The 72,089-nt window shown below is 39.6% G+C and overlaps 1 long non-coding RNA gene across 2 annotated transcripts; it reads right to left on the reverse strand.

The window, feature by feature from the left end:
* Positions 1–5,433: 5,433 nt before the first annotated feature.
* On the reverse strand, positions 5,434–40,718 carry LOC116422133. Of its 2 annotated transcripts, none has more exons than XR_004232695.1 (3): positions 40,538–40,718; positions 21,447–21,599; positions 5,434–5,568 (listed from the first exon to the last, which is right to left on the reverse strand). It is a non-coding gene; the product is annotated as an uncharacterized LOC116422133 (long non-coding RNA). The 2 variants fall into 2 exon arrangements; XR_004232696.1 differs by lacking the exon at positions 5,434–5,568 and adding an exon at positions 21,058–21,213.
* Positions 40,719–72,089: the final 31,371 nt, after the last annotated feature.

A 72,089-nucleotide genomic window follows, 5' to 3' on the forward strand; every position in this document is an offset into this window, starting at 1 on the left:
AGCAAATGGGTGGTGCTGTGGATAAAACATAGGTCCCAAGTCAGGGAAAATATATCTTCCTGAATTCAAATCTGCTCTCAGACTTTACTATTTATGCGACCCTGGGCAAGTCACTTTACCCTATTTGCCTCAATTTCTTCATCTGCCAAATGAGCTGGAGAAAAAAATGGCAAACCACTCCAATGAGTTTGCCAAGAAAACCTCAAATGGAGTCACAAAAAGTCAGACACAACTGAAAAATAAAAAATTTATAGGATGCGATCAAATTTACTAAATGCTTCATATATATTATCTTCTTTCAGCTTCATAAGAAGCTCACTGAAGCACAATGGATAGAGAATTGGCCTTGAAATTAGGAAGACCTCATACGTATTGGTTTTATGAGTGTGAGTTAAATCACTTTACCTTTCCTTTCCTTCAGCCCTATCCTGGCAACACTGAGACTATAAGTTACAGGGATTTTGCTGACTTTCATTGAGGGAGAGGGTTTAGTAGGATCCTTGATTAAGAATTGGGAGAGACCTCAGCAGACAGTGCACAACAACCCCCTCATTTTACAGATGAAGAAACTCAAGAAAATGAGAAGAATAATTTATAAAGTAACAACATTGTAATGATAAACTATTTGAAAAAACTTAAGAACTCTGATCAGTTGTTAAGTGAAGTGAGTAGAAACAAGAGAACACTGTACACAGCAATAACAAGATTATGAGATGATCAACTCTGATGGACATGGCTCTTTTCAACAGTGAGGTGATTCAGTTCAGTTGTGGTGGACTTATGATAGAGAGACCCCTCTGAGAGTCCAGACTGTGGGGACCAAATGTGGATCACAACATATGTTTTCATCTTTTTTGTAGTTGTTTGCTTGCTTTTTATTTTCTTTCTCATTTTTTTTCCTTTTTGATCTTATTTTTCTTGTGCAGTATGATAAATTTGGATATATATATAGAAGAATTGCACGTGTTTGGTATATATTGGACTGCTTGCTGTCTGGGAAAGGGGAGAAGGGGAAAGGAGGGAGGAGTATTTGGGATATGGGATTTTGCAGAAGTAATTGTTGGGGACTGTTTTTGCATGTATTTTGAAAATAAAAGGCTATTATTAAAAAAAAAAAAAAAGAACGCTGATCAGTGCAAAGAATAACCATGACTCAAGCAATGAAGCATACCAGCTATCTCTTAACAAAAAGCTTATGGATGGAAGATGTAGAATCATTAAGATATATAGATACATACATTAACAATGAAAGAATTTGACTATACATATTTGTATTAGGAATTGAGGGATGTTTCCAATTGAGGGAGTAGAAGAAAAAGAGAAAAATGCTTATTAATTGAAGTTTTTGAAAAAAGGAAACTGGGGCACAGAGACATCAAGTGACTTGCCTGGGAGATGACAACTACTAAGGGGCTGAAACAAAACTTGCCATTTTGCCAAGCTCTTTTGTCATCTGGAAGTTCCCTAAACCTGTAAAATCATAGGTCCAGTCCCTATGCCCATTTTACAAAGGAACGAATTGCCCAAAGTCACACAGCTATCCTGAGGCAGGGATCAAAGCCAGGTCTTCCTAAGTCCAAGTCTAGCCCACAATCCACTAAGCCACATAGCGAAAACATAGTAGCAGTCCTTGAGTATCTGAAGGGCTCTCCTGGGAAAGAGAGATTCTGTTTATTCTGCTTGGCCCCAGAAGGCAGAATGACAGGGAGAAAGATTTCAGCTTAATATTAAGAATTACCAGTTTGGAACCATTCCTTGCAGAGACAAGACTGTGTTTTATTTAACTTTGCATTCCCTACTCCCAATCCTTCATGCTTAGCATAGTGTCTTACATGTAGAAGATGCTTAATAAGTGTTTACTGAGTGAAGTGTGTGTGTATGTGTGTGTGTTTTTAAACAATTAGAGTTTTTCAGAAATGGGACTGACTACCCTATGGTTAATTGCCATTATGATGGAGTTAACAGAGCACATGGACTAAATTGAGTGGATTCCTCATCCCTGGGGCTATACAAGTATTGGTTGGATAACCACCTGTCAAAATGTTATAAAAGACATTCCTCCCTGCATCCTGGTAGGATGGGACAGATGCCTTCTGGACCAGGGACCCTAAGGTCTCTTCTAGCTCTGATATGATATAATTCTGTTCTTTTTCTAGTTTCAATAATCCCAGAAAAAAACTCAGATTTAATTCTGTAGGGATTTACATTAAGATTTTGCTCTACCCAAGGTAACTCCCATTCTGCTAGGGCATCTCCTTTTATCACATAGGAACTGAATGTCAGGTGTGAGGGCAGACACCTGTAATGGCTTCCATTAGCTCAGGAGGGCTAAAGTTATTTGGGTATCTGGATATCTGGGACAAATATGGCTGTTGTCCTTTGCTCTCAATGAGGACTAAAATTACATCACCATATTAGAGTCAAGTTACTATGCAAATCAGACCCATAAGAGCTCAGAATGTTTTCCTGCAGGTTGGACATAATAATCCATATGTACATTTGGGCTGGATTTTCTAAATTTATGTACCTCAAATTTTTTTTTGAGCTACTTCAACTCTCATAGAACATAGCACCTTCTCTGATGAGGGCACAACATGCTGGCAGTCCTGTGCCAGTGTCTCCCATGTCATGCAATCAATTCCAAAGGTTTTCAGAGAGCCCTTGAGAGAGTCCTTATATCGCTTTTTCTGACTCCCTTATGGGGGCTTGCCTTGTGTTAGTTCTCTGTAAAATAATCTTTTAGGCCAGGTTACTGGTCAGCCCACCTGAGTTGTGCTCTCTGTAGCAGAGGGCAACTAGGTGACACAATGAATAGAACACTGGAACTTAGAAGACATCTTCATGAGTTCAAATCTGACCTCAGATACTTAGTTGTGACATCCTAGGCATATCACCAATATGATGAGTCCCTTGGGAAAGGTAGGCCATCAGGCTCACTACACAGAGATGAGCTCACTCAAATCAGGAACAGAGCAGATCAAAGCTCCCAAGCCAGTCAGTAGTGGGATTGAGCCTGTGAGTGGCTACTACACTTCCAGTCTGGATGAAAAAGGGAAACGTGGTTGGTTGAGTAAGGACAAAGACCTAAAGCTTCCCGGAGCCTATCAAAAACCAGGTAGCAAAGGGGATTTATATCCCAGCTGGAGGAGACATCAGCCTTTGGGAACTTTCCTTCCCTGCTGTAAGGGGACCAGGGAGGTCCCATTCTCAAATCTGGCAGGTTATGGATGTGATTGTTTTCATGACTAATAACCAAGGTGCCTGGCATCTATGGGCCAAACTATATAATTTGCAAATCTCTCCCAACAAATAAATCTAAATTCCGTATATAACTTAATTCCAACTTCATATCTCAAACTTATGTGTTTACTTCAGGGACTAAGTGCTATTTTGTAGTTTCCAATACAAAGCAACTCATAATTTTTTCACACCTCTCGGAGCAGGTGACAGCTTGCTTACAAAAGCTAATTCATTCTTGTGCAGAAAGTCAGGCTGGGCTTTAATGTATGCACGAATAACACATCACAATAAGGTTACAGGCAGAAACTCCCTCCTCACGCCCCACAGATACATTTGTAGGATTTAGCCTTCCACTAGGCAAGTGCATGAAGCAGATTCCCAGAATCAGGCCTGTCCTGGAAACTAGCAATGAGGGAGAGAGAGAAAGAGAGAGAGACCTCCCTATGTAATTTCCTCTTGGACAGAGTCCTCCCCCCATCCCACCCTCCACCACCCCTTATTTAATTGCAGGAAGAATTGTTATGCTAATTGCCATTATTCACAGAGTTAACAGAGCACAGGATCTAAATTTAGCTCCCCAATTGCAGAGGGCTCAGTGCCTGATGCTGGAGCAAGAAGGGAGAAATTGCTGGCAAAGAAGAGTAAGATTTGGGGAACCCAAAGATGCTGAATGAGGCTGGAGAGTGACTGGGAGAAGAGGCAGAGCCCTCACTCTCCAGGCTAGCCAAGTACTCAAATGGAGCTAGGTTCTCATCTTTTTGGATGTTCCCTTTAACAATGCAGATCTTGCCCACTCATACCTGTTCATGCTATGTCATCCTCACCCATGTCCACATGTTGTGGTACCCTCATGCATGTCCATGTTCGGACACTTAGGATAGCATTCTATCAAAAATAAACCAGGCAGGGGCAGCTAGTTGGTGCAGTGGATAGAGCACCAGCCCTGTAGTCAGGAGGACTTCAGACACTTAACACTTCCTGGCTGTGTGACCCTGAGCAAGTCACAACTCCAATTGCTTCAGCAAAAAAACCAAATAAATAATAAAAATAAATCAGGCTGTGTGGTGTAGGGAGAAGAGCCATAGACAACATTACAGAATCACAGATTCTCAGCTGCAGAAGGGGGCTTTAAAAGTCATCTAGTCGCACCTCCCACTCATTGCAAGAATCTCCTATACAACAGCCCTAACAGGAACATTATCCAGCCTTTATTTGAACACCTCTGATGGCAGCAAGCTCACCACCTTAAAAGACTGTCCATTGTTACTCCATGAATTAGAAAGTTCTCCCTTAGTTGATTTTCCTGTAACTTGATCATAAATCTAGAGCCGAAAAGAGGATCTTAGTGGTCGTTTTGAGTCCAGTCCTCTCACTTTACAGATGATGAAACTGAGATGACTTGTATTCAAACACTGTGGCTCCAAATCTAGAATTCCATCCATTGTACCATATTGCTTCCCTCCCTGTACTCTCTGTACTTTCCATTTCCACCTGCTCTTTCCTTCCTCTTTATAATCCTCTATTGTTTTTTTATCATCTTCTCCTCCTCCCATCCCCAACTCCAAATTCTCTTTCATCATCTGGGAGACAGCAAAACATAATGGACAGCACTGTAGGTCAGATTCTGGGCCTTGGTCCTGACCCTACCAATAACTTTCTTCACATCTTGGAACAAGTTACTCTCTTACTCTAGACCTTGTTTTTCTCCTTCTGTAAAACAAGAGGCACAGGTGGGATAGATTGGCTGCTCTCTCAGGCTTTCCCAGGTTTGGCAACTGAGATAATAGCTTTGGCAGTGCCTGGACTGTCCCTTCTTCAGGGAGTGGGAGATTAAAGTTGGGCTCAGACAAGGTGAAAATAGATCAACCAGGACTAGGGAACTCAGTACCTCTATTGCTCACTTATTCACGGAAGGGAAAGTGGCAAGGACTGGAAGCCAAGTACAAGGATTCCTGGGCATAGGACAGAGTCCCAAGGGCTCCAGAATTCTGCATCACTAAGCTACGCTGAAAGCTTCTTTCTATTGATTTGAGGACTAAAAGTGGAAGATTGAACAGGATTGGGCCTTAGGCAAGTTTTAGGATGTTTTAGCTTCATCCATTGTTAATAATAAAGTCACAGCTGGCTAATGCCAGGGAATGATTCACTGTCAGTGGGAGAAGAAAGTCCAGAGGCCAAGTGTTTCTTCTGACACTTAGTACTTTATTCTTTTAAGAATTCTACCCCCTTTTCTTTCCTGAACCCTCAATCTAAATCCTGGTTATAGTTTTTGAACTTGCTGGCCAAGGTACATCAGAATGTCAGGTGGTGGGCTTCTGCCTTTATTTCCTATAAGGAACATAAAAAGAGATTGGCAACAAGAATTAGATTCCCTTTCTATCCATTAATAGTCACTTTCATTTCATCTGATTCCCTTCTTTTTTAAATAGTATTTTATTTTTTCAAATACATATAAAGATAATTTTCAACATTCATTTTTGTAAAACTCTGTGTAACAAATTTTCTCCCTCCCTTACCTTCCCCTACCCAAGATAGCAAACAATATGATATAGATTAAATATGTGGAATTTTTTTACATACGTTTGCATATGTTTGACTCCCTTCTTTCTTTATTTTATTTTATTTTATTGAGGCAATTGGGGTTAAGTGATTTGCCCAGGTCACACAGCTAGGGAAATATTAAGAGTCTGAGGCTAGATTTGAACTCAGATTCTCCTGACTTCAGGGCTGGTTCTCTATCCACTGTGCCACCTAGCTGCTCCTACCCCCTTCTTTAGAGAGTGTGGTATAGTGGATAGACTGCATGCCTAAGTATCAAGAGAGCTTTATCTTTGTCCTAGTTGAGTAGCCTTGAGCAAAATTCCTTCTACTTTGAGATCCTTAGTTTCTCCATCAATAGAATCATGGGGTTGAACAAATTATATATTCTCCAAGGTCTCTTCCAGTTCTAAGACTATTATCCAATTCTGATACTCTGTATTCTAAGGTCCCTCCCAATTATGGCCTTTTCTGTTCTAAGGTCCTTTCCAGTTCTAGCATTTAAAGTTTTTAGGTCCCTTATAGCTATGATATTCTGTGCTATTATTTTAAAATTCCTGCTAAAGGTGTTACTACGGGGCTTATATCCCAAAGAGATCTTAAAGAAGGGAAAGGCACCTATATGTGCAAAAATGTTTGTGGCAGCTCTTTTTGTAGTGGCCAGAAAGTGGAAAGTGAATGGATGCCCATCAATTGGAGAATGACTGAATAAATTGTGGTATATGAATGTTATGGAAAATTATTTTTCTGTAAGAAATGACCAGCAGGATGAATACAGAAAAGCCTGGAGAGACTTACATGAACTGATGCTGAGTGAAATGAGCAGAACCAGGAGATCATTATACACTTCAACAACAATACTGTATGAAGATCAAATCTGATGGATGCGGCTCTCTTCAACAATGAGAGGATCCAAATCAGTTCCAATTGATCAGTGATGAACAGAACCAGCTACACCCAGCTACACTGGGAAATGAGTGTGACCACAACATAGCATTTATACTCTTTCTGTTATTGTTTGCTTGTATTTTTATTTTTCTTCCCAAGTTATTTTTAACCTTCTTTCTAAATCCAACTTTTCTTGTATAGCAAGACAACTATATAAATATGTATGTATATATATATATATATATATATTGTATTTAACATATTCTTTAGCATGTTTAACATGTATGGGACTACCTGCCATCTAGGGGAGAGCGGAGAGGGAAGGAGGGGAAAAGTTGGAACAGAAGTTTTTGCAAGGGTCAGTGGTGGAAAATTACCCATGCATATGTTCTGTCAATAAAAAGCTATAATAATTTTTTAAATAATTACAACAAAATTGTATTAATTCCTGCTATCCTTGACCTTCTATGCTCCATATTCTAAAGTTCCTTTCCACTCAGAGCCCAACTCAGAGTCCAAGCTTTCCATTTTATAGGTGAGAGAACTCCTATAGTCACAGGACTATATTTAGAGAACTAGAGTGGATCTTAGAAGTTATTGAGTTCAATTCTTTTATTTTAACAGATAAGGATAGAGAGACCTAAAGAGTTTAAGTCACTTGTTTAAAGTCAAATAGCTAGTAAGTGTTTGAGACAGGATTTGAATCCAGATCTCTGTGATTCGTGCCCTCTACCCTATATAACGCTAACCTCTTGACATTTTATAATTGACATTATATAGCTAGATATACTATCTAACTCTAATATTTTCTATTCTGCGTTCCAACATTCTATGGCAGACTCCTTTGCATTCTACTTAGGATCTCTGATTATCACCAGAAATTGCTACATAATTGTTTGTTTTAAATTTGAATTTTGAACTTTTGAGACTTGTCTGACTTTTGTGAAATATCCTGAGTAAGATAAGAGAAATGTAAGGAATGCTTATAAGAACCAGAAAGATCAGGGAACAAAGATGGGGACTCTGACAAAGCAAATGGTCTGCTTGCTAGGTCAGGAACTAATTTTTCTGGCCTGGCTTGCTCATCCATGGGTGGTTTTTTTAAGGGTAATTCTCTTCCTTAGTCAGAAATATATTTCTAAGTCTCTGTCTGGCTCTCAGTCATCTGACAGAAGCTCAAAGAACTGATGGAAAAAAGACACTGGCCCTAGAACCTGTGTTCAAATCCTACCTCTTCTTATCACTCCCTATGCAAATGTGGACAATTTATTTAACTTTTCCGAGTTTTCTCAACTATAAAGTGACAGGGAATAAATTATCCCTTGAGGTCCCTTCCATCTCTTAATCTATGAATTTATAACAGACATTTGGGGCCCAGGGTTGTGATATTTTCTCCTGAAGTGAAGATAAATGTGAACCAGCCAAGTCTTCCCCAAGTGACCTGAACAAGGAGAGTGATATTTCTGGAGTTCAAGACCCCATGTTCCTTCTCTGTTGGAGAAAAAGGCATCCTGGCATGCTTCTCTCAGGTTCCCCAGGGTCCATAGTCCCCAGAGAAATAAGAATGAGAGAATATTTGAAAACAGAATGTTAGAATCTAGAATATTAAGGATGAAGGGGCTATTAGAAACATGGGAGGTGAAAGCTGGAAAATATGAATGAATGAATAATGAATGAAAATTTATTGAGCATTTATTAGAAATAAAAAAATAAAGATAGTTCAAAGCTAAAGAAGCTTGTATTCTGAAGGGAGGATACAATACTTTGGTCTGGAAAATTATAGGGATGGTTAAAGGAATCATCACAGGGGACTAAATTGACAGACACCTTCCAGAAACAATGGCAAAATTGATTTAATCATAGTTTCATATCTGGAGGAGTGGAAAGCTTTGTTGGCAAAGGGTGTGATCCTAAAAATAGACAAGACATAGGAAGTAAAATGTAACATTGCTGGGGTCTGCTTGAAATAGTGACTCAAGTGAGACCATCAGTAATCAAGTCTGGAGGAGGAGAGAAGGGCTCAAAGGGAGAAGGCTAGGACAAAATGAAAAAAATAGTTGTAAACCACTTTGCAAACTTTAAAGCACAAAATGAATGTTAGATATTGTGAGAGGAAAGAGTAGGAATTCTATAGATGAAAGGGTTAAAACGTCCATGACATGATTTCTGTATATAGAATGTCAGAGAAGGAAGGGGTCTTTAGAATAAAACAGGATATTAGAAGCAGAATCAACCTTAAAATATTTGAAGTGAAAGGGATTTTAGAGCCCAATTGGTCCAATCTTTCCATTTTACAGGAGAGAGAACCAGCACCCAGAGAAGGGGATTTACTTAGCCAAGGTCACACAGAGAGGCAGTGGCAAATCCAAGAGTAGAACACAGATTTCCACATTCCTGCTCCTCCAAGGCACTTCCCATTACACCAAACTGACTTAGTTCTTGGGAAGACATGTTTCCAGACTGACAGCCCCCTCAGGCCCACAAGCAAAAGTCGCAGTCACTTCCCTCACCACTTGTAAAAATGGGTTTTATTTGGGAACAATGCAACATTCAAAGAATTGATTTTTCCCCTGTCCCCGAGGGTGTGATTATGTTGGGTTTTTTTCTTTCTTCTTCATTGGCTGTTCATAGCACAGTTCATAAAAGAGCTTTTTTCTGGACAGGTTTTAACTTGCAGATGGTTTTTTGGGTGTAGGAGGAAGCGTTAAAAGCGAGTGGACTTTTTTCCAATTGAATTCCGTTTCCTGGCGTACACTGCTTGGCAGCCAATGCATCTCCATCACCTCAAGAAGATGGAAGAGTTGGAGTCCCTGTATTACTTTAAGTAATCAGGCTGGGAGCTAAAGGTAGCCATCTCCTCTGCTGACAAATAGGAGGAATAAATAACCCGGGCACTAAAAGTTGCATTAGGCAAATAAACATTTCGACAAGAATTATATGTGACATTGAAGAGAAAGCAAATAAAACCTTGAGTTATGGAGAGGCATCAAGGCTCTAGGAGACTTAACTAACTAACTAAAAATTATTATGTAGCCTTTAAGGCAGGCTCCTGAACCTTTCCTGCCTCCTGCATCCTCCTTGTAAGGGGATAAAGATTCTCCCTCTCCAGATTGAACTGTGACTTTCTTCCGCCTCCAAGGTTTCAGAAGGTCAATGAATCATAAGATTATAACATTTCAGGCTATAAGAAGCCTTAGAAATCATCTACTACTACTACTACTACTATTACTACACACACACACACACACACACACACACTCCTCGTTTGACAATTGAGTCAAGTAAAGCCAAACCAATAAGCTTTAATTAAGTGTCTACTATGTGCTCAGCACTGTGTTAAGCACTGGAAACTAAACAGAGGAAACTTATCACAGAATCTGAGTTGAAAGAGACCTTGGACACTACCTAGTCCAAACTGTATCTGAACAAAAATTCCTTCTTCAATGTCTCTTAAAACTGTTCTAAATTCCAGTTGAAGACCTTCACTGACAGGAAATACACTAGCTCATTAGGCAGCCAGTTATATTTTTTGGACAACACTGAGTGCCAGGAAGATTTTCTTTATGTGGAATTGAAATCAACTTCTCTGCAATTTCTGCTTATTACTCATAAACACCTTTCCAGCTCTGGTATTCAATGTATGAAACCTTAGGTTTCAAGACTCCTACATCAAATGGTCAAAAACCTCAGAAAACTTCAATATTCGATGTTCCAAAGTTCCTCCACACTCAACAATCTAGGTTTCAAGGTCTCTTCTAGCAAGGGCAATGGAGGGGATGGTCACTGAAACTTTTTTTAATAAAAAGAGAACAAAAGAAAATTCAGAATAAAACACAAACAAAAAAGACCATTTTAAAAGTACTATGTTGGGATCTATTTACTGCTAGGTGGCACAAAGAATAGAGTGCTAGGTCTGGAGCCAGAAAAACTTATCTTCTTGGCTTCAAATCCATCGTCAGACATTTGCTAGCTGTGTGATCCTGGACAAGTCACTTAACCCTGTTTGTCTCAGCTTCATCATCTGTAAAATGAATTGAAGAAGGAAATGACAACTACTGTCAAGGAAACTCCAAATGGGTTCATGAAGAGTAGAAAAGGACTAAACAACAGTAGCATTTTATCTTAGAGGCAATAGAGATCCAGAGAAGCAAAAGAGTGACATGGGTCAGACTTATGCCTTAGGAAGATTAAAAGGTAGAATTAATAGGTTTTGCCAAATGAATATAATTGAGGTGATGATGGAGAAGGAGGGATGAAGATTGAATCCAAGGTTAGGAACTTGATCTTTGATCCTCAGTCTCTAATTGGAGAAATCCCTATTTCTTCTATATTTAGGAGTCAGATTGGTACATGGACCTGAGATAGCAAGTAAAAATTAAGTGACCCCACATACAGAAACATGAAGAGTCAGACCAAATATTTTGGTCATGCTTCATTACCAGGGAGGTAGATGAATTTAATGCTCTGATGATCAAGAAGATAAGTGGGAGCTGGGTCCTTGGCTTCCATTCAAAGCTGGAGATGGAATTCCTCCTGAATAATGCCTTTAGCACTCTGTGAAGTAGAAAGGGGATCTCAGCTTCTACTGGTACTATTGGAATAATCTATCAGTCAATCAGCATTTATTAGGCACTTACTATGTGGTGGGATACAAAGAAAGACAAAAACACAGTCCATCCCTCAAGAAACTCAATGGGAGAGAAATATAATCAGTCCATGAAAAAAAAATTTAAGCATTTGCTATGTACAGCACTGAGAATACAAAGAAAAGCAAAAATAGCTCTTGCCTTTAAAGAGTTTACATTCTAACAGGGTAAGGTAATGTGTAAGTAAATAGGAATATGCAAAATCCATGCAGAGTAGATGGAAAACAATCTGAGTGAAGAAGGCTCTAGGATCTTGGGGAACCTAGAAAAGATTCCTTGCAGAAGGTGCTGCATAATCTGAGTAAAGTCAAAGTCATCATTATAGTCTCTGCTGGCTACAGCCTGCCCAACTTTGATCAACTACCTCACAGAAGCATCTTAGAGATCTCAAGGCAAATCAGGCAAGAAAGTTCCTTTAAGATATTTTCCCTAGAAAAGTCAGCTAAAGTAAAGGAAAAGGATAGCCACAATTCATTTCCTCCTTAGAAGGGAAAGGAACACAATAGCTGTAAGACAAACTTCCCCTCCCTAAGATTGTCTTCTCTCTTGACAACCTGTAGCCACAAGCTTTGGGGAGGAAGCAGATCTTTCTATCTGTTTGGTTCCTGAGCTACCTAATTCTCCTAGTCTAACATACCCTGTGGAATCCAAAATAGAGTCTGAGTTTTTCCAAAAGAACTTTAATAACAACCAAGAAGATGAAATAGAATACAGATATCAAGTGAGACAGATAGTGAAGTATAAAAGGGAAAAAAAAGAGTGCTAAATTTGTAGTCAAATGTCCTATTCATGGTCTTAAAAATACCTTCCTTTCTCTGGACTTTGGTTTTCCCCTCCATAAAATGAGGATATTAATTTAAAGAAGCTTCAAGGTTTCTTCTAGTTTAAAATTCTATGATGCTAGAAGTGATGAGTTGAAGACTTCATGAAAGTTCCATTAATTTTGATCTCACCATAGAGACAGATGAAAGTTTCCTACTCCAATTTAGCTATCCTGTAGATTTTGTGTTGTTTCTTTTAGCACTTTAATGACTCAGGAAAGGGTCTTGGGCATGATTCCTGTCAACCTCTAAAACTAGCTCCATTTTGTCTTGTTTCAGTGGGGACAGACTCTGGTAGAGTGCCATTCACAATGGCACCAGGACCTAGAACCCACGGTTCAATGTAGCACTTGAAAAAGACAATGTAGTCTTTAATTGAATAATAAATGTCTAGTGCATAAAAAGAAAGAACTAGAATTGATGAGGAGGGGAAAGGAAAAGTTACAAGGAGGCAAATTTGGAATTTATATAAGGACTAACTTCCTAGAAACCTGAGTTTTCTCAACACTGGATCAAATGGAATCCTGAGGAAAGACACTCCCCATCACTGAGATAACCAAACATAGGTTTGACCACCACTTTCTAGCAGTATCAGAGAGTGGATTCATTTTTAAGGCAGTAGTTTATATAGACTATTATCCTCTCAATTTTTGCCAGCTCAGAGACAGTGATTCTACATTGCTGGAAATAATCTGTAACCCGGAAGCCACCAAACCTGAAAAGTACTGCCTCTCTCTGGATTAAGGAGGAAGTACTATCTAGAGCTAGGGAGGAACTAGAGCTCAGAGTCCATTCCTGGTATTAGATTTCCTCACTCTGCAGCAGGAGTCTCATAAAACTATTCATTTCTTAATTCTGATGGCAGAAAGAAATTTAATCACGTTCCTTTAATATGACGGCAGTGCCGAGCTGAGAGAGCTGCCTCGTGAGGCTTATTGTGAGACAATGCCCTGTTAATATTTAGCTCTAACAGCAAACATTATGGCTTCCAATTTAGAAGATTATACTTCTGGTTAGTTATGTATCATATGTGCTATACCTCTCTCTCTGGGTGGCTCATCTCATCAGCAGCAAAAAGCATTTTGCCAGGGTTATAAAAAATGCCATTTTCTCTGAGAGCACTTTCTATTCACTGATCCAGTGAAGTAGCGTTGGGATCAAAACCATGTTCTGAAAAGTAATTGATATAATCAACGGCATACAGGCCTCCATTCCCAACACCCAAAAACAGAAAATTTTCCAATAAAGAAGTTGCAGCCAGCCAGCCAGCCAGTCAGTGGGGAGAGGGGGGAAAGAGGGAGGTTGGAGGGAGCAGGTGCCTGTAGTCAGATTTGAGCAGAACTTTGTCTTGGAATGGGGAGACTGGGACTGAGGAGGGGAGAGATGGCCAATTTACCAGAGCTGTCCATGGTTCTGAATGATGAGCTATCTGGAAAAACTCTCCAGGCAGGTTCTGTGAGCAGAACATACCCATTCGTAGATTGTCAAAGCTAGAAGAGACATTAGAGCTGTAGCAGTCCAGTCTCTTCACTTTACACATGAAGAAGCAGTTCCCTTACCTGGAGAAGTAATATGCTCAAGGTCAAAGAATGTGACTATGGCAGAGTCAGGATTAGAACTCAAGTTTAATGATTTCTAGTCCATGACTACTCTTTCCAAGGCACTAAAAAAATTGTTCACTCTGTTTGGGTGACCAGGAATTAATTTTGTAAGAAATTTGGATCTGGGGCTTGAACTATAAGTTATTTTTCTGTCTGTCCCCTATCTTAACCCTGGAGCTTTGCCCTGGGTCTGGGACAAGCACAGAGTTACTCTCTGCTCATTCTGCCTTCCTAGAAAAAAAAGGCAGTGTTTTTTGAGAAAGGGATTTTAATTAGAAATCCTGGTTTGTTATATTTGGCTGTGGCCCCAAATCAATTCTGAAAGAGAGCCATAATTACAGAGGGCACAACAAAGGAAGGACACAGGATAGCCAGAACCAACTAGTCAATCAGAACAAGGTATAGGATTATCTGAGGTGACTTATCTTAAATCTTCACATTTTCCCACTTTCTGGAATTTTCAATCACATCTCTAATCTTCAGTCCTGTTCTCCAATTGTTCACCCTTCCACTCTGTGGAAGTGGCTGGGATTTTACTCTTTTTTCTACCAGTGTCTTCCCCCTTTCATATGCTTCAAGCTTTGGCTAGCAAAATCTCTCGTGCATTGAGAAGAACAAGATTTCAGAAAGCAAAATTATTCTTTCTTTATTCCCTCTTTCCCTGCTTTTAACTTCATTCTCCCTCTTTTTCCCTCTTCTCCTCATTGTTTTCTCCTTACTTTCCTTTTTCCCTTTTGGTGTCCTTTCTCCTCTCCCTGCCTTCCTCTATCTTTTCCCCACTTCTTTCTTTTTTATCATTCTTTTGCTCTTTTCCTCCCTCTCTCTCCTCTTTAATTTTCATCTTTCATATCTTCTCATTTTCCTCTCTTCTTTTCTGCTTTATGTATCACATCTCCCTCCCTTTCTTCCTCCTTTCTCTTTCTCCCCTCATCTTCTCCCTCCCTTCCTTCTTCCTTTCTCTTTCTCCCCCCATCTTCTCCCTCCCTTCCTCCCTCCTTCACCACACACACACACACACACACACACACACACACACACACACACACATTTGCTTTTTCAGAGCCCCCAGCTGCCTGCTGAATTCATTTCAACAGCTATTAGGGATCAGCACCTGCCCTGATACTTTGGAAGGAAGATGAGTTTGAGATAAGATCGGCTGTTTCAATCTCAGCACATCTGTAATTGCATTACCATTAAATTGCACCATTTTCCAAAGGTGAGAGCCCAAGGCCCTTGGCACCTAGAGACCGACGTAAATCCGCTGCCTAACGCAGTGTAATATGGGATGGAGGACATTACTGCAGGGCCTGAAGCATATTGGATATTTGACTGAGCTCCATTCTATACCCATACTAATTTCCCTTGTCCTTGGGGTCTTTTGTCCAGTACATAGAATGACAACTGCACAGTTGCTTCAGATCTCCCCTCAAATTAGAAACCCCTACGGCCCCAGAGCTCTAGATGTCTGATTCCAAGAGGTTGCTCAGATAAAATTTGAGCCCCTCCCCCACACCACCCACAAAGGCAGAGACAGGCAAAATGGGAACAAGCTCAAGCCTTTGAGTCAGGAAATCCAGGTTCCAATTCCGTTTCTGACACTCATTCACTTAACCTCTCAGAATCTCAGTTTTCACATTCACAAAATAGGGAAAATAATGCATTGTATCCCTCCCTCCCTATTGTGAGAAATGAAATCTACCAAATTTACATTGTGGTAAAAATATGAATCTCCCTCACTATTTCCCCCCATTCTCCTCCATACCTCCCTTCACTAAATCTGTGCAGGTAAGAGAATATCCAGAACAAAAAAAAGTCACAGCAGCAGGAAGAGAGTGAAAAGACAGAAGGGTAACAATCACCTTGCTGTCTTGGATGCTATCTCATCCAAGGAGAAGAAAAGAAAAAGATACAAAGCTCATTCTTTCCCATTTCCAGCATTTACTCACACTTTTCTAAAGGCCCACAATTCCTTCTTTCTGATCTAGGCCAAAATTTTACCTGTGTTTTAAGGACCAGATCAAATATTACTTCTTCCAGGAAACCTTCCATAATTCCCCATAACTCCTGATTTGCATTTCTCATCACATTCTGATTTATAGAGGTCTGTAGTGTTTTATCTTTCACTCTCTCCCACTAAACTGTGAGCTTTCAGAACAATCAATCAATCAATATTTATTAAATACCTACTATGTCTCAGGCACTGTACTAAACATGGGGGATACAAAAAAGAGATAAAACAATCCCTGTCCTCAAGGAGACCACATATATAAAACAAGCTATATACAGAAGAAATAGGAGCTAATTAACAGAAAAGGCATTAATTGTTATGGGTTGGGGGAAGCTTCCCATAGAAGGTAGACTTTTAATTGGGACTTAAAGGAAGCTAGATTGACCAGTAATCAGAGCAAAGAAGGGAGGGTACTCTAAGCACAGGGAATAGTGAGAGATCACAGGTATCAGATATTATTCAACTTTTTGTCCCCTACTCCAAGTTATCCAGCATAGAGACCTAAACAGAATAAGAGTTTAAGAAGTATGTGTGTAGTGAGTATATAGGTGGGTGTGGGTATATATAGATATGTGTATATAGAAAAGGGAGGGAGAGAGAGGAAAAGAGAGAAAGAAAGAAAAAGAGAGAAAGGGAGAAAAAGAGAGGGAGAAAGAAATTCAGAAAAACAGGAGAGAGAAAGAGACAAATTCAGACAGAAAGAGAGAAGAAAAGAGAGAAAGAGAAAAAACAGATTCAGACAGAGAGTAAAGAGAGAGAAAAAGAAATTCACAAAAAGAGAGGAGAGAGACAAATTCAGACAAAGAGAAAAGAGAGAGATTCAGACAGAGAGGAGGGGGGGGGAGAGAGAGAGAGAGAGAGAGAGAGAGAGAGAGAGAGAGAGAAAGAGGAGACAGAGAGAATTTCTTTTAAAGATAATTCCACTATCATACTACCAAGTACTTGATTCCTTAGAAAAAGAGATCCTTATTTAGTGATACAGTAAATGGAGGAGGAATTCTTTTAGTATGATTCTTCTCCCATTATATTCTACTTCCAATATATTTCTCTGTTAGATTATAAGCTCATTGAGGACAGGTTTATGACTCACCTATCTTTATATTCCTCACTGAGTATATGATCTTTAGATATATTCTCAAAATATAGAGACAAATTCAAACAGGGAAAGAAGAGGGAGAGGGGAGGGAGAGGGAAAGAAAGAGAGAGAGAGCTAATTCCATGGGTACCTAAATAAGAATTCTCTTATAATAGCAAATAGTCCTACCACTTCTATTTCAAGGCCTTTAGAAATAAAGAATACCATCCAAAGAAACCCATTCTACTTTTGAACAACTCTGATTATTAAGAAGTTTTTCATTGAAGCAACTTCTTATTTGCTTATTTGCAACTTCTACTCTTTAATTAAAAAAGATTTTGAAAACATAATTTTTCTGTTGTCAGACTTATAGCTCTTTGAAAGTTTGAAGACAACTCATTTCATGTGAATCAATCTGGGGATATGACAACAAAAATTAAGCTGTCCCTGACCTCAAGGAGCTTACATTCTATAGGGGTATAGACAATGTGTATACATATAAGATTATGGATTGAATAAAGACTTAATCTATGGTTTAATTAATGAGGAAACATTCTTTTAGATACTGGCCAGTACTTTCTCTGTTACTTATCATTTTAGGGAACTGCTTGAGAAGTTAAATGACCTCTCCAGGATCATATATCATGTCAGAAATGTTTGAACACAAGTCTCTCTGACTCTGAGGTTAGCTCACTATCCATTATTCCATATTGCTTCTCATTAAATGAGTATAAATTATATATATACATACATATAGAAATACATATTTATATTATATATAGATATAGCTACACACACAACACAGTAGATTTGGGAGGAATGAAAGTAACAACTGGGAATACCAGGAAGGATAAGAGGGAAGGAGGGAGGGGGGAGAAAGAAAGAGAAGAAAGGGAAGGGAAGGGAATGAAAAAAAAGAAAAGAGAAGAAGAAAAGGAAGGAAGTAGGGAGGAAAAGAGGGATAGAGGAAGTAAAGAAGAAAGGAAGGAAGGAAGGAAACATTTATTAAATTAAGTACCTACTATGATGTCAAGCATGATACTAAGTACAGAAACAGAACATGTAAATGATGATGCTTAAGCTGAGTTTTAAAGGAAACCATAGACTCTAAGAGCAGAGGTGAAGGAGAATATTTGAGGCATGAGGGACCACCAGTACAAAGACCCAGAGATGGAAGATGGAAAATCATGTCTGATGGATGTCAAGTAGATCAGTATGGCTGAACTCTAGAGGGCACAGAGGGCAGTAGTTATATAGTCTAAAAACATAGGAAAGAAAAAGGATATAAATAAATTTTAAAAACAGGAATTTCTATTTGATCCTAGAAATAAAGGGAGTTACTAAAGTTTATTGAGGAGGGGATCTATATGCTTAGATCTACACTTTAGGAAAACCACTTTGATGGCTGTGAGGAAGATGATCTGGAGCAGAGAAAGCAAATGGGATGCTTCTGCAGTAATCTAGGATGACTAGGAGGGTGGCTAGGTGACTGGAGAGAAGAGGACTGTTACAAGGATATTACAGAAATAGAACATTCTCCCTAAGTCTCTCCTTCTCCAGGCTAAATACTGTGACCATTCCTCAAATTAACATGATCTCAGCGCCCTTCACCACCTAATTTCCCTCTACTGGACATTCTTATATACTTTGTTTACTTTTCTTTCCTCTGTTTAAAAACTTTTTTTGCAGGGAGGCAATTGGGATTAAATGACTTACCCATGGTCACACAGCTAATAAGTGTCTGGAAATCAGATTTGAATTCAGATCCTCCTGACTCCCTGGCTGGTGTTCTAGCCACTATCCTAATCTAGCTGCCCCTATCAATATAGTTTCTAAATTATGCTTAGAAGATATGTTCTAAATAAACATATGAGAGAGATCATAATGCAGGTGGGGGACGGAATATTGCTTTTGGAGTTGGGAGAGACCAAGGTTCCCATAGTGCTTCTGATATTTATTAGCTTTGTGAAATTAGGACAATCAATTTAACCCCTCTGAATATCAGTTTCCTTATCTGTAAAACAGGGAGCTAGTTGGCTCTATAGTGCACAGAGTATCTAGTCTAGAGTCAGAAAGACTCATCTTCCTGGATTCAAATCTGACTTAAAAGACCTCCTAACTGTGTGAGCCTGGGCAAGCTACTTAACCCCGTTTGCCTCAGTTTGTTCCTCTGTAAAATAGGCTGGAAAAAGAAATGGTAAACCACTTCAGTATCTTTACCAAGAAAACCATGATCATGAAGATTCAGATATGACCGAAAAGACTGAACAACAAGAAGACAAGCATAATAAAAGGATTGTTCATGTGTGTTGGTGAGATGCACATTCTAAATCATCTTGCCCCAGAAATATAAGTTGTTGTTGCTAATTTGTTGGATTAAAATCTGCGATCCTAGAGGATCCTAGAGGACCCTAGAGGAGATCACTTCAATCATCCAATTCATGTAGTCAAATAGAATCATATAAATGTGCTAGCCTGGATTTGTGGGGAAAATCTCTGTAGGAGTGGGGAGCCCTTGCTTCAAATCCCAGTTCTAGCAGTTTCTGGCATTGCAACTTTGGCAAGTCCTTCCCTCTCTTGAACCTCTGTTCTTTCATCTGTAAAAATGGAATTTCATAACCCCTGATCTGCCCCCATCTTCACAAAGTTGTCACCAGGATCAAATGAAGCAATGGATATGAAGGGGCTTGGTGATCACAAAGATGATGGGATTCTGTGCTATTGTCATTGTCTAGGATTGCTAGACAATGAAAAGAAGGGCAGATGGGTGAGTCTCCAGGACCTCTGGCCTGGGAAAACTTTGCTGCCTTTAGGAGGGATACTCATAGTCTGGATTTGAAGATGAATGACCTGAATTCTAATTCCACCTCTTCTACTTCCTGTGTGACCTTAGACAACTTGATTTTTCTGGGTCTATTTTGTCATGTGAAAAATGAGCAAGATCATAAGTGTCAAACATGCAGCACACAGAATACATCCTGAGTCCCAGCCTGATACAGATCAAAAGGTGATTGGAAAGCAGCTGGATAGCACAGTATTTAGCACTTCAGCATATTTACAGTTTAGTGGTAGATAACCTCTAGAATCATTTCCTACTTTAAATTTAGGCTCCTATGGCCTTTAGTTGTAGGGCCCCACGAGAGGCTTGACTTCCTTATTCTGGTCTGGTCCTACTCTGGGAAACAGTTCCAGTCCTAGTCCTTTTCTCCCATTCTGTTTATAATCAGATAAACAAAGCATGGAGGGGGGGCTAAGAAACTCCCACCCCTGAGGATCTGGATGGTCCACAGGAGGGTGTATCTTGGCTAAGTATTTACTTTGAAATGCACAATGAAAGTGAGCTGAGTTCTGGGACAAAATGGGGGTTTAATAATATGAAATAGCTCTGTATGTAATCTAGGTGCATATAGAGGATTGTAGAGAAGTCACTAAAAGCTTCCCTAGATTGTCTGAGTCAGACTTTACAAACCTTAAAGTACATTATTTTGCTTGTGTCTGTGTGATCAAGGGGAAGCAAACACTCTCAGCTCTGGATCCTCCATCAGTAATTCTACCCCTTTGACTCAGTCTCCATAAGACCCACTGCCTCAACAAGGTTTATATGATGAAATAACCCTTTTGTCTCATTGTTGCCAAAAATAAAATGTGGGGAGTGTGCCTATGCATAGCACATGGAGTATAATTAACTAGAAGGACCTTCAGGGGAAGACTTCTTTGGGAGGCTAAGGTTCTATGGTAGACAACGAATGACCTTGGAAAAAAAGGCATAAGGTCTCGATCAGATACTCAGCTTGATGATGAGATTGAGCACACTCCTCCTATCCCTGGCTACTCCCCAGGGGAACTGCACTATCCTGCTGTCTCCATGCTGTCTCTGTATTCTGGGATCTCCCACAGACCTTACCAGACAGAATTATTGTCTGAAGGTCATTCCCTATTTCACCAAAACCTCTAGGAAACATAAACATTTAAACTAAGCCGATCCCCCCATCCAAAAAATAAAAGCCCACCAAAAATATAGACATGGGCAAAGAAAATCAAGATGCCTTGAGATTATCATTAGAAAGCTTCATTTCCCCCTCCCACCTAACTAGCCTCTTCTCCCTATAGAATGGCATTGGACAGCTCCTCCATCACTAACAGAGGATGCAGAGGGAGCCTATGTTGAATGTAATGTAACTAGTCACTGCATCCATTACTACTTTATGCAATTGTCTTTCCTACAAATCAGTACCTGCTTTCTGCTCTCTTTTCACCCATGCTGTACTTTTTTTGATACTTGATAGTAGATGGCACAAAGGATAAAGCTGTGAACCTGGAGTCAAAAAGGCCCAAGTTCAAAATCTGATATCAGCCCACTGGCTAGCTGTGTGAACCCGGGCTTCATGTTCCTTCCCTGTAAAAAGGGAATAATGATGTCACTTACTTCCCAGGATTGTGGTGGGCATAGAGAGAAATGATAGTAGTGAAGTGCTTTACAAATCTTAAAGCATTATAGAAATCAAATCAATTGATATTAATAATAATAATACTGATATAAACAATAGTATTATTATATGACTCCTCAGTTTAATTAGTCCAAATTTGAAAGAAATGGAAGCCTCCAGTACTAGAAAAGACTGATGATACCTAGGAATCCTGATCCAGGAAGTTGGTGGAAGAGTCCAGAAGAGATATTGGCTTTAAGAACTGGAGAGCTCAGTTGCCACAAGAAGGACTTTCCAGGATGATGTCTTCCAATTCAGCAAGGTGACTGACCATGTGGAGAGGCCAGGCCCAGTTCTACAATGTATGAAAATGAAGCTAGTTAGCCCAAGAACCCACAATGACTTTATTAGAACTGCCTTAGGATACCTGCTTATTATACTAAAAAGAGAACCAGTTTTAGAACCAAAGAGACTTGGGCTTGGTTCCCACCTTGGGTGCTTTGTGTAAGCCTGGGCAAATTGTTTAAGCTCTCAGTACCTCTTCTGTACACCTTGGACTCAGTACCTACAGCTCTATAAGTTGTAGAGTCACTCCTGGTCTATATTAATGGAGGAAGTTTTCTCATTGGACTTTTCTATACTTATCAAATTATCCTACTGGCATATACACACACAAAAAAAATTAAGACTATTATCCCTGCATTCTTAACTCCTTTTCTATCTTAGAACAATTCCCAAAACCTATATAACTGCCACCAGTTGCCATCAATGGGATTAATTTTCCACATTACCTTCCTTTTTCTCCCTTCACCAGCCGAACCAATCCAGAATTTCTGGGCAACAAGACAATCTTCTTTTCCTTCCTCTTTTCCACCTTATTCATAGTAAAGACTTAACAAATGCCATTTCATTCATGTATTTATGATTTATTCATGTATTTCCTTTAAGTATAGTTATAAGCATTTATTAAGCGTTAAATAGGCATTGTATATATATATATACATATATATGTGGGTGGGTGCATATCTAGATAGATAGACAGATGGATGGACAGCAGACAGATAATAAATGGAAGAAAATCTCAAAGGAAAGTACTTGGAGTAGAAGTGAGGGGAAAGGGAAACAGCTGACCCAGGAAAGATCTACAGAAGGTGGGATTTGAGCTTAATTTGCTTGCAAAACTATCATGAAGGCACTAAAGGAAATATAGGGGGATTTGCACATGGAAATAAGGGAAAGAATTAGTGACAGAGAAGTAAGACAGCAATGTAGAGCTACCATTCAATAAAAATTGAGAAAAGTAGAGAATAAAGAGTCCAGAAGACAAATCCCAGGTGGTACTAAGGTAAGGCTAGTCCCCTTCCTGACTGAGGTCTGTGCTTCACATCTTAACTAAATCAATTAGGATAAATGAGTTTAGAGATATATGATACTCTTGTCCCACTGTAGAGCTCCTGAACTTCTCACTTTCTGGAGAAGATTAATTACAGGAGCATTGTGCTAATGCTCTCTTAATGGAATCTGTTATTTAAGTTTAAGAAGTGCAGGTGTTGAGTGCCCTAGAATTAGATATCCATCATTACAGCCAAAATCAGAACTGATGAAATAGAGTTGACCAAAGACTCAGTGAGTCCAAGAAAGACCTAAGACTAACTCCTGTATATATTGTAAGATCACACACAATTAATCCTGGGGAGTTGGGGGAAGTGCTGCTGGAAGCTAGGGAGTGCCATAATGCATAGAGGTCTAGACCTGGAGTTAGGAAGACTCATATTCCTGAGCTCAAATTTGGGCTCAGACACGTTTTGACTGTGTGACCCTGGACAAGTCACTCTACCTTGTTTGCCTCAGTTTCTTCATTTGTCAAATAAGCTGGAGAAGGAAATGGCAAACACTTTAGTATCTTTGCCAAGAAAATCCCAAATGGAGTCATGAAGAGTTGAACACAATTGAAATGACTAAACAGCAACAATCCTCAAGGGCTTTCAAAGCCTCAGTTATACAAGCTTTGCAGCTCTCCCTAACTAAATTTGGTGTCTTTGACATGTCACATATTTGCATTTGGGTCACCCATTCCTGAGTTGGTCTCAAGAGACAAAGGATCTATAGCATTAGCTTTAGTAAATGAATAGCTGTGTATTCTTAAACCAGACCAAGCTATACTGTACTTCCTAGACTTTGCCATTATGCTCCTGGTACTTTCTCCTTCTACCCTTCTCACATTGAATGAATTCCTCCTAAAATCTTCACCTTGGGGCTGACCATTCTTCATTCCTCTCTACTCTGCTTCTAATTCTCTGGATTTAACTTCTTCCCTTCTTGTCCCTGCCCCAATCCCGCACCCTTCTTTACTTTTCAGCTCCTTTTTATGTGCTGTCTTCCCCTATTAGAATGTAAACCCTTTGAAGGCAAAGATTGAATTTTTGTTTTTATTTGTATCCCTATTTTAGTGCCTGACACATTTTTAAAATGCTTGTTTACTTGATTTGACTTGATACTTAATCTTTCCAGGTCAATTTCTTCAGCTATAAAGCTGAGAATGTCTTTACACAAGGATGTCATGAGGATAAGATAATAATATCACACATTTATGTATAGCATTTCCAGATTTACAAAAAGCTTTCCTTGAAATAACTCTGAGAGATGTTTTTATGTCTATTATAAGATGAGGAAACTGAGGCACAGAACAGTTATAGAATCTTCTTTTTAGATGAGATCTTGGAGGTCATTGGTCCAACCCCTAACTAAATCAGGGATTCCCTTTAGAGTATTCTGAATAATACTCCAATATTTGGTTCAATATTTGCTTCAATACTCTCAATATTTTGTAAGATACTCTAATCTATTATTGGACAGTTCTGATGGTCATAAGTTCTAATGGTCAAAATCTGTCTCTCTGTAACTGGCACCCAAATGGTCCTTTCTCTTCCCTCTGAGGCCAAGCAGAATAAGTCTAATCTCTCTTCCATGTAAAATTCTTTCAAATCCAGTTACTCTTCAGTTCTTCTCTTTTAAATGCTAAATATCCCTCCTTCCCAGACACTCTTCTAGCTTTTCAGTTTGTCTCCTAAAATGTCATGTCCAGAACTGCACCTAGCATTCCAGATGCTGCATGAAGAGAGGAAGGCATCATGGACCTGAATACTGATGATAATCACTATCCAAGCCTTTTAAAAAAGGTAGAGACACAAGGATTGGGCAAAGTTTTATCACTCTTTGGATAAATCTCCCACGTATATGAAAACTGTTGAGGACCCCTGAACTTTGAGACTTCTAAACATGCTATTAGGGGCATGAACTGGCCACAGATTCTCCCTAACCCACTTTCTTGACTTCACACAAGAGGAAAAATATTCCTGCAGGTAAAGTGGTCAGGCTCTGGCTTCCAGCAGTTGGCCATGAGATAATCACTCACCAGGACAGGAAGACATAATGCTCAGCCAGGGAGGGATCACTCACAAAGTGGCATAATCCAGCTATTTGTAGCTTCATATAGAACTGAAGCCCTGAAAGGAGTCTGGTTACAAAGTACCTTTGAGATCCTCTCGGCTTTCTATGGCTCTCTGCTGCCTTTGAGTTACACCATTCTCTTACATGGTCTCCTTGCCTATAGTATCTCCCCAATCCTGGCTCAATCCATCCTGAAATGACCACCAGAGAATTCTTCCAAATTCATAATTCCTTCCAACAGAGGGTACTTAGAGTTGCCCTCCAAATGAACATCCTTTGATAGTTCCTTGTTAGCTACAAGACAAGATCCAAATATCTTAATCTTGAATTAAAGGGCTCGGTTTGAGGTCTTCAAGACCTGAATTTAAATCCTATCTCAGGTATTGATTATATGACCTTGAGCCAGACTTATCCTCTGTCAGCTTCAGGTTTCTATGAAGGTCTTCTATAATTTGGGATCAGTTTTAGCTCACATTAATGGAAAAAAGGAATGAGAGGGAGGGAAGGAAAGAAGGGGAGAGAGTAGGAAGGAAACAGGAAGGAGGAAAAGAGGGAGGGAATATGGAAGAAGAGATAAAAGAAAGAAGGAAAGAATGAAGGAAGGGAGGGAGAGAGTGAGAGAGGGAAGGAAGAAGTAATCAACCTCAGAGGATAGCTCCACAAATAGAGGTTCCAGGAAGAACTCATCAAAGGGATTAAAGAATAACCTTTCCAATGGCATATTCCAGGTTGAAAAGACTGCAGAAGTGGTTGGATGCTTCAGGTCAATGAAGCCTCAGGCTTTTAGGGAAATTCTTGAAAGAGATAATGGAGACTTGGCTTAGACGTCTGGGAGCTGGGAACAAGGCTGAGAGGAAAGTATTGTGAAATTAGTATGGAAAGATAAACTGAGCCAGATTGTGATGATTTTAGATGCCCAGATGAAGCAATTGATACTCCCTGTCTGTGTGTGATCATAAGTGGGTCACTTGACCCAAACTGAGCCCCAGTTCCCATATAATAATAATTCAAATTTCTATAGTGCTCATACCAATTAAAATACCAAACATTTTCTTTTTGAGGGCTAGGACAAAATCATACAGAAATTTATGTGGAAAAATAAATGGAAGAGACTATCAAGGGACATGCTAGGGGGGAAAAAGCTGATAAAGGTGGTCTTGTGCTCCCAGACTTTAAAACAGATTACCAAGCAGTTATCATCAAAACTATATGGAAATGAGATTGTGTCTGTAAAGTATTTTTGCAAACCTTAAAGTGCTAATTCTACATTCGCTGCAGGAGGAGAAAATATACATCTAGACCTACTGGGGTTTTTTAAGTGTATGGAAATTGCTGTAAAAAAACAAATCAGTACACCCTGAACAGCATGGTACAATGGTTAGAGCAACAGGCCTGGTGTCAGAAAGACTAAGTTCAACAAGACATTAGTTTTATGATCTGGGGTGTAGGGCATGTTCACATCAATATCTCTGATGTGAAGGCTACTGGTTCTTTTCAGAGCTGTTTTCTACTTTTGGTGTCTAGGTACCTGATCCACCCATCTCTCACCTGTGGCTCCCAGAAGCTATAATAGGCGTAGTGGCCAAACACTAATAACTGTTTTGGCAGTGGACTAAGTCAAGTTATGGGTAACTTAGGGGTCTCAAACACATTGCTGAGTTAGGGGGATGTTTATCCCAAATATGTGGAGAGTTCCCCTTGTGTAATGAGTGGAGGAGAACAGCTTATTCTAATGTCCATGAAGGCAATTATATCAGGCACTATGGAATGCTTAAAACTTGGTTAAACATCAAAGACACCAAGGTCACCCAATGCATCTTTAGCCATCACCAGTCATCTTGATTCTGTCTTACTACTTGACTGTGATGCTCTAGAAGAGAGTACGGCTGGTGACTTAATGCAATCCCACATCACTTAAATTCAATTTATGCATGAATCAGGATATCACCATACCATTCTACAATTTCTACCTTTCTCAAGGTCCTGTGGTGACAGGCAAGTGACGATAAGCTGAATGCTATAGCCACAAATCTGCATATAGGTAGCCCTGGCCTTAAGGTAGTCATCTTACTGGAAGCAGCAGTGGGATTTGTCAGCCTGGTAACTGAGCAGCCTTTTAAGGACCTCACTGCTCACTCCTTGGTGTGAGGAAGAGCATAAAAGGTGCCCTAAAAATTGTCTGCTTACCCAATCTTGACCTGATTACCACAGTAAGCAGGAATCATCCTGTGGTTGAAACACACACACACACACACACACACACACACACACACACATGAAAACGATAAAAACTTCCCCAAAGATGATTCCACTCATCTCAGTAAGTGAAATGTGTCCACACTTATAGACAACAGAAAATCTAGTAGACCTGAAAGACAAACAACTCTTATTGTGAGAAAACGCAGCAGATATCACATGCAAATGATAACTCTGAGTGAAATGAGGCTGTCAAATGAAGGTCAGCTTACTGAAGTCAGAGCTATATGCACATTTTTCCAGAATGCAGTGAAAAAGTATGCCATGGGAAGCTGGAGTAGACTAGACTAATCTAGTCAGCAAGCTCATATGGCTACCAAAAGGAGTAAATGACAAGCTCATGAAAATTCAATTGCCATTTTCAGGGAAACATCCTATCAGTGCCTATGCTCCCACCATGACAAATCCTGACAAAGTTCAAATAAAAATTTTATGAAGACCTGGAGACCTTATCATCAATGTGCCAAAAGGGAGCAAGCATATAATTCTGGGTGTCTTTAATGAGAGAGTAGACTCAGACTACCAGACATGGCAGTGAGGAATAGAGTTGTAAACAGCAATAACAATTGTCATTTACTACTGAAGACTTGTGCATCTCATGATCTTCTTATCACCAGCACTGTCTTCTATTTACCTAAATACAATAAAACTTTATGGATGTACCTTCGCAGAAAACATTGGTATTTAATGGACTGTATCATTGTAAGGAGAAGGGATAGACAGGATGTGAAAGTGACAAAGGTAATGTGTGACTTAGAATTATGGACTGATCATAAAAATCTTCTTCAAGCTAAATATTTGCATTCAACAAAAACATTGGCACCATGGCAAAATGTCTACTAAAGACTTAATGGCAACAAATTAAAGCTTCTGTGAATAGGGAACAATTTGTTACTAACTTGGAGGGAAAGTTGAACCAACACATGCCTGACAACAGAAAAGGAATGAGCAGCTTTTAGAAATATAGTGTACAGCACTACGTTTCCTCATCTGCATCACAATACACACAAACATCAAAATTGATTTGATGAAAATGATGGGGAAATTCAGAAGCTGCTAATGAAAAACGAGAACTCCATAGAGTTGATCAGCAAGGTAGCTCATCCATATCTAAGGAGGCAGTATTAAACACCATCAAAAGTAAAGTGCAAGAAAAGTTTAGAGAAATGCAGAATTCTTAACTGTGTAAAAAAGCAAATGTAACTCTGTTTTGTGCTGATAGTAATAGTCCAAAGTGTTTTTATCCTGTCCTGAAGGCTATGAATAGGCCAAAGATATATGATGCATCTAAATGACTCAGTGATGATGGAGTCACATTGATTAGTGATTAAGACATGAACCTGAGAGATGGGCTGACACTTCCATAGCTTTCTCAATAGCTACTGAGAAAATCAATCTGAATTGATCATTCTGATCATCAGAATCTGAAGCCACTGAACATTTGCCTCAGATTGGAGTTAGTCCCTCACTAGACAAATTTCCAATTGAAGAAGAGGTTTTTAATTTCATTAGGCTCCTCTCCTATAGTAAAGCACCTGGTGCTGATTGTATTCCAGTTGAGAATTACAAGATGGAAATGGGGGGAAGGATACATTGCTCATACAAAAGCTGACTGAAATATGTCAAGAGGAATTTATCCCCCCCAAAAAAATTCAAGGAAGCTTCCATTAGTCCAGTTATATAAAGGTAAAGAAAACAAATCATCTTGTGACAATCACAAGATATTCTTTTTTTAGTCATTGTTGGTAAGATTCTTGTCAGAGTCCTCTTTAACAGGCTGATAATTCACCTGGAAAATGCTCGTCTATCTGAGAGCCAGTGTGGCTTCAGAAAGGGCAAAAAAAAAAAAACAATCAATATGGTGTTTACTGCCTGACAACTCCAGGAGAAATTCCAAGCAGAACAGAAGTCTATACACAATATTTCTGGATCTCACAAAGGTCATTGATACTGTCAGTCATGAAGACTCATCAAAAATTTTATGAAAATTTGGTTGCCCAGAAAAGTTCATCAGTATTGTATGCCAATTTTGTTACAGAATGCTTGTGTGAATTCTGGATAATGGACAATGCTCTAGTGCTTTTCCAGTCACCATTATAGTGAAACAAGGCTGTGTGCTTGTTTCCATCCTTTTTAGCATGATGTTTTCAGCCTTATTGTCAAACTCTTTCAATGAAGACAAACAACACTGAGGGTAAATTTTTCTTTTCTTTTCTTTTTTATTGAGGCAATTGGGGTTAAGTGACTTGCCCAGGGTCACACAGCTAAGAAGTATTAAGTTTTTGAGATCAGATTTGAACTCAGGTCCTCCTGACTTCAGGGCTGGTGCTCTATCCACTGCACCACCTACAGGACCCAGAGGGTAAATTTTTCATCTTCAAAAGGTGACAAGCCTCTTAGACTAAAGTGGAAGGGATATTGGTCCATTATTTTTTTGCTTGTTTGCAGATGATTCTGCACTCAATACAGCCTCTGAAACTGAGATGCCACAAAGTATGGATAGATTCTCTGTTGTTTGTGGTAATTTTGGCCTAACAATTAACATTAAGAAAATAGAGATGCTCCATCAGCCAGTGCTACACCATCCATCAATGACAGAAAAGAAGAAGTTTTGCATGCTTCAAGCTTTATGTTCACTTACCTTAGCAGTGTACTTTCTAGAGATGTATATGTTGATAATGAGTTTAATGTCCAGAGATATCTCAGTGTTTAGAAAGCCACAAAGGAAAGTGTGAGAGAGAAAAGGTATTATATTGACTACCAAAATGACTTCAGAATAACTGTTGATTTCATTGTTGTATGCCTGTGAAACCTGGACAGTGTACCAGCACTACACCAGGAAACTGAATCATTTCCATTTGAATTGTCTTAGAAATATTCTGAAGATCACCTGGCAGGATATAATACCAGATACTGAGGTCCTTTTTGAAATAAACTGCCAAGCATTCAAACTCTACTGCACAGAGTGCAACTCCAATGGGAGGCTGGCCATGCTGTTCGAATGCCAAACATACAGTTGCTCAAAATCTATTTTATGGAGAACTCATATAGCTCAGGTATACATGTAGTGATCAGAAAAAGCGATTCAAGGACTCTCTTGGTCTCTCTTGAGAACTTTGGAATTGATTGCATGACATGGGAAACCCTGGCAAAGAACCACTCGGTATGACATGCCTTCATCAGAAAAGGTTCTGTGCTCTATGAACAAAGCAGAATTGAAGTAACTAAAAAAAGTAAGATGAACAAATTTAGAGAAATCAACCCAAATGTTCACATGGACTATTTGTGTCCAACCTGTGGTGGAGTATTCTGAGCTCATGTTGATCTGATCAATCACAGTTGCACACATTATAACTTGACTCTAGCATAGTGATATAATTTTGTTCATCTTCAAGGACAGCAACCAGTTATGTGACACTAAGAAATCAAAGGAAAGGGAAAGGAAATAAGCATTTATTAAGCTCCTACTATGTCAAAAACTATGCTAAGAACTTTAAAATATTATCTCTTTTGTTCCTTACAACACTGGAAGAAAGGGGCTTTTTACCAAATGAAGGTGGCCTAGCTGAACCAGATCTAAAACTATATTAAAAGCAGCGGTCACCAAAACCATTTGGTATTGGCTAAGAAACCAACTAGTTGATCAGTGGAATAGGTTAGGTTCACAGGACAAAATAGTCAATAACTATAGTAATCTAATATTTGACAAACCTGAAGACCCCAGCTTTTGGGATAAGAATGCACTTAATACCATACACAAAGAGAAGGTCAAAATGGGTTCATGATCTAGGCATAAAGAAGCATATTATAAATAAATTGGAAGAACATCTCTCAGACCTGTGGAAGAGGAAGGAATTTGTGACCAAAGAAGAACTAGAGATCATTATTGATCACAAAATAGAAAATTTTGATTATATCAAGTTAAAAAGCTTTTATACAAACAAAACTAATGCAGACAAGATTAGAAGGGAAGCAATAAACTGGGAAAACATCTTTAGAGTTAAAAGTTCTGATAAAGGCCTCATTTCCAAAATATATAGAGAATTTACTCAAATTTATAAGAAACCAAGCCATTCTCCAGTTGATAAATGGTCAAAGGATATGAACAGACAATTTTCAGATGATGAAATTGAAACTATTTCTACCCAAATGAAAAGGTGTTCCAAATCATTATTGATCAGAGAAATGCAAATTAAGACAATCCTGAAATACCACTACATACCTCTCAGATTGACTAAGATGACAGAAAAGATAGGGACGAATATTGGAGGGGATGTGGGGAAACTGATGCATTGTTGGAGAAACTATGAACGAATCCAACCGTTCTGGAGAGCAATTTGGAACTATGCTCAAAAAGCTGTCAAACTGTGCATACCCTTTGATCCACCAGTGTTACTACTGGGCTTATACCCCAAAGAGATGTTAAAGGAGGGAAAGGGACTCACATGTCCAAAAATGTTTTTGGCAGCCCTTTTTGTAGTAGCTAGAAGCTGGAAATTGAATGGATGCCCATCAATTGGAGAATGGTTGGGTAAACTATGGTATATGAATGTTATGGAATATTATTGTTCTGTAAGAAATGACCAGCAGGATGAATACAGAGAGGCTTGGAGAAACTTATATGAACTGATGCTAAGTGAAATGAGCAGAACCAGGAGATCATCATATACTTCAACAACAATACTATATGAAGATCAATTCTGATGAAAGTGGCACTCTTCAACAATGAGAAGATTCAAATCAGTTCCAATTGATCTGTAATGAACAGAACCAGCTACATCCAGTGAAAGAACACTGGGAAATGAGTGTGGACCACAACATAGCATTTACACTTTTTCTGTTGTTGTTTGCTTGCATTTTTGTTTTCGTTCCCAGGTTATTTTTACCTTCTTTCTAAATCCAATTTTTCTTGTGTAACAAGACAACTGTATAAATATGTATACATATATTGTATTTAACATATATTTTACATGTTGGGACTATCTGCCATCTAGGAAAGGGGGTGGAGGGAAGGAGGGGAAAAGTTGGAACACAAGTCTTTGCAAGTGTCAATGTTGAAAAATTACCATATATTTTGTCAATAAAAAGTTATAATAAAAAAAAAAAAGAAAGAGGCTTTTACTATCCTCAGATGAAGAAAACTGAGTCAAACAAGTGACTTGTCCAAGGTCACATAGCTAGTGAGTATCTGAGGCCACATTTAAACTCAGCTCTTAATTTGACTCTAGGTCCAACATTCTATCCACTGCATCATTTAGCTATCTAGCTGAAATAACATATGTAAAATACTTTGCAAACTTCCATGACATGCTAATGCTACTTATTGTTATTATCATCATCTCCAGTTTGGATTCTTTGACCATATATCTGGAGGGGCTACATAAAGAGATGGCATCATTTAAGAAGAGTATTGCCTCTGATGTCAGAGGGAGCTGAGTTCAAATCACCCCTCTTTCACCCCTCTTCCTCTTACCATCAGTATGATTTTGGGTGGTCACTTAACTCTTCCCCTCCTATGGGTGGATTAAGCTCCCTTCCCATGAGATCTGTTCCAATTCTATAATATTATGATTATTATCCCCATCTTACCAATGGAAGGAAAGGAAGGGAATTACTCAAAGTTATAGAGACAGTAATCAGCAGAGCTAGGATTGGAACAAAAAGCAGTTCTATGCCCATTATGTCATTCAATGCCTAGAACAACCCTGTAAGGGAGACAAGAACAAACACCACCCCCATTTCTATAGATAATAAAACTGAGGCTAAAGTAGATCAAGTGATTTATTCAAAAGCTAATAATTCTCAGAACTATGACTTTCTATATACCCTGACTTACCTTAGCAGTATACTTTCTAGGGATGTACACATTGATAATGAGGTTAATGTCCCGAGTTATCTCAGTGTTTGGGAGGTCCCAAAGGAAAGTGTGAGAGAGAAAAGGTATTACATTGACTACCAAAATGAAGGTCTCCACACTCTCCCGCAGAAGCAGAGACTATTAGAATTGGATAGAGAAAACACGGGGGGGGTGGGGGACAATGGGGGAAGGGTAGAGAATCAACTGGATATCTGTGTTTAATAAGCCTGCAAATGACAGCAAAATTGGTCTTTGGGCAAAGTAACTCTGAAGTGATAACACCAGGGTTAGAAGAGGAGGTCCAGAGTTGCTTAAACTATTCAGTTAGTAAGGAGCAAATTTGGGATCCAGGACAACTGGTAGCAAATCCATCTAGCTTTCTGTACATAACCTCCACCATGAGAACTGCCTTCAAATTTTTCATAAGATATAGAATGGAAGAAGAATTCCACACCCATTTTTTTGCCCCAGGGGATAGAATTAGGAGAAATAGATGACTAAGAAATAATTGTTTAACAGATAGGATCACATAACGGCAGAACAGGCTAACTCAAAGTAGTAAGTTCTCCATATCCCTTGAAAACAGGGGATTTTCAAGCAGAAGTTGAGAATATATCTGCTTAAAATAAATACCATCTATCGGCTATGTCGGAGCAGGGGAATCCTTGCTCAGACATAAGTTAGACTAGATGCCCTCTGAGATTTCTTCCAACTTTGAGATTCTGGAATCCAAGGCTGCTTCTTCCTCCTTCTGGGAGACAAAGGAGTTGTCTCTTCAATGCCTATAGAGTGGAGCTCGATTCCCCTTGCCAAACATTCCAAGTAAAGACAACAGCAGAACCCTGAAGAGCTCGTTACCTGGGCGATGCAACTTTCTTGCATTTATAACCAGGGGGCAGACAGATGGTGAAAGATGGGCTCAGTGCAAGCCTCCTAATTATGTAACCCATTCTTGTGTTCCCCTAGAATCCCCTCCACCTTTACTGTTTATACTGTTAGCAAACTTCCCTTCACAGTTTGCATTAGCAGGTTTGCTTTCTCCCTCATTTAAAAGCACAAAACATACAGGGATCATCTATCCAAGGAGCTCCCCATGGAATTTTAACTGTGATTTCTTTTTTCCCCCTTAACTAGGAGAGAAGCTTTTTGATGAAGGGACTGTTGCCTGAGAAAAGACTGGAGAACTGCCTAAGAGAATCATTAGACTTGGAGCTGGAAAGGACCTGAGAGACTGGTCTGTTCAAATCCTCCTTTCTTCAGATGAAGCTGAGATAAAATTCAAAATCAGTTATTCTAATCCTAAATCACAGAGTCATAGATCTGGAGTTGGAGGGAATTCAAGAGATGCATTAGTCCAACACCACCCCACCTCCCACCCACGTTACAGATGAGGAAACTGAGGCTCTGGAGAAATTAAGTGTCACACAGGTAATAGAGTCAGGATTTAACCCCAGATCCTTGTAAACTCTAAACCTAGTGTTCTTTCAACTATATTACACCACCTGTTTGAATACCTCAAGTGTCTTGGGATGTATGAGATTTGTTGCCTACTGGATAAAGTTTCAACTCATTAGTTTCATATTAAAGGGCCTTGATAACCTGGTACCATTCTACGAATCCAGCCTTATCTCAGCCTACTTCAATTTATAAGAAAGAAGGAAGCAAGCATTTATTAAACATTTACTGAATACCAAGCATTGTGCTAAGCACATAATGAATAGCATTTTATTTGATCCTCACAACCCTGAGAGGCAGGTAATACTATGATCCCTACTTGCAATTGAGGAATTTGAGACACAAAAATTAAGTGACTTGCCTAGGGTCACACTGACAGTATGTGTCAGAAGTTAGACTTTAACCCTAAGTCTTATTGACTACACAACCGGCTATCCATCCACTAGATTGATATTTTTCAATTCCTGCCTTTGCTTTAGACAAATTGGCCTGTTGATACCACTTTGCCCCAGCTTCCTAAGTATATAATGTCTTTACCCATTCTGTTCCTTATGATTGGATAGCCTCTCCCTACATCTGCTAGATCTCAACATGTCCTTTAAAGCACAACTTAAAAATCACCTCCTCAATGGAGACCTCCCAATTTCTCCCACTTCTCACAATGCTCTTCCTCTTTATATTTCAAACAGGGCTTGACTGGCATCTCTCTAAAGTGCTCATCATGTGTCATTTAGATCATAGTTATCCCTTTCGGTCCTACTAAACTATCAGCTCTTTGAGGATAGGAACCACCTTTTCTCACATATTCTTTTACCCAATATTGTACACAGTAAGTGATATTAAATGTTAGTTCATTCAAATCAGTCAATCATTTGAAATGACCTTTTTCCATCATTAGGATTCTAACCTGCATGTCCTAACAGGCAGGAGTGAAAAGACCAAGGATCCTGTCAAGTTCTCCCATTAACTTGCTGTGTTACTTTGGGCAAATTCTTTCCCCTCTTTGAACCAATTTCCCATCTATTGAATAAGGCAGGAGTAGACAAAGAAGACTAGGGTTTGTTATTCTGTTGTTGTGGTTGGGCTATAAGTCTTTCTGGGCCCACCCTATTTCTCAGAGCTCAGTTTCCTCAACCTCTAGCTCTGTTCCCAAAGCAACAGCAATTCCCAAGGCAAATATATGAGAAGCCTCCACCCACAAATCAGAAAACTTGAGTCCTAATATCTTCCTTCTTCTCCTCCTCTCCCAACCCATCACCAATGGGCCCAAAGTTGGCAAAAGTGACAATTCTAAGTAATTCATGCAATGGAACTAAAGATGAGAGGAAACATGCAGGGCCTTTAATGAATCATTTACTCTTTCTGGACCTCAGTTCCCACATATGTAAAAACATGATAATGACATTGATATTACTTATCTCAAGGGAGAGAGAAGATTAATGTAAACTTCTTAAGGGCAGTAATAGGATCATTTTTAATCCTTATAATTCCAGAACTCAATAAAAGGTAAGTAATGTTTGTTGAATGAATATTTGTACTGTGGAAATCATTTGGAAACTGTCCAACACAATAGAGGGGGGGAAGTAATTATTATGTGTAAAATGAAGAGGTTTGAACCAGATCAAAACTTCTTAACCCAAGATCTATGAACTTGATTTTTAAAAAATATTTTAATAATTATTTCCAATATAACTGGTTTCCTAATTATTTTATTTTATTAATTTAATAACATGGGACTGTTATTAAACTGTCCAAAGAGTCTCTAAGACTCTAAGAAAGGCTTCACAAGTTTCTCACTGTCCAAAGAGTCCATGCCACAGAAGAGATTAAGAACCTCTGGCCTCTTAATAAGAACCTGGTAACCTTCAAGGCTTTTTCTATGTCTAAATCCTATGCTCTCACTACTTGGCTAGACTTACTGCCCATCAACCAATCAGAACACTAATAATAACACTTAACATTTCATAGAGTGCTTGATACTTTCAGCATGTTAGTGGCCCAAATAATGTCCCTTTAGGAGTAAATAGAAATATTATTAGTTTATTCATTTTACAGATGAGAAAAATGAGGAAAAGTGACTTGTCTCAGGCACAAAGCTAGCTAGTGGCAAAGTCAGATTTGAAACCAAGTCTCATCCTCTATTCATAGGCTCACAGAATTTAGAGCTGGAAGAGATCTTAGGTGTCACCTAGTCTAACCCTTTCTTGAAGCAGAAATCCTTTCTGTCAATCATAAACATTAATTAAGCATTAGTATGTGCCAAGCCAAAGACATTCATAGATAACTTTCTTCAATATCGGGAAAATTTGGATGCAAGTTCTGCCTCTAACACATATGTTGGGATCCTCCTTAACTCACTTAACTTTTCAGTGAACCATGTATTTCCCAAAGATATAGGCATTTTGTAGGCATTTGTAGATCTCAGTAGATCTTCTGCTTGAAGGGTTTCTTATATTGATAAAATCACAGGAAGGGGGAGAAGAAGGAGGAGGAAAAAGAGAAGGAGGAAGAGAGGGAAGAGAAGGAGAATAAGAAGAAAGAGAAGGAGAACGAGGAGGAGGAAGAGAACTGTAATATGGGTCCATCCATCAGGTATTATTTCCTTAATGGAAAGGAGTCTGGACCCATTTAGAGCTCCCAGTTCTTCCATCCTTCCTGATTCATGCTATTTACTGATTGCTTAGCTGGTCCCTTTAATAGCCTACAAAAGAAGAATTAGATGCTAGGAACATAATATACAACTCAGAGCAGATAGATGTGCAGTGGAAAGAGTGCTAAGCCTAGAGTCGGTAAGACCTGAGTTCAATTCTAGACTCAGATATTTACTAGCTGTTTGACCCTGTGTAAATTTTTTAACTCTGTTTGCCTCACTTTCCTCATTTGTAAAATGAGCTACAGAAGGAAATAAATAACAAAGAGCTCCTATATCTATCCCAGGGAAAGCCCAAATGGGATCACAAAGTCAGACATGACTGAAATGACTGAACAAAAGGAACCAAGCTAAGGATAAAAGATACAAAGAACAAAAAAAAAATGGTCCTTGACCTCAAGAAACTTACATTCTATTAGAGAGATAATGTATGTGTCCTAAAAGTCTTAGTACAGTCTAAGCTTTCCTATATATGTATATGTATATCCATATATATATAAATTTATGTACATATGAATATATACATAAAAATGAAATGGGGGTGGTAATTAGTATTTGTATTGTATCTTCTATGTTCCAAGCACTGGTTTTACAAATATTGTCTCACTTGAGCCTCACAATGCTGTTCTACTCCAATGTGAAGTAGGTGAAATTATTATTCCTATTTTACAGTTGAGGAAACTGAGAATCACATGCTAAACTGAATTTGACCCCAGGTTTTCCTGACTCCAGACCTGGCACTCTATTCACTGTACCCAGCTGCCAGGATTTATTTCAAAAAAAGTCCCATATGGCAGAAACGAGGCATTGACCCAACATTTAATACTATTTACCAAGATAAGGTCTAAATGGGTTCATGATTTAAACATAAAGAGTGATATTATAAGCAAAACAGAAGAACAAAGGATAATTTACCTCTTAGATCTGTGAAGAAGGAAGGAATTTGTGACCAAACTAGAATTCATTATTGAACATAAAAGGATAACTTTGATTATATTAAATTAAAAAGCTTTTGTACAAACAAAACTAATGCAGACAAGATTAGAAGGGAAGCAATAAACTGGGAAAACATTTTTACATTCAAAGGTTCTGATTTCTAAAATATATAGAGAATTGACTCAAATATATAAGAATTCAAGCCATTCTCCAAAAGATAAATAGTCAAAGGATATGACCAGACCATTTTCAGATGAAGAAATTGAAACCATCTCTAGTCATATGAAAGGGTGCTCTAAATCACTATTGATCAGAGAAATGCAAATTAAGACAACTCTGAGGTACCACTACATACCTCCCAGATTGGCTAACATGACAGGAAAAGATAATGATGAATTTTGGAGGAAATGTGAGAAAACAGGATCACTAATACATTGTTGGTGGAGTTGTGAGTTAATCCAGCCATTCTAGAGAGCAATTTGGAACTAGGCCCAAAGGGCTATCAAACTCTGCATAGCCTTTGATCCAACAATGTTTCTACTGGGCTTATATCCCAGAGAGAGCTTAAAGGCAGGAAAGGGACCCACATGTGCAAAAATATTTGTGGCAGCCCTTCTTGTAGTGGCAAGAAACTGGAAACTGAATAGATGCCTGTAAGTTGAATGGCTGAATAAGTTATGGTATATGAATGTTATGGAATATTATCACTTTATGAGAATGATCAGCAGGATGATTTTAGAGAGGCCTGGAGAGACTTACATGAACTGATGCTGAGTGAAATGAGCAGAACCAGGAGATCATTGTACACAGCAACAACCAGATCATATGATGATCAATTTTGATAGACATGGCTCTTTTCAACAATGAGATGATTCAGGCCAGTTCCAATGATCTTATGATAAAGAGAATCATCTACACCCAGAGAGAGAACTGTGAGTACTGAGTGTGGATCACAACATAGCATTTTCACTCTATTTGATCTTGTTTGCTTGCATTTTGTTTTCTTGCTCATTTTTTTTCCTTTTTGAACTGATTTTTCTTGTACAGTAAGATAATTGTATAAATATGTATACATATATTGGATGTAACATATATTTAACATGTTTAACATATAATTGATTACTTGCCATCTAGGGGGAGGGGATGGGAGAAGGCGGGAAATTTGGAACACAAGGTTTTGCAAGGGTCAATGTTGAAAAATTATCCATGCATATGTTTTGAAAATAAAAAGATTTAATTTAAAAAGATTTTAAAAGATTTTAGCAGCTGAATAAATAAGGAAAGTGACCCTACAAGGCAGAGGCCAGGAGGCAACACCTTCTAATCAGGTGGCACAGTTTACTATATTAGAGACAGGTGGTAGCACTGTGTAAAAAACAGCAAGAAGAACTGGCTAAACTTTATAGTGTGTAAAGTGGAATGATGAATAATAAATGCAGAAAGGAAGCTTGGGGCCAGGTCATAATGGGATACAACTGTCAAACAAAAGAATGCATTTGATCCTTAAAGTAGAGGGAGCCACTGGAGTTTACTGAGCAGAAGAGTGACATGGTCATTGTTTTGTGGCATCTCTGATGAGTGGCCACTTAGCCCCTGCTTGAAAACCTCTAGTGATAGTTCACTCTCTCCCAAAGAAGCCCATGTTCTGTTAAGCAGGACTTATACTTAGAAAGGTCTTCTTTTGGCCTTACATAGCTCCCATTAATTCTCTCCTATTGCTACTAGTTGTAACTCATGGGGGCAACCACATCAAGTCTTTCCTATTCAGGGATCATGAATTTTCTCATATATATGGGGCATTTTCCATGCCTTTGGATCTCTGCCCTCAAAGAAAAATAACCCTCAAAACTCAGGTGCTCCATCTTATAAAGCTAACCTTACCGGATGAACAGAGCCCATGTAAGGCTATGACTTCTCATCTGCCTGTCAAGACATTGGAATACAATGATTTTGGTTGGGGTTTCATTATCTGGCATTGTGGTATGTTGCATGTTGTTATATTGTCATGGTGGGGTTGAGAGTGGAGGAAGAGTGGCTGCTGTTTCTGTTGGCCATTAAAAGGACCAATTAAGTAATCAGTTGATAACATGAATCAGGCAGAATGGGAGAAATGGACTCCTTTCCATTAAGGAAATAATACCTGATGGATGGACCCCATGTCACAAAAATTACCTCCCCTAACATGACCTGGTGAGAACATAATGTTGAGGAAATAAGGCAAATGGAATCATTTGTTAGAGGTACCTTTGGTTCTGATCTGCAAAATCTGTGATCCCAACAAGGGCTGGAGAATCTCAATTTCTAATCCCCAAGTGGAGAATCATAACACTTTATAGGAAAATGGGTCCTTTGGAGGAGAGGGATTTGAAACTGGTTTTCTAATGGGGAGCAAAAGAGTGATGGGAGTAGGTTGTCCTCCAAGAAAACAGAATGATCCCTATGGAGGTAAGGGAAGGGAATTAGGGAGGCACAGAACATATGAGTCCAATGAAGGAGGTATTGCAACATTCAGTCATAGACTGACAATACAAGCAGTTTGTGGGAGGGAAAGAGGCAAGACAGTGGGATTCTGGCCCTTTTCTGCCTCTAATCTCCTCGGGGACAATGAGTCTTACTTACATGGGTCTTAGGTTTCTCAGCTGTTATGGATTCACCAGAACAAGAACTAGATTTGGAATCTGCTTCTTACCTCTATATGATTGGAACAAGATTCCTTCTGAGGACTTCAGTTTTCTCCTCCATGAAATGAAGGAGTTGATATCTGAAGTCTCTTCAAGCTAAATCTATGATCTGTAAATATTTCTTTTTCATGTTCTTAGTTATATTCCTAAGCATCTATCCATGAACCTTGGGGAAAGGAACTACTTCTCTTAAAAATCTGGATCTCTCAAATAGTTGCTAGGAAGCCTTCCTTGCTCTTACAATTGAAGAGATTTGACATCATAATACAGTAAAAAGCATTTAGGACTTGGGTCAGTAGATCTCAGTTCAAATCCCAGCTCTGTTGCTTATTATTTTTTCAGTAATGGGTCCATTTAACACGGGATCACAGTGAGATGGGGAGCCAGTAAGCATCTCAGTAAAAGCAAACCCTATGTGGAAAGGTTGGAGATTCTGCTTCCATATAGCTACAATGGCATTTAATGAAAGGGTCTGGCTCCCTGATCTGGAGCATGGACAGAGATTCCATCACTGATTCTAGTCCATTGAGCATGTAATGGAGCTTTTTCACTGTACAGAATGGAATTACATACAAAATGTGCTTTCTGATCAAAGCAAGTCTCTTGGATGGCTCTTTCCTTTTCTGGCTGGCATTACATGAGAAGGACAAGGGACTCCTGGATTCTGAATCACATCACAAAGTTATGAGCACATCACCCTATATTGGAAACATATATGAACTTGGAAAGTTCAGAATGGAAAGATATCGAAAGGTCTCTGGGGATTTGGAGTTTTGTGCTTAAATATGCCAGAATCTGAACATGTGAGGAATACAGTCTCAAGTGACCAGTTAGCACAGATTAAAGGCAGTCAACAAGGAGCTATGCTAATTTGATGAAGCAAATGCTATGAGACTCAGTTTGAGCCCATTCTTCACAGGGATCAAGGTGATATAGAGAAGAATAGGTCCACAAGATATTGGAAGATAGAAGTAATTGTATTTTTTTCTTTCTATATCTTAATAATAATTATTATTTTAAGCTAGCATTTATATAGTGCCTTAAGGCATTTAAAATTGTCACCCTTTATAAATATTAATTAATTTTATTCTTACAACAATCTAAGGAAATGGGTGCTATTATTATCTCCATTTTACAATTGAAGAAACTGAGTCAAATAGAACCAGATTAGCGAATATGTGAGTGGAAAGATCACATATATGAGCAATATTGCAAAAGTAGAAATGACAAGATTTGGCAAGTGAATGACAACATGGGCCAAGTGAAAATGAGAGATCAAGGGTGATACCAAGACTGTGAATCTGGGTGACTGACTGGACAGTAACTGGTAAATTCAGAAGGACAGAAGGCTTGAAGATGAGTTGTGCTTTAGACATATTGAGTTTGAGATGACTATGATATCTTCATTTTGAAAGACCTAACAGACAACTGGTGATGCAAAATGTAAGACTCAAAAGAAAGACTAGGAATGAAAATAAAGAACCAAGACTATTCTACATAAAGATGATACACTTATGGGAGCTAACGAGATCACCAAACAAGATGGTTTAAAGCAAGAAGTACTTCACCTTTTTGTGTGTCATGACCCCTTAGGCAGTCTCATGAAGCCTGTGGAACCCTTCTCAAAACTGTGTTTTTAAACGCATAAAATAAAATACATGGGATTATAGAGGAAGCCAGTTTTATTGAATGCATTGATTAAATTTTTTTTAGATACACATTCACAGACTACAGGTTAAAAACTCCTGCTAAGAGAGAAGGAATGGAGCCTTGGGGACAAACACAGTTATCATACTGTAATTTCCTCATCTGTAACATGAGGGAGTTAAACAAGTTGACTTCTGAGGTTGCTTCCAACTCCAAAAATACGATCTTTCATGCCTCTTGGGAATCTCTTAGGGATGTTCTAAACCAACCTCAAGCCTGGGGCAGGAATAGATCTAAGTAAAAAGAGAGACCTAGCCATGCTCACAAAGGGCAGGGACTTGGCTGAGCTTAGAAACTTCCCTTGCCTGAATCACAGGGTGCTGGCTCTGGGTGGCTTGCCTGGCCAGCATAGGGGAAAAAATACAAGCGCTAAGGTGATGCCTGAAGATTCTTTTCAGCTTTGGAACCAATAATTCCTGTGGCAGTATTGCCACAGACCCAGTATTCACTTGGGGGCTCTATTTTTCCCTTCACTTCACCCCACAACAGGTTTTCTAGGGCATGGCCAGCAAGGCTCAGTGATGGCAGAAAGTCTGATCTCAGGCAAGAGGTCTTTCTCCATGGCAAACATCTTCCCCACAATGCCCCCCTTTGCAAAGATTCAGTAAACAAATGCGAGTTTTGTTGCAAATTATTCCAGGCATCTCGTGCAATGGAAGTTAACAGCCGGCTGAGTCACAATATATCAATTGTATAAATTCATAGGGCATTTTCATGTTTCAATCTCGTTATGTATTTCTAGTTGACCAAACTTGTTCAAATTACCATTAACTGCAATCCTATCACCTGGTTCATTGGGCAGAAAGGCAGCAGCTTTGTTTTAACTCCTCAAGAGCTATATAGTGTTTAGGGAAAGAAGGCCCAGGAAGCAAAAGGGAAACCTAGGGAGCTTGAGAGATAAGGCAAGGGAGAAGGAGAGAGAAGGGGAGAGGAAAAGGAAAAGAGAGAGGAAAGGGGAAGGGAGGAAGAAGCAAGGAGGAAAAAAGAAGAAATCAGGAGGAGAGAAGAAGAGACAGAGTAGAGGGAAGGTAGAACTGGAAAAAAGGAAAGAACAAGAGAGAGAGAGAGGAAAGAGGGGACAAAGATAATGTAAGAGAAGATAGAATAGATGGAAGAGGGAAGATGGAGAAGGAAGAAGGGAAGGAACAGAATGGGGAGAGGGAAAAGGGGACAAAGACAATATGGATAGATGGAAAAGGGAAAACAGATGGAGAAAAGGAGAGAACAGGAGAAGAGGAGACAGGGAGAAGAGAAGGGAAACGATGACAGGTAAAAGGGAAGTAGAAATAGTAAGAAGGGGAAAGAAAGAAGGGAGACAGAAAAAGAGCAAGGGAGAAAGGGGAAGAAAGGACAGAGAAGAGAGAGGAAAAAGGAAGAGAAAAGAGAAGAGAGCAAATAAGGAGAAGCAATCATGTAGAAGAAGGAAAAACAATTCAAGAGACAAGGAACTTTTGAGAGAAGAGGCAAAAAATCAAATCCTGGAATCAAGAAGAATGGGTATGAAACTAGGACAATGGAGAGAGAGGGCCAACCTAGTGAACAGAAAAAACCATGAGACAATAAAGTGCTAGGATTGGGCTAGGGGGGCTGATAGAGAAGTCTTAGGGGTAGAGAATCTGGGAGGATGGAAGAAGATACCCTTTGGACTAATGAGAAGAGACTGTATCAAAGACTGTATAGACAACTACTTTTCCCCTACAAACCTGGCTTCTTCCAACAGAACTTTTTTTTAACCATCACCTCCTTCCCTTTAAATCAAAACAGACCTTCTTTTTAAGACCATCAGAGTCCATCCAGCTCCATTCTCGCCACCATCCACCTTCTTGGATATCTCCAGTCCCCATTTCTTGTACTAACTTCCTACTTAAGATAGTCAGTCCCTTGGATGGGACTCCCCATAAACATTGCTTATTCCTCTGACTAACTTAATGCTAGTGCTTTCCCTCTGAAATTATTTCCAATTTATCCTGTCATTATCTTGTTTGTACAGAGCTGTTTGTGTGTTGTTTACCCAATAGAGTATGAGCTCCTTAAGGATAGGGACTGTGTTTTGCCTTTCTTCACATCCCCAGTCCTCAGCATTGAGCCTGGCACAGAGAGATGTTTAACAAATGCTTATTGGCTTCTTGGGAATGATGAATAAAGTTGAATAGAATCTCTACTTAGAGTCTTCTCCCGGAGACCACCAGGATTCAATAGCCAAACCACAGGCTGTTTAACCAATAAGGCAAAAAGGCCATCAGTTAGACCTGGCAGAGTAGGGGATATCCCAGGCCAGGAAGCACTAGCGGCTTGGTTACACTTATAAGATCTCGGAATTTGAATCTGGAAATTATTGGAAGGACTCCCTTGTCCATCCTCTTTACTTTACAGGTAAAGAATTTGAGAATTAGGGAGGGGATTGTTAGTCCCCCAAGGTCACTCAAGTGTTGCTCCCTGAGCTAGGGCTGAAATCCATACTCTATCTACAATCCCAAATGACATCTTCAATTCCTCCAAAGCTTTCACATCTTCAAGGAAAGGGAGTAATGAGAGATAGAAGATAGGTTGGTCCTCTGCTGAGGGTTCTGAGATGGGTGGCTAGAGGGCTTCATTGGTGAAATCAGGAGGATGTGAATGAGGCCTCCAGCCACTATGGTGACTTCATGGACAGGATGGGCAGACATGGAAAGGCTTTAATCCCTTTCATTAAAGGAAATCACATGTCCAATTAGAGTTTATGTTTACAAAGTCCTTTCCTCACATCAACTTTATAAAGTAGATATTGTAAGTATTACACTCATTTTGTAATTAAAAAAAAACTGAAGGCCTTGGGAGGGCATAGTAATACATCCAAGATCAATAGCTAGTTAAGTGTTGGAGCAGGGATACCAGCCTGGTCATGACTCCAAATCTAGCCCTCAATGTCTTTAATCTAGTACATCATTTTAAGCTTACCTAGGTGGTTCACAGGCCCACTGAGGACTCCAGATTCCCCTCTAAGCCCTGCACACACACCTGATTTCCACCTCCTCCTTCCCATCGTCTGGCACTCCGAGAAGCTTCCAACCTTATTTGCTCAACAACTTCCCCTTTATTGAATCTCCCCTTGACTGGCCTCTGCAGCATCTTCCCCTCTAGCTCCCACCCTCTTGCTATATTTTCACGGATTTTATTTTATTGGATTTTTAAGCTTCAGTCCCTTAATCAATGAGTCCAAGCTGAGCCACCTTGGGTTTTTATAGCACTCATTGCTTCCTGAGAAGCTCAAGTGGGTTTATTTTCTCCAGTCCCATTCAGTATCAAGCTCCCTCCTCCACCCCCCCTCAACTTCAGTCTTTCAATTGCTAGTTTATGGCCCTGTTGGAGTTCTTTCTATAGAAAAGATTCTGATCTTTTTTCTTCCTTTTTTTAGAAAGCATTCCCTAAATTATAGCCCTTTCTACCCTCATTCCTGAGAGATGGAGAAATCCAGGATGACCAAATATTGGTAACCAAGGTTGGAATTAGCACATTCATAGGGTTTATCAATCAGTATATATTTATTGATGTATGCAAACCTACCATGTGCCTGACCCTGGGCTAGGTGAGGAATACAAAGGCAAAAAGGGAATAGTACCTGCCCTCAAAGAACTTATATTTAATGGAGGAGACAATTTGTGATCTCATGCAAAGATACTGGAATAGTTTCCTTTTCCAGTTTATTTTACAGTTGAGGAAACTGAGGCAAACAGGGTTAAGTAACTTGCCCAGGCTTCTGGTAAGTACCTGATGCCATGTTTGAACTCGGGGCCCTGACTTCTAACTCCAGGCTTACATCATTGCAAAGCACTTTACAAAACTATTATCTTATTTGATCATCACAACAATCTTGGCAAGTGGACACAATTATTATTCACATTTTACAGATAAAAAAATAAGGCAGATAGCAATTAAATGATTTATCAGGGTCACAAAATTCTGAGATTGGATTTGAACTCAAGTCATCCTGACTCCAGACTCAGAACTCTTTCTACTATGCCCCACCCTCCAATTGATAAGACAGGTTACTAGTAAAGAAAATCTGGACAAGGTGAGAATGCTCATGTTTCCACGGCTTCTTTCACTCCTTTTCTGTGCAACCATCCTGTGGTTTAGGCAGTACAAACATATCATTCTTGTTTTATAAATGTGGGAATTTTATTGGAGAAAGAAAAGAGTTGGCTCAAAGCCACACCGTGAGTGGAAAGAATTATCTTAGCCCAAGGATCATAGATTTAGAGCTGGGAAGTATCTCAGAGACTACTCTGAAGCAGTCCTTTTATTTTATAGATGAGGAAACCAAGACCCAGGGAAGGTAATTTCATTTGCATAAAATCATAGGCAGTAAGGAGTAGACCCAAGTCTTCTCTCTCCAAAAACTATACATTTTCAATCCTACCTCACTGCAGGGAGGGAAGATTTCCTCTGCTGCTTACTTGGGTGAGCCATTTGTCCCTGTTCTAGGTCTCAGTTTCTTTGTCAAATGAGTAGGTTGCATGAGATCAAGGATCTGAAATGTAGAATTGAAAAGGACCTTTGAAGTCATCTAGTCCAAGTCCCTACTACACACCTGAAGAACAGAAAGACACAGAGAGAACATTTTTATATACAAAGCATGTAATGCCAGAGAAACTGAGGCAAGACAGAGATTAGAGGTTTTTAATATTTTTATAGTGGAGAATTGGGACTGGAGAAACCATACTAGCAGTAGCCATAGCCAGCCGGCTGGATCGGTCTCTTGTCTTAAAGTATTCAGCCATGAGGAAGTAATTCCAGAGACTTTTATGGAGCTCCAGCAATCAGGGAAACAAAGGCAAAGGGGGAAGAGCACTGGGTGATGGAAATTCGAGGAAAGATCATAATTCAATTCTGACAGATTGGGGGTAAGGAGGAAGGATCATAAATTCTGATAAGTTGGGAGTGAAGAAGGGGTCAAGCAGGAGACAGGAAGTCTGAGCTAGGAAAGATGGAGGGTGCCATCCACGTATTTGAGATAAGCCATCTGGAGTTTTATGACTTTTTGGAATGCCAGAGTGGCCAGAGCTCCACAGCCCTAGTCATCTCAGTCCTAAAGATGAAAAAGGGGGTGGGGGGGTTGCCACCAGAGAAACTGAGGCAGAACAATTCAGGGAAACAGAGGCATAACAAAGAGAAAAGAAAAAGAGAATTATGTATGAAACTATGAATCTTTATTACTACAGCTTTCCTTTTAAATGAAAGAACATTATAAATTGAACATGTTACTTTCAAAACCATCCTTCTTGTCTGTTTTGCTCTGAAATTCCTTTTGTGCTCTTTTGTACACTATTGTGGGTCTTTAATGATCTTCTTTTATTTCTTTTCTTTTTCTTCCTTTTTTTTGGAAACACTATCATGATTATCTTCTGATCCTACAAGTCCCACCCAAAAAATTACCAAAGGGAAAAACATAATCCTTACAACAAATAAACATAGTTAAGCAAAATAAATCCATATGTTTTCTTTGTACAAAATTATATGCCTCATTTTGCATGTTGGGCCCATTGTCTTTCTTCCAGGAAGTGATTAAGCAGACTTCATCAGCACTCTTGAGTCCTACTAATCCTTTCAGTTTATAATTGATAGATTTGAGGCCCCAGAAGGGTAAAATGATTTGACCAAAATAATACAGGTAGTAAATATCTGGAGGATTTGAATCTTCATCTTCTAAATCCAAATGCATTCCTTTTTCATTTTCTTAAATAACAGGGTCTTAGATTTAGAGTTGAATGAGACCTCTGAAGTCTTTCCTCATGTCTATATTTATGATCCTATGATCCTCTGACTTCAAGTTTAGTGCTTATTTCAGTAGCCCCATGCTAACCATGGGCTCCTTGTCCCTATCTCTCTGCTCCCTCATCCTATACCTCAGCAAACCTATACCTCAGCAAACCCTTTCTTTATGGATAATAATGTTGTATATCAGTCAATTGTTTCACACTCTTAATGACCCATTTATGTTTTAATTTTTGTTTTTGTGTTGTTATTGTTCACTTCTAGCTAGCCTTAATCACCGATTGGGTGTTGCCTCAGTCAAACTGCACTCTGGGAAAGACCTTAGCTTAAAAACGAGGTCTCCCACTATATCCGTACCACCCCCAGTTTTCCTGATCTCTATTTTGCCACCGGACTCAGATGCCTCTGGAGGAGAAAATGAGACTGGTGACTTTAGTACAGCCCTCCCTCATTGAATCCAATTCACTTGCATGTCATCACCTCCCTGATATTGTGGTCCTCTTCAAAAACAAAGGACAAGCAATAACAACAATATGCCTAACATATATTAAATGCCTAATGAATCATTTATCTATTTATGAAGGCACTGTCCTAGATCAGGAGCGTCAATCACCTGACTGTAGCACCAGTATGGCCATACTAGATTCAAATATAATGGGAAATATTTAATATTAATTAATATATAACAATATAACTAATATTGATTATATTAATAATCATTAATAATTTAATATTAACATGGATAATGTTACTAGGTGGCTAAGTCAATATACTGCTTTAAGGAGTCTTTATGTATGGTTCAGTGGTCTTCATTTCTATTTGAGTTTGTCACCATTCATTGAGATGACCTTTTCTCTCTGTCTCTCTGTCTCTCTGTCTCTGTCTCTCTCTCTCTCTCTCTTTCTCTTTCTCTCTCTCTATCCATCTATCTATCTCTTTATCTACTTATCTCCTCCCCCCTTCTCCCCTTCCCATCTTCAGATGATTGTTTAAGTTTAGGGGATTTGTAGTGCCAAATAGTAGAGCCAGTAGCAATGGTTTCTGGAAGAGTGAAGGCAAATGACAGAGGAAGTGCACTCAGATATGGAAAGATAGACGTAAGGATGGCAATAACTTTAGGGAATATGATCCTTGAAGAGAAATATACCATCCATGGGATGAGGTTAGTGGCAGTCAGAGAAATGTTAAAATCCCCCTTTGGTCGAGGCAGAGGTTCAAAGTGAAAGAATTCACAACCAAGAGTTTTAGGTGGCAAAAATGGAATTTTATTGTTGGATAGGAAGCCAATTTTGCTGAGAGTGACTTTTTTAGTGGCAAAGTCCTATTAGGGAAATAGAGGCTGGCACTGAGAAGAGAATGCCTTCTCAGCCGGCAGGATCCTACTTTGGATCTTCTGCAAAGAGTGAGTTCAGAAATTGCCCTTTAAAAAGGAGTCTTGAGGCTTCGGATTTCAGGTTGAAAAGGAAGCCAAAGTCCCCAGGCCTAGATGCTTATCGGTATCCGGCCCAGATCTCCAATTAGAATTAACGACACTTCAAAGAGGTGCTTTTTGACCAAGATTTCTAATTGAATCAAAGGGTCTCGCACCCCCAAAATCTGGGAAGATATGCTTTCCCAGGAGGGCCTGAGACTCAAAAGGGAACACAGTTTCAGAGTGATAATTTTAAAGGGAACACAGTTTCACTCATCCTCCCAAGTCAAGCAGAGACTTATACCTAAGGAGAATTCCACGAAAACTCTGTGAGGAATGAAAAATACTTGACGTAACTAGAAATTGTGAGTTTGCCCTTTAGGCACATATGTTCTCTACTTATATGTCTTACTCCCATTGTTCTCTAAATTTGCACCTTCACTCCCCAGAGTCTTTATTTGTACAAGGGAAGAATGTGACCCTGGTGTAACTACTCCTCTTGGTAACTAAAACTGCTAGCTAATAATCAATGGGAAGCACACTAGTGGGGGTCCATGACCAATTGAATTACTAATAATTCAACATCTCAAGGTTATCCCTAGAACCTCAAGGGTAAAATTCAGCTGATCTCTGGGCCCCTACTCCACCAATAGAAGTTCAGGAAATTGCCCCAGAGGGAGTGCTATACCAGGAAGGGAAATATATTTAGAGAAGGGAGAAAGATGTCACCTAGTTTGCGCCTTCCTTATCTCACCTACCAACACAAGCCAATTTTTTGCTGGACAGCAACGTGTAATGTGGAGGGTTTGATGGGGGGAAGGAAAGGATGTCACTTATCATCCAGAATCATTAACTGCAGCTCCCAGGATTCTAAACTGTCTTCATCTTGTTTCCCCTGAATAGGCCTAGGAGAACACATTTCATCACTCAGGACCTCCCTTCTAGGGAGACTTGTAGGGGTTTGTTATTTCCGCATCCTAATTGTATGCTAATCAGGCCCTAATTGTATGCTAATCAGGCCCCGTGGGCTCCCTCCAGCTGCGGTGCATTAGCATTCTCAAAACTCCCCTAGACTCAGGCCAGGAAGATTTAAATATTTATTTTTGCTGCATTTGAAATTCCGATATCTGAGTAGAGGTAAAAGCTGCTGTGGAAAGGAGGCAGAAGCTGGAGCATCTTTGTAAATGGGAGTTCTAAAGTAGGAAGATTTGTAAAGTGTTTCTGGTTTCCTCCTACTTGCTTGAGGGATAGGAGGTCATGGCCAGCTCCCTTTCTCTATGACTGACAGCTAGATCTTGGACCTCACTGCTGCTCATCTTCCTCAGATCCCTCTCCCATCTATAACTTCAGTTATATGTAAATTGACTTTCCTACTTATAATCTAAGGATACTTTTCCTAGTGCTCCTGTTTTCTGTTCCCTTTAAATATCAAACAGAAAAGCAAACCATCCGCCTTAGAATCCCAGTGAGCCCATATGGGTTTCCCAGTGCCTTTGTTCACCCTTTCCCCACTCTGAGTCTATTTCCCCTCCATCCTCCCAGGAATTAACTCATCAGCCTTCATGAATCCATTAGTGAAATATAGGAACAAATGCTAAAAGAATCTTAGAGACCATTCAAATCTAACCTCCACCATTTTCCTGAGGGGTTTTCTGAAAGTACAAAACAAATATATAATCTATTGATTTCAGAACTGGGGAAAAAAACTTTGAAATCCATGCAATCCATTCTCTTCATTTTATAGATGAGGAATCTCTATCTATATTTATAAATTCTTTGGGCCTCAGTTTCCTGATCTGTAAAATGAGGATCTAGGTAAGTACTTCCTGAGATGCCTTCAAATTTCTATGTTTTTATAACTACAAAGTAAGCACTTCTCCTACTAATAAAAACTGACAATTTTATACCACTTACACATACATGACTTCGTGTGATGGTCTCTCTCTGGTAGCTATTATTATCCCCATTGTTCAGATGAGTAAGTCAAGATTCAGAGATGTTTCAGTAATTTGCCTGTGATCACTCAGCTAGTAAGGATAATAATCAAGATTTAACCTTGAGTCTTCCTGTTTACAAGGTTAGTGCTCTCTCCATGTTTCACCCTGAATAAAAAAAATTATTATGGCCACCCCTCTTCCTTACTATTAGGAGAACTGAGTCAGGAAAAACCTTGGAGTTCCAATCATCTTTACATACTATTATGTCATAAACTCCAGGTTCATTATCTCGGATAATTCCCCCTCCCTTGAATATTGCCCTTCACCTCATTGTCTCCTGTCCTTGATCTTTTTATCTTAATTCCTATCCTGTCAGGATTAAATTATGATCCTTTCCTGGAATTATGGCTTGTCTGCTCACCAAGTGTCCTTGTCCCCTTTATCTGCCTTTGTTTCTCCTATAAGATTGTGTACTCAGTTTGTGTACTCTGTTTGCAAACCCTAATTAACTAAACCATGTATAAGTTCCCTGTCTCAGTTCCTCAGGATTAGAATGATTTGGACATGAGTCCATATGGTCAGCTAGCCCAAACCCTCCACATTAAAAGATTAAAAAACAATCTGTCTTACCTCAGTTTCTCTAGTATCACATCCAGAAGTTCTTAACCTGTTGTTATGTTCTAGATCCTCTTTGGCAATCTGGTAAAACCTCTGGACCCCTTCTCACAATTATATAGACTATATATAATTCTGTGAAAGGGAGGTATATGTATATAAAATTCAGAGAAGGAATTTAAAGTTGTGTATATATGTGTATGTATACACACATATGACATTTTTACATAATTTATTATGTACTTTCTAAATTTTTATATAAATATATATTACATATAAATATAAATCATGTATATATAATTTCTTATTCATATTTACTGTATAAAACACAGAGGATTGCAAAGGAAATTAACTATATTGAAACAGTTGTTTCAAAAAAAAAAGTTGTTTTAAAAAAAAATAATTTTTTTTAAGTTCCTGGACTGCAGTTTAAGAATTCTTACATTACACATCCCATACTGCCTCATGAAGATTTCACTGATTTCTCCCTAGCCACAAATGAGCTCTGAACAAGTCAACAATTCACAAACTTTTTGGTCTCATTACCCTGTTATGTTTGAAAATGAATATTTGATGTCCCCAAAGAGTTCTTGTTAGATCCCTTTTGAAATGAAAACTGATAAGTTTTAAAATATTTGTCAATTCATTTTAAAATAACAACAGTAAACTAGTTACATGTTAACACAATATATTTTTGTGAAATATAACTCTATTTTTTCAAAACAAAGCAGAATTGTTTTACATATTTTTACAAGTCTCTTTAATGTCTGGCTTAACACACAAGGACAGCTGGATTCTCCTGTCTGCCTCTGCACTCAATCTGTAGTGATGTTTTGGTTTGGTTGAAGTAAATGAAAAACTGGTCTCACACAGATATATAGTTGGAAAAGGGCAGAGCATTTGAATAGGTAAATACTATTAAGTTGAAAATCATTTTGATTTTGAAGATGGTCTGAAAGAGTGTCAAAGACAGCCCCCCACCCAGAGTACAAGAACCGCACTCTGAGAACAGCTACTCTAAACTAACATATTATTTGGTAACTTTCCTGTGGAGCTTATGAAATATTGTCTTATGTTACTCAGTTGTATATGTGACATCCTCCTTCTAGACTGCAAATTGACTGGAATATATTCTCAAAACATCAGCACACTATCTAGAAGATGTTCAGGAGAAGTTTGTTCAATGAATTGCCACAAGTTTGATATGTACATGGGCGTGGATATTCCTAGTACTTGAGCTGGTAAATGAACTGCCCAACAGTGTAAGAAATAATGGGCCTGAGGCAGCTAGATTGCACAGAAGATAGAGCACTAGCTCTGAAGTCAGGAGGATCTGAGTTCAAATCCAGCCTCAGACATTCAACATGTAATCACTATGTGACCTGACCAACTTCCTTAACCCCAATTGCCTTCCAAAAAGAAAGAAGGGCCCCCCAAATCAATTGCTAAATTTCATTTAAACCTTGAAAATCTTACAAACACCATACATTGGGGCTTTATTGCTTTGTGAATTTTCTAAACTTTAAAGGGATGGAGGAAATTTAATAGGGAAGATTAAACTTAGAAGAGTACCTTGTTATGAAACATTGAGAGGCACACAGGCTTCCAGATTAGAAATGGGGGAGAGGGAGCTTCTGGTTGCCCAGAACTCAGAAGCTGCTGGGAGCCAGTCTGTTTTCTCCCTACTGACTTCCCGTTAGAATCTCTGCACTCTTAGCCTTTCTTCCACCCTGAGCTGGAGAGCACAGAAAGCAGCTGCAGAGGAAAAAACATTCCATTTGGAATCAAAAGACATGGGTTCAGATTCTGATTCCTGAGACATGAAGCAGTAGAAAGAACATGGATTTTTAAGGACTGAAGACCTGAGTTCAAATTCCATCCTTGATGCTGTTACCTTTGTGACCTTGGCCAAGACATTGATTGATGTTCTTTGCTTCAGTTCCCTTATCATTAAAAAGAAAGGTTTAGACTAAATAGCCTCTGAGGCTCTTTTGGCTATAGTTTCAGGATGTGTACCTAATGGGGAAACTAATGGGGAAGGGAGGGTGGATTAGATCATCCCTAAGGCCCCTTCTAGCTTTCAATCCATTGATCCTGAGAGAAGCTGGTTCCCTTGGGGTTTCATGCAATCACGGGTATTCTTCTCTCTTTCTTTAGTCTCCCAGCTGTGGGCAGGTGAAGGAAGGAGACGATTGGGAGATGGGGTGGGGATGGGGGTGGGAGAGGCAGTATTGGTTACTGGGTAAGCAAGACAAAGTGAAAAAATAGAAAGCTTCCATCTTGTTCCCCTGAGGTCAGGGGAGGGCAGGATAAGCAGGGGAGCCAAGCTATTTCCCTTGTGACTCAGATTCGTGCCTTTCATTTAAATCAAGAAGCTCGGAGCTGAGGAGTGGGCCATGATCACCAGGGAGCTCTCCTCATTTGCAAAGAAAAGTAGCTCATCAGAAATGAGAGAAAGGGAAACAGAGAGAAGGAGAGAAAGAGGGGGGAAGGGAACAGAAAGAGAGAGACAGATAAATAGATATAGAGATGGAGAGAGAAAAGGAAGAGAGAAACAGAAAGACAGAAACAGAGATAGAGACAGAGAAAGAGAGGAGAGAAGGGAGAGAGAGAAAGAGAAGGGGGAAGGGAGAGAAAGAAAGAGAGGGGGAAGAGAGAGACAGAAAAAAGAAGAGGAGAGACAGAGAAAGAGATAGAGGGAGAGAGAAAGAGAGACAGAGGGAGAAAGAAAGAGAGACAGAGGGAGAAAGACAGAGACAGAGAGGCAAGAAAGAGAGAGAGAGAGGGAGAAAGACAGAGACAGAAAGGAGAGAAAGAGAGAGACAGACAGGCAGACAGAGGGAGACAGAAAAGAGAGAGAAAGAGGGAGAGGGAGAGAGAGAGAAAGAGGGGGAGAGAGAGAGAGAGAGAGAGAGAGAGAGAGAGAGAGAGAGAGAGAGAGAGAGCAGGAGAGAGAGAGAGAAAGGGCAGGAGAGAAAGAGAGAAAGAGAGAGAAGATGGGAGAGACAGACAGAGAGAGGGAAGAAAGACAGAGAGAAGGTGGGGTGGAGACAAAGAGGGGAGGGAGAGAAAGCCAGGCAGATGCGCAGAATTTAATAGGTGTTACTGAGATGTGGGTGGATGGAATCTGTCTCAGGTGAAAGGAAAACTGTTGGGGTGAGAGAGGATGGTCCCAAAGGTACATACTCAGCCTTTCCACTGTGGTCTCAAAAGCAACTAATATCTCAGTGAGAAATTAAGAGGGAGGAGATGGAAGAGAAAAAGAGGGTCCTCAGGGAACCTTCTGTTCCAGCCATCCAGAATAGGAATAAACCCAGAGATGGGTCATCAGAAGCCAAGCCCAGCATAGGCACACTTAAATATGCATACACACACACACACAAACACACACACACACACACGCAGGTTCACAAAGGGATATAGTTATGCAGATGTCTGCACTCATATTTTTTAAATTGGAGAAGTTATTCAGCTTTACTGAGGGCCATTCTGCCTAAGGGACCCCAGTGAAGTCAGAAAGGATAGGCTGCCTGGTGTTCATTTACCTAGCTCCCTACTCCTCTCCCACTGCCTCAGACTATGGAAGAGGAAAGGGAGATATTTGGGGAGGGGAGCTCATCACCCACACACAGATGGGGCTACCTGCAGCAGCCTTGCGATATGACCCCCTTACTTAGTCCCCACAGTTCCCATTTCAGGATAAACATTGGAAAGGACTTCACTGAGAGGAGTGTGATACATTGGAACAGAGAGTGGGATTGGAGGTAGTCTTCCTTGGAAAAGATTAGGAAAAATGAACCCTATTCCACACACATATACAAGACATTTGGGCCAGATAAGCAGCCCCTCCGACCTCAGGATAGTTTTATCTTGAGCAGGATTCCCCTTAGCTGGTGCTCCTCAGGCAGTGGTTAGGTAACTACCCCTTGCTCAGGAGGCTACCAAAGGAATTCCATCTCAGATACAGGTTGGAGTAGGTAACCTCCAAGGTGAGGTCCCCACCAGCTCTGGAGTTCTGTGACATGATACCAAATAGTCACATAGAATACCAAGGGTCCAAACTGTTTAGAAGCTAGACAACTACAGGTCTAGCCAATTCCAATAGAGATGCCTCAATTTGGCTAACAACTGTACCCAAAACCCTAGTAACTTGGGATGGATGAATGAATGAATGAACCTCATGAGGACCAGACAGGGAGGTAAGCGGAGCTAGACAGTGAGTGGTTCATCTGAAAACAACCCTGGAGCTTTAGAGAACTGAAAAAACAACATGAATCAATGGTAAGATTTTGTTGTTATTCAGTCATCTTTCAGTCATGTGTGACTTTCCATGACTCCATTTAGGGTTTTCTTGATAGAGATACTGGGGAGAAGAGTCCTTCTCTGGATTATTTTACAGATGAGGAAACTGAGGCAAGTAGGATTAAATGACATTGTCACACAATGTCTGAGATCAGACTCAGTCTCAGGATTATGAGTTCTGACTTCAGGTGCTCTATGAGCTATGGCCCCACTTAGCTATCTTTAACAACTGATGAAGTAGTCCCCAAAAAAGCTAATCTAATCTTTTGCCCTGTCCAGGGAAATGTTTTAGTACCTAGGAATTAGGAGGTAAAACATTATCCCTGTACTTTTCCCTGGATATGGCATATCTGCAAAACAAGCACAATGTTCAGTTCTGGGTCCCATATTTTAGGAACTACAATGACACACTAGAGAGCTTTCACTAGGACTCTGAAATTGTGCCATGGTATTGGTTGAAGAAACTATTAATATTTAGTCTATTAGGGCTCAAAATGTGACTTGAGGACCCCTAAGAGTCTCTGACACTCTTTCGTAGGATCTTAAAGCTCTTTCAGGGAATCTAAAATGTCAAAATTATTTTCACAATACAATAATAGTAACACATTTTTTTTTCTCACTAAAATACCCCTCCTTTTTCTATCTATATCCATATCTGGGTGAGACCAGGTTTTCTTCAGATGCTTCAACTAAAACAACATATGACATATTGAGTGAAGAAGCAGATAGGAGAATCCAGCTATCCATTATTGAGACAGACATTTAAAAGATTTGCAAAAATGTGTAAAACAATGTCATTCTTCTAATTATTTTTGTTTTGGAAAATGTGATATTAAAATGTTATTTGTATTAATATATAATGGGTTTATTATTTTATTTTATTTTTATTATTATTTATATATATATATATATATTATATGTAATATTATTATTTTAAATGAATTTATATCTTAAAATTTTATTAGTTTTAATTTCTAAAATAGAGCAAATGAAAATAGATATAGGGGCAGTTAGGTGGCACAGCAAATGGAGGACAGGGCCTGGAGTCAATAAAACTTGAGTTTAAATCTATCCTCAAATATTTACTAGTTTTGTAATACCAGAGAAACTGAGGCAAGACAGAGATTGGTTTTTAATCTTTTAATGCGGAGAGTTTAGGCTCGCCAACCGAAATGGGATTCTTGTCCAAAGCATTTTCAACACAGATAAACTAAATCAGGGAGCTTATATAAGGCTTTAACTAACTAGAGTTTGCAAACAAAATACATACCCTGAGTATATACAATCTTATAGGGGAAACAAAGGCATATAAGAGGGGCAAGGACATAGGGTGGACAGACAAGCCATAATTCCAGGAAAGGATCATAACTTAATCCTGACAGGATAAGGATCAAAATAAGAAGGTCGAGGGCAGGAGACAGTGAAGGAAGGGGTAATACTCAAACGGAGGGGGAATTATCCAAGATAATGCATCTGGATTTTGTGACACAATGGTATGTAAAGGTGATCAGAGATCCAAGGTTTTTCCTGATTCAATTCTTCCAGTCCCAATGGCAAGGAAGGGGGGGTGGCCATAATTTTTTTTTATTCAGGGTATAACAATTTGTGTGATCTTGAGCAAGTCACTTAACCTTTCAGGGTGCCAGAGTTTCCTTTTATTGTCCTGCCTTGTTTCCCTAAGTTGTCCTGCCTCAGTTTCCCTAAATTCTTCTGCCTCAATTCCTTGAATTGTTCTGCCTCAAACCCCTGGTTGCAACCCCTCCTTTCTGACTATTAGGACTGATATAACTTAGGGGTGGCTACTCTAGGGTCATAAACTATAAATGTTTAATCTCAGATAAAGGGGAGTTCAGACATCCTGGCTCCTAAATCCTCTTAAGGTATCAGAATTTATGGTCCTACCTCCAACCTGTCAGAACCCAATTGATGGTCCCTTCCTGGAAATTCCTGCACTCACCAGTGTTTGGACTCCACTCCTTGCCTTTGATCTCTGGAGCCATATAAAAATCATTGGAATCTCACATTCGATGCTGAATTCTTTGAGATGAAAGTCCAATTCAGCCCTGGGGGGAATAATGGATTCTGATCTGCCCCCCCCAGAAAAACTCTCCCTCTCACAAACCCAAATAAAATATTAAAAACTCTCTAGTCTCTATCTTCCCTCAGTTTCCCTCCATTACACTTGTTTGCCTCAGTTTCCTCAATTGTAAAACGAGTTGGAGAAAGAAATGGCAAATCATTCTGGTATCTTTGCCAAGAAAATCCCAAATATGGTCACAAAAGAGTTAGACACAATTTTAAAATGACAGTGATGGAATGGATTGTCTTACGACATAAGTTCCTAATTATAATCAAAGACTGACTGCTACTTGTTGGGTATATCTCAGAGATTTTATTTGGATATGGTTTAGAATAGATAGTCTCAGATAATGAATAAAAAATTTTCTTTATGTAATTGATTTCTGTCCTTTGGATTGTCTCTCAAAATGCTTGCACCCCTTTCCTCTCAGTTCTAACTAAAATGATTTCCTTAGCTTCCCAAGAAATTTGTTATAAGAGTCACAGACCTTGAAACTCCGAGGGCCTCAGTCCTTCCCAACTAAACATTTTTTTTCTTTCTACAACTGTGGAAAAGTGACAAGAATCCTGAACTAAAAGACAAGACCCTGAATTTTCAGTCTTCTGGGTGAACTTAGCTAAATCACTTCTCCAGATCTTAGTTTCCTCACCTGGAAAACAAGTGGATTAGAATAATTTGTAAATGGCTTTCTAGCTCTAATATCCCACAATTTTATGATAATCTATTTTCAAGCACTTTTGACAACTCCATTTTCACACCAACAATCAATATGCTAATTACAAACACTTGGCTACCAGTTGATTGAAGATAGATTAGGTATTTGAAAGAACTAAAACTGTTTCCTAAAGAATATTGCCTAGATAATGATGTGAACTTCCTCAATATTGGCCCCTGCCAAGGCAGATGGATCACTTTAACTCTGTGATTCTGAGAAGCAGGAAAGCTAAAGCCAACCTGGTGCCCAAACTAATTTCAGTACCAATTTAGGAAACCCATAAGAGTGAGGGGCACCAGAGTGCACCAGGAGGAGGAAATCAGCCCCAGATCAGAAAGAGAGCAGGGTAAAGCTTCCATGCTAATCAGCAGTGGGATCTAGCTGGTGGATGACTGCTGCACTTCCAAGGAAACTGAGTGTCAAATAAGAAAAAAAAGAAAAATTTCCCATTAATCTAGGCTTATCACTTACTCAGGTAGAGATATTATGGGAATAATCAGAATAGTCTTGCTCAGGTTTCTTAAGGTTGGACTATCCTGAACTGTCCAAGCTGTTCTATCTTCCTCCGGGGCCATGTTCTGTCCCACAGGCCAGCTGAGTTTATCTCCAAGAAGTCAATTCCCTGAACAGGCAAAATGTCAGAAGCCTCAACCCTGTCCCTCTTATACCAGTAACAGTCAGCATCCCTCTCATACAAATCAGAACATGGCAGAGAGGCAGTTTCTCCAGTCACTCTAGTCTGGAGAGATGAATGGAGCTTTCTCCCAAAATAGGAAGAAAGGGGAAGAGTATCCCAGGGCCCCAAAATGTACAGCAGTAGGGATGGGTGGGCTTCTTTCTATGGACTTTTGCAATGGAGTTCTTGTCTATTTTTGAGAAGAAAAAGTAATGGATAGTGGATGGAGTGCTGGACTTAGAGTGAGGTAGACTGGTTTCAGTCTTGTCAGAGATACCTTCTAGGGAAAGGGATGAAATAAGCATTTCAATGGTGTTTACTACATGCTAGGCAGTATGCCAAGTGCTTCATAATTTAATCCTCACAACAGCCCTGTTGGGATAAATGCTGTTATTATTCCCATTTTTCAGGTGAAGAAAATGAGCAGAAATTAAATGACTTGCCCAGGACCATACATCTAATGAGTATCTAAGGCTGTATTTGAACTCCAGGCTTAGCTGTCTAACCATTCCACCACCCAGTTGCTCCGCCATGTGATCTTGAGCATGTTACTTAAACTCTTTGAGCCTCAGTTTCCTCATCTGTTAAATGTGGAGGTTGGTCTCCATGACCTCTTAAAGCTTCTCCCAGCTCTAAATCTTATCCCTTATATTGGGCATCTTGGGCATCATCCTCCCCTTAAGTAACATCTCTGACATGATGGGATCAGCATTTGGAGGTGATAGGGGCAGAATGGTAGAGTTACAGAATGCTGAGGTATGATCATTTGGGAAAGCCTCAGGACAGTGGAGGGATGAGCAAGATCTTTGAGCAAATATAAACTCCTACAGCCTCTGAGTCCTAGGATTAATCAGTCAATCAACATGGGAGACAAAAAAAAAATGAGAAGAATTCCCATTCTCAAAAAGCTTGCATTCTATCAAATCAAAGATTTAAAACTGGTAAGAATCTTTGCAATCATTTGGTCCCATGCCTTCATTAAATGAAGGAGGAAACTAAACCCAGAGCTCCCCCTGCCCAAAAATGGTGCTTATAAATGCTTACTGACTGATTAAATTACTTTCCCAAGATGATAGAGAAGCACAAAATCCAGAATTTGAATCCAGCTCAATCCAGACATTCAATCCAATACCTTTCCCTTTCTTTTTTATGGGGGAGAGGAAGAAATATAGACTGTACTTTGTGGGGTCCTAAGCTGTCTTCCTATAGTGCCAGCAACTCAATACTATTCACACTAATGGACTCAGCAATTGGCCAAATTACTACTGTGTCTGAGCAGAAAATATGCTCTGTGGGCAGCCAAGTGCTATCCAGGCTCTGGCCAACTGCTTAGCCTCCTTCCCTCCTTCCCTCTTTCCCTCCTTCCCTTTTTTTTTTCTTCCTTCCTTCCCTCCTTCCATCTTTCCCTCCTTCCTGTCCTCCTTCCCTCCTTCCTTCCTTCCCTCCTTCCTCCTTCCTTCCTTCCCTCCTTACCTTCTTCCTTCCCTCCTTCCATCCTTTTCTCCTTACTTCCCTTCTCCCTCCTTCCATCCTTCCCTCCTTCCTTTCCTCCTTCCTTCCCTCCTTCCCTCCTTCCATCTTTCCCTCCATCCTTTCCTCTTTTCCTCCTTCCCTCCTTCCTTCCTTCCTTCCATCTTTCCCTCATTCCTTTCCTCCTTCCCTCCTTCCTTCCTTCCCTCCTTCCCTCTTTCCTTCCTTCCTTCCCTCCTTTCCTTCTTCCTTCCCTCCTTCCATCCTTTTCTCCTTACTTCCCTCCTCCCTCCTTTCATCCTTCCCTCCTTCCTTTCCTCCTTCCCTCCTTCCATCCTTCCCTCCGTCCTTTCCTCCTTCCCTCTTTCACTCCTTCCTTCCTTTCCTCCTCTTCTTCCTCCTGCACAGGCCTCTGGCCAGCCCCATCCAAGAGGTAGGACTTGGCTTCATCACAGCTCACAGGCTATAAAAAGAGTCCCTTCTCCTGGGCCTCCCCAGAGCTTACCTGGTCTCTGAGGCACTGGTCTTATGGCCACTATTTTTCCAAGCCAGTGTCTCCCTGTTCGAGCTCCTACTTTAACTTCTACCAAAGGACCAAAACACAAAGTGAATAAAGCAGGGAAATGGGAAGAAAACCTGGGTACTCCAGCTTTGCTTTTCTGATCTTAATCTCAGTATTTCCTCCCTTCCCAAGTTACCACCTTTGGGATGTCAGCAGTCCTTTTCAAGAAAAAAAGACAAACAACAAACATCATGTATATGATTGATTGTACATGGGGAAGTTAGATGATGCAATGGATAAAGTAATGTGTCTGGAGTCAGGAAAACCTGAGTTCAAATCCATTCTCAGACACTTGTTAGCTGCGTGATCTGGGCATACCTTAATTGCCTCAAGTCCTCAATAGGGGTACACACTGGAGAAGGAAATTGCAAACCACTCCAGTATCTTTGCCAAAAAAACCCTATGGACAATTCCATTCAGTCAAACATGACTAAACAACCAAATGATTATATGTATATGTAGATTGTATGTATGTGTACATATATATAATAAAGAGAAAGAGGGGGAGTCAGACACAGAGACAGAGAGACAGGGAGGGAGGGAGAGTCAGACAGAGACAGAGAGACAAAGAGAGAGACAGAGGCAAACAAAGAAATAGGGAGGGAGGGAGAGTCAGACAGAGACACAGAGACAAAGATAGGCAGACACAGAGATAAAGAGAGAAACACAGAGACAGACAGACAGGGAAGAGGCAGGGAAGGAGTCAGGTAGAAACAGAGACAGAGAGACAAAGACAGAAACAGAGACAAAGAGAGAGACAGAGGCAAACAGAGAGATAGGGAGGGAGGGAAAGTCAGACAGAGAAAGAGAGACAAAGAGAGAGACACAGAGACAAGCAGAGAGAGAGGCAAGAAGGGAAAGAGGGAGAGAAAACAGACAGGCAGAAAAGAGAGAGCCAGAGAGATGGAGATACATAGAACAGAGATACAGAGACACAGAAAGGCAGACAGACATATAGAAAGACTGAGAAACAGAGAGACAGAAACAGAGAAAGATACATATGTACATATAGTATTCCCCTGGTATAAAGGTGTGTTATAGACCAGAATCAGCAAATGCTATAAATGAAGTTTAATTTATTGTTTTGTTGATTGCCTAGACCTAAGAAAGTGATGGAGAAAAATGTTAGTGATGAAGATTAAAACTAAAAGTATGCTATTTGTACATGTTTTTCTCAGAGACAGAGACAGAGATTTATTAAATATTTACCAGATGCTCTAGTGAAACATAAACTCTACCTCCATCTCCTTGTTTCAGAGGTGGGGGGACTATGGATATGAAATATTGTATATATGTGTCAAGCAAGATGTATGCATTGATTTTTTCCCTTCTTTTTCATTTGTTACAAGGGATAACTCAACAAAAGTGAGGGATTCAGAAATGAAAATGAGATAAAATCAAAAGATATAATAATAATGTCTAGAATTTACTTACATTTATGATGGTTAAAGCCCTTTCCATATGTTATTTCATTTGAGACTCAAAAAGAACTCTGAGATTGATACTATTTTTATCCTCATTGTATAGATGAGCAAATTCATGCTTTGCTTTTGTTGTCATTCAGTCTCAGTGGTGCCCAAGCTTTCATGACCCCATTTGAGGTTTTCTATTCAAAGGTACTAAAGTGATTTTTTTATTTCCTTCTCCAGCTCATTTTACACTGAGGTAAACTGAGGCAAACAGAATAAAGTAACTTGCCCAGGGTCACACAACTAGTAAGTGTCAGAAGCAGGATTTGACTCCTTAACTCCAAGTCAACTAGTAAATGACTGAGGCTAAATTTGACCTCAGGTTTTCTTGACTCCAGGCTCAGTATTCTATCCACTGCGCTTATCAAATAGGAAAAATCGATGTTTGAATTCCTTCTCAAGCTCCTCTGATTAGTAATCTAAAGCAGGGCAAAGGATATTATTTGTCTAGCAACTGAACTCAGTAGAACTAAGGTAACTCAGTATCTTAGTTCCAGATCTATAAAAATCTTATAAATGGAACATCCTAGAATAGGAATAGCAACTGGAAAGATATTCTTAGTCATTACTTCTTAATGTAGAAGAAGGAAGGAGTTAGTTGCAGCTTTAATGCAGTTTCCAATTGAACCCAATAAGTACTTATTGAATGCTTGCTATGTGGAGGGTACTTTGCTAGGAATTCTTGATGTAAAAACAAAATGGAAAAATTTTCTTGCCTTCAAAGAGATAATTTTTTTTTTTAAATCAGTTGGCAAGTTGGAAAATTGGTTTGAGTGCTAGACTTGGAGTCAAAGGGGAACTGATTTCAAATCCTACTTCTGACAATTAGTCATGTGACACTGAAAAAGTCATTTTACCCTGTTTGCTTCACTTTATCCATCTGCAAAATGAACTGGAGAAAGAAATAGAAAATTACTCCAGTATCTCTGCCAAGAAAACCTCAAATTGGATCATGACGACTTGGGCATGACTGAGACAATCAAACAACAACAAACAATGGTACCATATTTAATAAGCTTATCTGCAAAAGTAGGACACTGCAAGCTCACAACCAATGTTTCTTGGAATTTTGGAAAGTTATAGTTTGGGAAATCAATGATGAGCTTGATTCTTATTTCTTGTTATATGCTTTGTTTTCTATTTTAAGTAAAGAAAATGTTTGTATTGATGTAATATCACATGATTGATTCTGGATGATCAAAGAAGATCCAGAGGTCAATAGGGGGTTTAGGAAGTTGTTCAATAGATAAAAAGCTTCTAGAAATCAAAACATGGTAATTTTTACAGCCATTCCCAAGTTTAAGGGATTCTCTTAATTTCCAATTATTTCCTACAAGAAGAATGGTACTACTACTACATACACAAAACAAATTCACTAAAATATCTTGATACACATGGGATCTTTCTCTTATAATTGGCCTTCTTGGGATATTGCTGAACTATGGATTGAAGTGTATGGACATTTTAATCTTCTTCCTAACATAATTCCAAATTACCTTCAATAGTGATTACAACAATTCACAACTCCATCAATAAGTCACTAAAATGCCAATCTCTTCATAAGCCCTTTAATATTGATCATTTCCATCTTGTCTCATTTTTGCCAATTTGCTAGACATTGACCAGAACCTCACAGTGGTTTTGGTTTGCATTTCTCTTATTAATGATTTGGAACATTCTTTAATATAGTTATTTATTTCCTTTCTTTTTTTGTGGGGGGGGGGAACTATCTATTCATTTCTTTTAATTATCTTCTAGAGAAAGGTTTTTAGCCCTATATATCTGTGAAGGCTTTTCCTCTAATTGTTTATTTTTTTTCTCTTTTCTTTTTTCTGAAATTAGCAACAAATAAAATGAACATTTCCATATAAAAGTAGAACAGAAAAATTGGATTATACATGAAACTGAATTTCTATTACATGCAGCTTGCTTTTCCTTTTATGTACAAAAAAAATTTGACATCTAAGTTTCAAAGTTATCTTGCTTGTCTGCTTCCCATTAGACTATGAGCTCCTTGAAGTCAGGGACTTTTTTCCCCAATCTTCTTAATACTACTGCCTTCCTTCTGATATATCATTTCCAATTTATCCTGGCTATATCTTGTTTGTACATTTTGCATGGTGTCTTCTCCATTAAAATGTCTGAGCTCCTTGAAGCTAAATATTGTTTTTAGTATGTCTTTGTATCCCCAACATTCACCACAGGAGCTGTCACAAAAATGGCACTAATAAAGAGGTGATTGATTGATTTCCTCCTTGACTTTTTTCTGTTCTGTCAGTTCATTGCTAATGAAATTCATTAGAATCATTTGTTTGTGGGTTTTTCTCCTCTTTTTTTGGTGGGAACCCTATCACCATCTGCTCTTTTCATACCAACTCCCTCCTCTTCCCATAATGAAATAGAAAAAAAATTTTGCAGTAAATATAAATAATCAAGTAAAATAAATTTCCATATTGGCCACATCTGAAAATATGTCTTATTCTAGTAATCACCCTCTCTTTTAGGAGATTGGTGATATGCCTCACTATTAGCCCTCTGGAAACATAATTACTCACTCTGTTGTTCAGAGTTTCTAAATTTTTCAAAGTTGCTTTTTTTTCCTTTATAGTCCTGTTGTTGTTATGTAAAGTATCCTTCTGGTTCTATTTTCTTCACTCTGCATCAGTTCATATAAATCTTCCCTTTCCAGGTTTTTCTGAAACCATCCTTTTAATAATGCTACACATGACAATAATGCTCCATTTAAGTCATAGACCATAATTTTTATAGCCATTCCCCAGTTTAAGGGATTCTCTTAATTTCCAGTTATTTCCTACAAGAAGAATTTGTGCTGAGGGAGTAAGGGAGAAGAAATATCTAAAGATGATGGGGGAATGAGAGAAAAGGCATGACTAAGCCTTAGTAACCGGAAGAATATTGGTCCCATCCAAAGAAATAAAGAAAATAAGAGTATAGACTAGTTTAGGAAGAAACATTGTGAGTTTAATTTTAGATGTGTGACTGAGATGCTAGGAAGGATATCCAAATGGAAAAAATAAAGCAGTCAGTTGGAAACAGGAAACTGGACAAAAGTTTCTTCAGCTGAGGTCCATGAACTTTCTAAAAACCATTTTAATAATGGTATTTCAATATAATTAGTTTCCTTCTTCATAATTCTATGTATTTTATATTATGCATTTTAAAACATTGTTCTAAGAAAGAGCCCCTAGGTTTCACCCAACTGCCTAAGGGTGAGGTGAAGGGGAGGGAGGGAGAAAGGCAAGGAGACAGAAAGGAGACAGAGAACCAGAGACAGAGAGACAAAGGAAAACAGCAAAGACAGAGAGACAGGGAGAGAAGGGGGGAAGAAAGAAGAAGAAGGAGAATGAGAAAGAGGAGGAAGAGGAAAAGGAGGAGAAGAAAGAAGAGAAGAAGAGAAAGAGAGAGAAAGAGAGAGAAAGAGAGAGAGAGAGAAAGAGAGAGAGAAAGAGAGAGAGAGAGAAAGAGAGAGAGAGAGAGAGAGAGAGAGAGAGAGAGAGAGAGAGAGAGAGAGAGAAGGAGGGAGGGAGAGAGAGTACAACTCGGGACTTGACAAACTGATTTAAAAATCATTGCATAGGTACAGTAATTGAAGCCATGGAGATGAATAAAATCAAAGAAAAGGAGGGTATCAAGGATAGAATTTGAGGGAGCATCCACACTAAGGAGTTAGGAGTAAGATGATAAACAAGGATCAATTAGTAAACCATCATGGTGAATTTGAAGTCATTAAGAAAGCACAAGTTGCCTCAAAAGATAGTGAGTTATCCATCTCTGTTATTCAAGCAAAAGCTGATGACCATTTTTAGGGAAGGTTATGTTGTTATATCAAGTTCCTACCGTACCAGATAGATAAGACAGAGATAGTCTGAAATTATGAGTCTATTTGTATATCCCTTGAGGACAGGGGCTGTGTTTTATTAATCTTTGTGACCTGATAGGATTTACTAAATTTTTGTTGAGGCAGCTAGGTGGTGCAATGGGGAGAACTTGAGAATTGGAATCTGCAAGACCTAAGTTCAAATCCTGTATCAGAAACTGAATAGCTGTATCACTTAATCCTTTCAGCCTCAGTTTCCTCATCTGTAAAATGAAGATAACGATAGAACCTACTTCCTAGAGTTGTTGTGAAGATCATATGAATTAACATATATGTAAAGCACTTTGGAAACCTTAAAGTGCTACATAAAGACATTATTAATAGTTTGAATGAATAAATGATGAATGAATTTTTCATTAAGCAAATAGGAAAAAATGGAATCTATATATAAAGGTTTTCTGGAAGGGATGAAGGGAGCCTTAAAAAAAAAAAAAAAAAAAAAAAAAAAGCTTCATCTGTTTCTCCCCACGCCCAAGAGGATTTATTTTAAAAATTTTTAAAAGAAAAAAAGGGCATCCCCATCTCCCTCTAAAAGGGAAGCTTCAGCTTCTCACATAGGAAAATAAGCTTCCAATGGACTGAGCTTTCTGCTAAAAAAAGATGCTATTGCCCCCTAGAGGCATGTCCGAAGAGAGGTCCCCTCCCCTCCACCTCTTCCTCCCTTTGGCAGACTCCTCTCCTGTTGGGAGTATGGGAGAGAATGATGGAGAGAGACTCAGAGGATTCAGGATAGGGAGAAAGTGAGGGAGAGATATCTTTGGACATGACTACATTTAAGCAGGGGCTCGAGTTCCCATATAGCAATAGCTGAACAACATTTGTTAGAGGAAAAGTTTTTTTTTCCTGTATAGGGTCCACAAGTTCTGCCACTCATTGCAGGAACCTGAAATAGTCATGATAATAACAATGATGGGTATTCCCAGGGATGATTACCCCCATTTTACAGATAGGAAAACCAAGATCCAGATCTTGAAGAAGCTGCTTACCCAAAATCACACAGAGAATCAGTGCCAAAGACAGGATTAGAACTCAAATTTCCCAAATCCTAGTCCAGTGCTCCATCGCTGTAGCATTCAGGATCTCAGACCCATCCTAAAAACATTCTAGTGTAAGCAACTACCCACTCTGTCTAAAGGTAAGGCAGTCCTATTGTGATTCCATGGAGCAGGAAGATGAAGCCCGCCCACTCAGCTCCACTCTAGAGTTATTCTCCTCTTTCCATTTAGTGTTAATAAGCACTTCCAGAGAAAAGATAACCCCTCCTCCACCTCTTTATGGGGAGAGACGAATGCCTAAGGAGTAGGGGGTCTGAAAGTCAGTATTACGGGGATAGGACCCCAGGCAGGTCCCTGATCTAAAAATATGCCAAAGCAGACTCACTGCAGCAGCAGTCAGAGAGCAGAATTATTTTCTTTTTTTTTCTTTTCTGCTATGTCTTGTCTTAAATAAAACTGATGCTGCTTGGAAAATGAGTGCATTTTAGAAAAAAAAAAAAGAAAAGAAAAAGAAAAACACAAGAACCTCAAATTATCACCCTGGTGACTTTGAAGGAGATAAGTTTCTTGAACTGCCTTTTCCTTTCATCTCTTTTCCACTCTGACCCTCCACCCACAGTGAACTCAGAATCACTGGAGTTATACAACCCCAGACACCCTCCTCCATCAGTAGGGAAAAATCTCAGGGCCAAATTCGACCTTGGTATAACTGTCCCTCCTATTCCAAGGATGCAAGCATTGCTCTCTCTATCAGCCTTCCTGAAGAAGCTTGAATACTTCAAGTGAAGCATTATTTTCTAAAGCAGGCTATTTCATTTAGGAATGGTCCTGATTGTTGAGCTGAAATCAGCTCTTCTGCAACTTCTCCTGGGGATCCTGGTTCTAACCTCTGGGGCCAAACCTGTTCATTTTAGCCCCTCTTCCACATTTTCACCTTTCAAATACTTGAACAATGATTATCCTCTCCAAACAATCCCTGCCCCACCTCAACTCTCATCCTGGCTGAATAACTTCCAATTCATCCTGCTTAGTCCCTTTATGTATGATTTCTAGTTCCTCTCCCCAGCAAGGTCACCCTCCTCTGGACTTTCTCCTGCTTATCCAGATCTTTCCTTGGTGCCCAGAATTGGACCTGTACTCCAGATGGGATCATTTTCCATTCCCTCTCTTATTCTGGATTTCCTGCCTCTTTCAATGTAGCCTCTATTTGCATTAGCTGATTTGGCTACCTCTTCAAACTGTTGATTTCTTTCAATGCACTAAGATCTCCAATTCTTGCTCATCCTAATTGATCCTAAATTATGACTCCCAGCAGGTTGGGAGATGCTTAGTGATGTGTCGGGGAGGAGCTCTGATGGGAAGGAGCTCTTCCAGGCTAAGGCTGGTCAATGCTTCGCCCTCCATCAGAGTTCCACTGAGTGGAAAATTCCAGGATTGAAAATGTTTCTTGAACTTCCTTCGCTCCAATAGCAGCTGTTTCTCCAACAGTTAGCTCTTGTGCGCTGCTACCCGCCAAGTTCCTTCCCAGGAGTGCCTCAGTTTTCTTCATATGTAAAAAGAAAAAAAAAAGGGGGGGGGGAGGTTAGGCTAGAAAGACATTCCATCTCTGACATTCTATATTCTAATATTTTGCTAAGTGGTGCAGTAGGTAGAGCTCTGGGTCTAGAGTCAGGAAAATCTTAAATACAACCTCAAGCACTTGATAGCTGTGTGATCCTGAACAAGTCACTTAATGGTTTTCTGCCTCAGTTTCCTCCATTGTAAAATGGATATAATAATAGCACTTCCTCCAGCAGGATTATTTAAAGATCAGAAGAGATAATCTATGTGTATCTGGCACATAGTAGGTACTTAATAAATTATTGTTTTCTCCCAATCCCATTATTCTAGGGACCAACATTAATTAGTATTTCTATAATCCCAGAATGATTAGCCTTCAGTAAGATAATAATAATAGCTCACAGTTATATAGTTCTTTAAGATTAGGAAAAAACTTTGCATTCATTGTCTTATCTGATCCTCACAATTCTACTAGGATAAATGCTATTATTAATCCTCTTTTTACAATTGTAGAAATTGAGGTAGAGAGATAGGCTTAGCCTAATGCCTGGCACTTGATGGGTGCTTAATGAAATGTTTGTTTATTTGACTTGAATTTTTATATGACTTGCTGAGGGTCAACTCTCTATTAAGTGTCTAATGGGACAGAAATGGCACGGTGGATAGAGCTCTGGTCCTGGAGTCAGGAGGACCTGAGCTCAAATTCAACCTCAGACATTTTACTTCAATTAACTTGGATTAAAAAAAAAAAAAAAAAAAAAAAAAAAGTGGCTAAAGCAAAATTTGAATTTAGGTATTCCTGATTTTAAAAAATCATGCTAACTCTCAAATTTGAGATGATACAGAAGCTAAATTCTATGAAGATGAATAGAGGCACCTGGCTTCAGTTCAGCTAAAACGTGAGCACTAAGGTCACATGTCCTGAGCATCCCAGGGTACGAATGGCAGTCTGCTTAAGGAGGGGGAAACCTGTCACTCACCATGTGACAGAAGGCTCCCCATCCTCCCCTTGCCACCACCCCCTACAGTTCAGAGAAGAAGAATCTCAGAGCTTAAAGGGTCCTCAAGGGACAGCTAGACCAACTCATTCTTGAAAAGGAATCTCTTCTCTAGCCTCCCCAACAGGTAACCATGCATGGATGACCCAAATGACAAGTAGACATAGCTTCTTCCCTCTCTATTTCTCTGATGCTCTGGGGTGAGATCGGGAGTCCAGGCTCCAGAAAGCACCAGCTAAGCAGGGCACAGTCTCCTGGAAGGCACTCCAGGAATCATCTCTCCCAGCCTCATCTTATTTTACAGATGGGCAAACTGAGGCCCAGAGAGGTTGTCTGAAAAGAGAACAGACTCTAAGCGCCAGGACTCTTTCTGCCCCTATGGAGGCCAAACTTCCGCCCCAGCAGCCCCTACTCCCCAGGAAGCAGCCTGGAGCCCAGCCCCAGACCACCAGCCCCCCATGGGACAATGACACCGTGCCGATGCAGCTGTGGAGGTATGGCTCCACTCACTCCCATCCTAGCGGAGCTGCCGCTGCCGCTGCGTTGGCTCCCCTGATTGCTAATTTAGATTTTCCTGACATCCCACACGGTGGAATCAGGGGAAATAAAATTACCAAGTTATTCACTCCTTTTGTACAGCTGAGGGGCTGATTACCTGTCAGTCAGGCCCACATTAACATCTGACACTGTGTGCATAACAATTACCCCCATCAGATTAAGGAAACCTTTTCCTTTCTCCAAAGGGAGTCCTGGCAGCAGCTAGGGGAGGGGAGGGGAGGGGAGGGTGGGGGTGGGAAGGAGCTGCAGAAGGGAGAGGGAGGAAATTCAATCAGCATAATTAGCTCAATCAGAAAGAACTTCTCTTCATCAGGAAGATGGAGGGGAGGGGGTAGTTGGGGAACTTGAACCAGCCTGCTTGCCTATGTCACCAGGGCCAGAAAAAGGCCAGGGCACCCTACAGCTGCGCCTGCCTCCTCCCCACCACTGCCTTTCCCTTCCTCCCCACCCCCTACAAAAACAACCCGCCTCTGCTTTAGCTAGAATGAGATGCGCCCAATTTGTCACATGGAATCTCAGTGTTGGAAGAGACCTCAAGAGGCCACCCATTGCAGCCCACTCGTGAACTAGAATTCCTCTCCGTAACATACCTGCCCAGGGGTCTTCCAGCCCCTGCTGTGGGAAGCCTCCCCAGGAAGCCAGCCAATCCCAGCCCTCAGAACTAAAGGGGGTTTTTGTTTTCCCTGACTTGAAGCTTAGGATCTATCTCTACACAACTTGCACCCATCACACCTGGCTCTGTCCTCTGGGGCCACAATAGAACAAGTATAAATCTCTCATCCTATAGATACCGAGAGAAGGCTTTGACATTCCTCAACACCCTTACTAAGCCTTCTCCTGCCTGAGCATCTGC

Source organism: Sarcophilus harrisii, chromosome 3, assembly GCF_902635505.1.
Source record: "Sarcophilus harrisii chromosome 3, mSarHar1.11, whole genome shotgun sequence".
NCBI lineage: Eukaryota > Metazoa > Chordata > Mammalia > Dasyuromorphia > Dasyuridae > Sarcophilus > Sarcophilus harrisii.